The 72089-nt window shown below is 37.1% G+C and overlaps 1 protein-coding gene across 2 annotated transcripts; it reads left to right on the top strand.

The window, feature by feature from the left end:
- Positions 1-46760: 46760 nt before the first annotated feature.
- LOC140766951 (uncharacterized) lies at positions 46761-65174 on the top strand. 2 transcript variants are annotated; one of them, XM_073106665.1, is made up of 22 exons: positions 46761-47058; positions 47662-47773; positions 47855-47937; positions 48337-48414; positions 52671-52802; positions 53306-53356; positions 53451-53591; positions 53690-53812; positions 53925-54002; positions 56078-56170; positions 56246-56359; positions 57410-57493; positions 57705-57803; positions 57900-58088; positions 59041-59116; positions 61365-61468; positions 61555-61814; positions 63150-63236; positions 63370-63597; positions 64404-64482; positions 64552-64615; positions 64719-65174. In XM_073106665.1, the coding sequence occupies exons 2-22, from the start codon at positions 47683-47685 to the stop codon at positions 64826-64828; spliced, it is 2364 nt and encodes a 787-aa protein (XP_072962766.1). In that variant the 5' UTR covers positions 46761-47058; positions 47662-47682; the 3' UTR covers positions 64829-65174. The 2 variants fall into 2 exon arrangements, with proteins under 2 accessions (XP_072962766.1, XP_072962767.1); XM_073106666.1 differs by having other exon boundaries at positions 64404-64486; positions 64556-64615.
- Positions 65175-72089: the final 6915 nt, after the last annotated feature.

The following is a 72089-nucleotide window of genomic DNA, read 5'->3' as shown; positions in this document are numbered from 1 at the left end:
CGACTTGTGGTTTTGCCATACAATCTCCACAGAGTGATTACCATGTTGCAAAAAGTTCTTTGCTGAGACTCTCGGATTTCTGGAAGTTGCTCTTCATAAGATAGATTTTTTCAGATCTCTAAAGACTTGAAATTGATTACATGATTAGCATTAGGCACATACTTCCTCAACATAGAGACGTGAAAAACATTATGGACCTTGGCCAACCTAGGTGGCAATGCTACTCGGTATGCTACCTCGCCAATCCACTCTAACACCTCAAAAGGTCCAATAAAGCAAGGCCTCAATTTGTCTATTTTTATGAAACCTTATCGATCCTTTCCAAGGTGACACTGTTAGAAAAACCATGTCACCCACCTGAAACTCCAAATTTTTTCTTCGATTATCAGCAAAACTTTTCTAATGATTGAGTTGTTAGAAGCTTTTTCTTAATTTTGACAATTTTCTGAGTAACATCATGTATCATATCTAGTCCTAATAACTGTCTCTCACCAATCTCATACTAACAAAGCAGAGATCTATATTTCTTTTCATAAAGCGCCTTGTAAGATAGCTATTATTGTAAGCGAACTCTATGAGTGGAAGATGATCATCTTAATTTCCTTTCTACTCCAAGGAACAAACTCGCAACATATCCTCGAGGGTTTAGATAGTCCTCTCAGATTGTCCATTAGTCTGTGGGTGATATGCTAAGCTGAATTTCAAATGTGTCCCCATAGCTGAGTATAGATTTTGCCAAAAATTAAAAATAAACCGAGAGTCTGAATCGAACATAATAGACAAGGGTGCTCTATGGAGTCAAACAATCTCCCTAATATAAAGCTGTGCAAGACGATCTAGAGAGTAAGTCATATGAATGGCCAAAAAATGGACAGACTTAGTCAATCTATCCATAATCACCCAAATTGCATCATAATTTGATCTGGCGCGAGAAAGTCCAGGGACAAAGTTCATAGTTACATCTTTCCACTTCCACTCAGGCAAAGGCAAAAACTATAACATTTCTGTAGCGTAGGTCTTTGATGCCTAACCTTGATTTGTAGACAGGTGAGACATATATCCACAAAGTTAGTTGTCTTTCTTCATGCCATTCCACCAAAAATTCTCCCACAAATCTATATACATTTTTGTGTTGCCTAGGTATATACTAAACCTAGAACTACGAGCCTCTGGCATGATCTTATTCTTCAACTCTTCACTAGCTGGGACACAAACATGGTTTCAATACTTGACTAATCCTCCATTTGACCTAGAGAACCTAGAAGCTTCTCCCGTCTCTAATTCTTCCACAACTTTCTTTAGATAGGCATCCTCTAATTAAGCAGTTTGGATACTATTTGAAAGTGTAGGTTTGACCACCAACTGGCTTCATATAACTGCTCCCTCCTGATGCGGTGCCACCTGTATCTCTATGCATCTGAAATCCTCAATAATGTACTACTAACATGTGAGTGATACCAAGAGTCCATCTAATGATTTTCTACTCAAAGCATTTGCCACCACGTTCACCTTCCTTGGATGATAATTGATGTTGACATTATAATCCTTGATCAACTCTAGCCACCTACACTGCCTCAAGTTAAGTTCTTTTTGAGCGAAGATATATTTGAAGGCTCTTATGTTCAGTGAAAATTTCACAAGATTCTCCATAAAGATAATAGCGCCAAATCTTCGTGTAAAAACCACTACAACCAACTCCAGGTCATGACTAGGGTAATTCTTCTCATGAACCTTAAATTGTCTAGATGCATAAGCTCCTTCCGGTGTTATATCAAAACACAACCCAAACCCCAACGAGATGCATCATAGTAAATCACAAAGTTGCCACCGTCAGTCGAAAGTGATAAGATAGGAGCTAAGATCAATCTTTGCTTGAGCTCTTAGAAGCTATTTTCACAATTACTTGTCCACTCAAATTTCATTCTTTTCTTGGTGAGGTAAGTGGCAAGGCAATTCATGAAAATCCCTCCATAAACCTTCTGTAGTAGCCTGCCAATCTAAGGAAAATGCGCACGTCAAATACTGAAGTCGATCTCGGCCATTTGCTAACAGCCTCGATCTTTTGCTGGTTCACCTTGACTCTATCATTTCCAATAATGATACGATCTCCCCTTTTGGCTAAGGTTCGATCTCTTCCAATTCTCAGATCTAGACTAAATCTGGCATGGAAATTTGTAATAAGATCTTGAAAGATGCCGCCGTTGGATCAAGGTGAAATTTGGATATGTAGTAGCTTTAGAAAAGAGCTTTCTAATAAATTAAGTTTTAGGTGAATCGGATGTGGGGATCTTGAGATATCATCCGATTAGTGGACAAACATCAGGGGGTTTGATCAGGATCCATGGATGGAGGTACAAGATCTTAAATGATGGTGGTTGGTGGAGGACCGGTGTTAATGTGGTGGCACTGGTGAAAAGTGGTGGTGGAAGGGTTATGGTTGATGGAAGGGTTAGGGCAAGTGTTGGATAGATTGGAAGAAGGGGGAGGAGCGGGCCGCTCCTAAGGGACTAGGGTGATTGGCCGATTGAGGGAGGTTAGAAACAGCGTCATCGGGGATTGAGAGAATGAGAGCGAAGAAGATGAAGGAGGCAAGGCAAAAACTCAATTCATCAATAATGACTCTTTGATTGCCATCCACATCCTTTAGAGGCTAACCAAACAATTCAAAATTAATCCTAAATAATACATTTTCGTCGATCGCGTTCGAACGCACCTGATCACGTTCGAACGCACCGAGTTCGCTCTTCTTTGGATTTGCGAATGCGATGCAGGTGTTCAAATGAGCTGCAGGCATTCGAACGCACGATCGAACGCGCCTGTTTCTCACTTCTCTAGATTTGCGAACGTGATGCAAGTGTTCACAGCGCGTTCGAATGTAGCTTTCGAACGCACAATGCACACCGTCACAACCGCATTCACAACCGTGTTCGAACTCACTCCACCCGCGTTCGAACGCGACTAATAGAAAACTTATTTTCTTAGGAATTAAATAATAAAATAAGAAACAAAGACACTCTTAAAGTGAATCCATGCTTGAGACGACATCGGTGAAGTCTGAATCCGCCATGATATCTAACTATAGCTCCCATATAGACTCGTCAATAGGTTTGCCCAGCCACTCGATCAGCACTTCAGTCTCCAATCTGGATTAATGGCGTCTTCTTCTGTGGCCTAAGACTCGGACCGATTCAGTGGGGCCATCTTTCTCCATTGGTTCAGGTAAGGCCAAACCCACCACATGGTTAGGCCCGATCTGGGCCTTCAATGCTGATACATGGAAGACCGGATGTATCCTGATTCCTTCAGGTAGGTCCAACAGGTAAGCTATTGGATCGATTTGTTGTAGCACTCGGTATGGACCATAGTACTTGTAACCTAACTTTTAGTTCAAAATTGGCCTCAATGTGGATTGCCGGTACGGTTGAGCTTGAAGAACGCCCATTGATTCACCTCAAATTCCCGCTCATGCCGGCCTTTGTCATGAGTTTGCTTCATGCGGTTTTGGGCTGTTGCTAGGTGAATCTTAAGCCGTCTCAATGTTTCATGTCGATCGGCAAGTTCCAAGTCGAGCTCGGTTGTATCTCCCGCCGCGAGTCTATCATAGGTACGCAAGACCGGGGGAGTGCGCCCATAAACCGTCTCAAAGGGGGTCATGCCGATGCTAGAGTGATGAGCGGTATTGTATGACCACTTGGCCCATGGAAGAAATTTGACCCAATCCTTTGGTCGGTCCGCCACAAAGCATCCCATGTATTGTTCCAGTTCGCGATTCACCACCTCGGTTTGTCCATCAGTCTCGGGGTGATAAGCTGAACTAAGGTTGATTTAAGTCCCATGCAATCTAAAGAACTCGAACCAAAACTCGCTAATGAAGATGCAATCCCGGTCTGACACGATCGTCCTAGGCATCCCATGCAAGTGTGCCACTTCCCGAACAAAAATTTCAGCAATCTTTTTCGCTGAAAACGGGTGAGACAATGCTATGAAATGAGCATATTTGCTCAGCCTATCTACAACAATAAACACCACCGATTGTCCTTGGACCTCCGGTAGCCCTTCGATGAAGTCCATAGAGATGTCCTCCCAAATATGCTCCAGTATAGGCAGTGGTTGCAATAGCTCGCTGGGTTTGAGCATCTCCGATTTGACTCGTTGGTAGATTTGGCATTCATGCACATATTTCTTCACGTCTGACTTCATCATTGTCCATGTATAGTTTTGGGCCAGCTGCTTGTAGGTATGTAAGACCCCTTCATGGCCTGCTATGGGTGTATCATGGAAGTGGGCCATCAATAAATTCCATAGCTCCTCGTCCGCGGGTACCTTGATCCGCCCGCACTCGAGTACCAACCCACCGCTTTCCTCGTGCTCGGGGTGGCTTGAGGGGTTCTTTCTCAGCTCCTCCATGAGTCAGACCAATTCACTATCCCCTGTGCTGGCTCTCCACAAATCTGAGAAAAAAATGAAAAGTGGGTGCTGAGAAAGAGGCGAGCTCACTTGCATCCCCTACGCTTGGAAGTTCATTCAGCTGTTGATTTCCATTCAGCAGCACTCTCTAGTCATCCCTCCAAAATATCATAGAGAGGTTTGTAAAGTCAAATGTCACAGGTCCCAAGCTTCGAAGCCATTGGGTCCCCAAAATAATATCGACACCTCGCAAGGCCAACGGATAGAGATCTAATATGAAAGTTTGGCCTTGCACCTTCGATTCCACACCTCTACAAATAAATTCTGCTCGCAATGTGGTGCCATCTCCAATCGTCACATCGAACCCTTCCATGGGTTCCAACTCAAGCCCAATCTTCCTAAGGAGCCTCTTGTCAATGAAGTTGTGGGTGGACTCGGTGTCAATCAAGATTTTTACTGTGGTTTCTTTTATTACACCGTTCACCCGCAAAGTTTTTGGCGCAACTATCCTCGAATAGGTGTGGAGGGAGATTTCAGCTATCATGTCCTCCACGGGTTGCTCCTTAGCTACTTCTCCTTGATGTCCAGCCACACCTTCATCTTTATCTACAATCTCGTCCTCGGCCTCCTAATATCCGTCGATTAGCATCACCGATCCCATCGGTTTAACGGAGCGATGCCCAGGCACAAACTTCTCATCACAACGAAAGCATAGGTTTTTGGCTCTTCATTCCTCTACTTGAGCAGGTGTGAGTGCTCGTCCCAGACCTCTAGGTGCGTACTTCACATCTTGGGATGGCTTCAAGGGTGCTCGAGGAGGCACGATTACAGCAGCGGTTCTTGGTACTCTGGTAATATTTCCTGCCGCTATGGTTGGTTGAGCTTGATTGCGGCTTCCTTGGCTCGTCCAATTCTGTTTCAAGTGTAACTTCATGGCCCTGTGTTTGTCTTCCATGAGCACCGCATCTTCGAAGGCCTCATTTAAAGTTCTAGGCCTTAAAGCCCTCACATCGGCTTGTATGTCTCCCCGCAGCCCGGAGGAAGTGCTGCGAAGTTACTGATCCGTCCATAGTGGATGACATCGGTTACTTATCCTCTCAAATTCTTCTTGGTATACCCCAACCGTGGTCTTTTGCACTATCTTTGAGAGGAGAGTATCCAAGTCTTCATACCCCGACGCTCCAAATCGTTGTGTGATATCGGCGCAAAAGTCAGCCCAAGTTTTGATAGCCTCAATGGCATTGGCTGCTCGAAAACAATGAAGCACCGCATCCTCAAGGTGGAGGCTCATAGGCGTCACCTTGTATTCTTCTGCCGTACCTTAGTATATAAAGAATTGCTCCGCCCTATACAATCAATTGATCGGATCGCCACCTTTGAACTTGGGGAATTCGAGACGCACGACTTGTCTAATCGAAGGAGGATGCACCATGAAGGGTTGATGATCCCTCCTTCAGTTTTGATTAACTTGCCGTGGTTTCGGATCGTATTGACCCGCCCACGGATCTTGATCTCCAAGGTGGTCTCCATAGTGGTTCGCTCGTCGGATGGGTTCACCTGCAACTGGGCCTGGTGGAACCATCCTTGCTTGCCTCTGCCCAAAGGGTGGTGGCAGTAGCGGCTCTTATGGTTGCAAATTTTGAACCGGCGGCAATGGGTTCATAGAAGTGGACTCCCGTCGTGGGGTCGATGGTGCGTTCCCGTTCGCCATGGCTTCCCTTGTCGCCCGTAATTCTCGCATCATCTCCATCATCATCTAGTTGTTGATGGCCATTTGTTCGGAAAGAGACCCCAATATGGCTTGAACACTAGGTTCTTCCGTATTTCGATCAGATTGAGCAGTTCCATAGGTGGAAGTCCCCACAACCGTTTCCCCCTCCTCTATTGGGAGGATCTCTTCTTCCTCGTCTCACCGTGCAGCCATGGCTCTGATTGTCACCATAGGAAGCGTGTGTCCGAGGAACGGTGGCTCTGATACCAGCTTGTTACGATTTCCCATTTTGGCAAAGGTTCGATCTCTTCCAATTCTCAGATCTAGACTAGATCTGGCACGGAACTTTGTAATAAGATCTAAAAATATGCTGCCGTCAGATTCAGGTGAAATTTGGATATATTGTAGCCCCAGAAAAGAGCTTTCCAACAAATTAAGTTACAGGCAAATCAGATGTGAGGATCTTGAGATATTATCTGATTAGTAGATGAACGTCAGGGGGTTTGATCAGGATCCATGGATGGAGGCACGAGATCCTAGATGATGGTGTTTGGTGGACGACCGATGTTAATGGTGTGGCACCGGTGAAAAGTGGTGGTGGAAGGGTTATGGTTGATGGAAGGGTTAGGGCAAGTGTTGGATAGATTGGAAGAAGGGGGAGGAGATGGCCGCCCCTAAAGGACTAGGGTGATTGGCTGGTTGAGAGAGGTTAGAAACGGCGTCGCCGGGGATCGAGAGAACAAGAGTGAAGACGACGAAGGAGGTAAGGCAAAAACTCAATTCATCAATAATGACTCTGGTTGCCATCCACATCCTTTAGAGGCTAACCTAACAATTCAAAATTAACCCTAAACAATACATTTTCACCGACCGCGTTCGAACGCGCCCGATCGCATTCGAACGCACCAAGTTCGCTCTTCTCTGGATTTGCGAACGCGATGTAGGCGTTCGAACGCGCGATCGAATGCGTCTATTTCCCACTTCTCTGGATTTGTGAACGCGATGCAGGTGTTCACAACGTGTTCGAATGCAAAATGCACACTCTCACAACCGCGTTCACAACCGTGTTCGAACGCACTCCACCCGCGTTCAAACGCGACTAATAGAAAACTTTTTTTCTTAGGAATTAAACATTAAAACAAGAAATAAAGACACTCCTAAAGTGAATCCATGCTCGAGACGACATCGGTGAAGTCCGAATCATATCAAATAACATGCCCCAAGAAAGCAATCTCATCTAGCCAAAATTCACAAAACTTCGCATAAAGCTTTTTCTCCTAAAGAGTTTAAAGTATTGTCCTCAGATGTTCCTCATATTTTTCCCTACTCTTTGAGTAAATTAGTATATTGTCAATGAAGACCACAACAAACTTATCTAAGAAGGATCTAAAGACCGGATTCATCAGGTCTATAAATGATGCAGGTGCATTAGTGAGATCGAAATGCATCACTAAGAACTCATAATGACCACAACGAGTCTTAAATGTCGTCACTTTAAATCTTCAATTGGTGGTAGCCAGATCTCTAAATCAATCTTAGAGAAGACCTGAGAGTCTTGTAGCTGATCAAATAGATCATTGATCCGAGTTAGTGGATACCTATTCTTTACTTTGACTTTATTTAACTCTTGGTAGTTAATGCAAAGATTCATCGATTTGTCTTCTTCTTTACAAACAAAACTAGTGCTCCCTATGGTGATATACTCGGACCGATAATACCCAAATCCAACTTTTGAAGTTGAGTCTACAACTCTCTAAGTACCATTGTTGCCATTCTGTAAGATGCCTTCGATATTAGTTCAGTGCTAAGAAGATCTATGGTGAAGTTTATCTCTTTATCAGGTGAAAGACCAAGTAAATCATTAGGAAATACATCTAGAAATTCATTCACTACTTAAAGTTCATGAATCTTCTGCTCCACTCGCTTTGCTCCCACCATAGTTACCAAGAAGTCTTGACAACCTTTCTTAATAACTTATTTGCTTGAAGAGCTAAAATAATACCGGTTATAAGAATCTTTCTTTCACCTTGGAAATAAAATTTTGACTTCTCTGGAAATAGAAATTATGACTCTTCATTCTTCAATCTACTATAACATGATATGCGGATAACCATTCCATGCGTAATATAACATCAAAATCATACATGTCTAGACAAATAAGATCTATTGGGAGCGTTTGATCATCAATCTTTACTATACAAGATCTACAATAAGATCTAATAGTACGATCCTCCCTATAGGTGTGGTTACTACTAAACATGATTTCATGGTTTCAAGTGCAACTAGTAGAGAAATAAAATCAAGTGAACCAAAAATGTGGCTCTAGGGTCTATAAGAACTCTAGCAGGTATAGAAGAGATAGATAATGTACCTTACACCACAAATGATGAGTGCTCAGCCTCCTCATGAGTCAAGGTGTAAACTCTCCCTTTGTTCTCTGGCCTTGAATTCCACTGCGTGTCGAAGGTTTGTTGGTAGCTACTCTAGATTGGAATGGCTGATGATGCTGAGAAGCTGGATGCCGTCCTCCATGAGGTGCTCTGAAATCTCTTGGTATGGGCTGAGCTTCCTACAGTTGTAGCAATTCCGATAAACTCCATTGCATCCCATGCCGGGCGAATGAAAACGTTCACACCTCGAGCAATTTCTGAACTGACCTTGCCTGTGACCTCCCCTAGAAGGATTTGCTCCACTCTCGGTCCTTGAAGACTGTCCATCTTTGTTACTCTGTCCTTGATAGCTCTTTTGCTTCTTTTGTGGGTACTACTGCCCTCGGTCCTTGCAAAGCTCCTCTATGTTTCTCTCAGTAAGGAGTGCCTTAGATACTATCTCAGGAAGTGTCTAGCACTGGAAAAGTGAAATCCTATCTCTGATGGCTGGCTGCAACATCCCCTCAAAGAAGTTGACTTTCTCCTCCTCACTCGCTGCTATATGTGGAACAAATCACAACAACTTAGCAAACTTCGCATGAAAATCCACTACAGACATGCCTCCCTGTCTCAACTCGAAAAACTCATCATGCTTCTTCTTTTTCAAGGCCCGGGGATAGTACTTCTCAAAGAAGATCTTCTTAAAATTATCCCAAGTCAACTTCCTCTTCGATCCAATGTACTGGTGCTCGATCATCTGCCATCAATGCTCTGCTTGGTCCTCAAACATGTAGGTTGTCAAAGCAACCTTTTGATCCTTAGTGCAGTGTAATACTGGCAGTATCTTCTAAATCTGAAGTAGCCATGCCTCTGCTTTGATCGGGTAATAGTCCCTCTAAAGGCCGGTGGAGATGCCTTTAGAAATTTCTCAAATATTGTACCCCTATCCAAACTAAGGGGCGTAACCTCTAATGTAGCCGAAGATTGTGATGACTGTCCTCTAATGGCCTGAATAAGAGTTTGAAGAGCTGATATCACTGTATCAATAGTAGGAACAGAGGCAGGAGTAGAAACAGGGGCAAAAGCAGGATCAGGGGTTGAAGCAATTTCTACTCTCAGCCTAGGTATAGCAGTTAGCTCAAGGCCTAAACCACTAATATTCATGAACTAGGCCGTGGGTTAGCTGTAGTCCACAACTTATTAATTTGGGTCAGGTCTTTTGGATGTAAATCTAGATCCGAACCAGAAAATAAATTAGGTTGGCTTGGGTTGAGCCTTAGCCTGACCTTATCTTCTTCCTCGAGGAGATCAACAACAGAGAGTTAAAAAGTGAAAGAGAGGGAGCGACCTTCGACTATCACCGCTGTCGACTGTTCACTAGCCGCACCACAAGCTCCCCGCCACCCTCACAAGTCACAACCACACCGACTACACAAGGTATAGGAGAAGCAATCGATGACAACCAATGGCCCTATTCCAGGGTCGACGACCATGGAATCAGCTTCCACAACAAACCAAGCCATGAAGACTCAAAAGAAATGCACCTAGGGCATGAGAGGTAGTGAGCCGAAGCCGTCGGCCGGCCCTATTTGCTAACGAAGCCCCAGCATCAAAAATAATTTAGGTATTTATAATCTAACCTATTAAACTTTAATTAAACTCGTGGGGTGAGAGAGGACTCACCAGTGAGTCGCGTGGTGATCTTCGATTGCTCCGACGGTACTCCAATGGCTCGATACCACGGTGACAGAGATAACGGTGTAGGGAGAATGATTAAATTAGGGTTTTGATTTATAATTGCAGATATTGACTTGGTTGAAAAACTCGTGGTCACCTCTTCCTTATCGTGTAACGAGCTAGAAGAGAAGGGGGTCGCACGTGCAGTGCATGTGAGCAAATTTTTTTTCCTAATTCTCACACAAGCCAAGCCAAAGCCAGGTTGACACATGGCACTGGAGGTACCGACAATATTCCCAAAACTGACGTGGAAGACTACAAAATGAACAACATTTAAATGGCCATAGGAGGTCTCTCCAATCCCTCTCACTGCAATCGAAGGATAGGGCAACAATTGATTGTTAGGGAAGGTGATCCATTCCAAACGAATCATGAAACTCCCATGATATGCTTTGAGAGGTTCATCATGAAAGAGATCTTCTCTAAGACGACCTATCATAAGTTAGATCCGTTTAGGTGAATCCATTTATAAATCTAGCTGCTGAGGTGGATCATTAAATGGACGTTCCGTTAACTAATTTTCTTCTCTAAGTAAGGTATTTTCCTATCTAGGGCACACCAACATGCAAAGAGATGGGAGTATTCTCTCGCCAGTAGCGGTGGCAACAAATGAGTAAGTCCATGTGTTATTAATTTCCTCCTCCCTCTTTCTCACCTTCCCTTCCATTTCTCATTTCCTGCCGTCAATCATGCCAATTGTACCATGTATTGGGCTATCGACATAGTGATAGGCTACGGAACAATTCCTTCAAGATCTGGATTTATTGTAGAAAATAGTCCGTGCAACTAAAAGAAAATATTCACCAAATATTCTCTTGTAGTCAAAAAATTACAAAACCAAATGGAATCGATTCTTAGCTCCTTGATCTACGTTTTTCATATTTACGTCCTTCACATATTCGAACTATAACTAGGATGAAATTATAATTTAGTGCGAATGATGATGGTGGTGACGGGTGGAGTGGATGTTACGGTTATGGATGGTAATAGAGATGAGGGTGGATAGTAGATGTTGTTTAAGTGATGAAGACGAAGGGAAAAAAGTGGTCGATATCCCAAGAAAGAGGAAGGACTCGACAGATGAGGGAGATTAAAAGTTAGAAGAAACCTTGCCAATAGTAAAGCTGGTAGGTTGGTGAAGGGGGAGGAGGGATATTAGAGTAGAGAAGATAGAGATAAGATAGGAGGCAAGAAACCAATAATCCAAAAGCATAATAATTTTGGCTGCCATCCACACCTTTATAGAGGCTAGCCAACAAGCCAAAATAAAAATTATTAACCCGAATTCTAGAAGATTCCCGCCGATCGCATTCGAACGCACCCGATCATGTTCGAACGCACAAAAATGTTCTCTGTCAGTTCGAACGCGCCTGACCGCATTCGAACGGGCATTTCGTATTTTCTATTTTTGCGAACCTGATATAGGTGTTCACAAATGCGTTCGAACGCGCCCCTAACTATGTTCGAACGTGACCTACAGAAAATTTATTTTAATAAAATTAAATAACTAATGCAATAAGAAAAGACTAACTAAGTGTATCAGCCCACCACGCTTTCTCCACCTTGTCCTCAAGATGAAAAGTCGGGGAAACGCTCCAAAATGTCCGTCTCCAACTCCTAGGTTGCCTCATTGGATGGCCTGCTAAGCCATTCGACTAAAATCTCCATCTCTAATCTGATACCATGATGTTGTCGGCGCCTAGCAAGTACACGAACTGGCTCTACGATCCCCGTCTCCTCCAATGGCTTTGGTAGAACTAATCCAATGATCTCATGATCTCTAATCCGCTCCCTCAGTAATGAAATATGGAAGACAGGATGTACTCTTGACCTCTCCGGCAGCTCCAAATGATATGCAACCAGACCAATACGCTATAACACCCGAAACGGACCAAAGTAGTGATATGTTAACTTCTTGTTTCACATCAGACGCAACGTCACCTAACGATACGGTTGCACCCTCATGAACACTCAATTACCGATGTCGAATTCCTACTCCCTATGGCTACGATCATAAACTTGCTTCATGAAATTTTGAGCAAGTTTAAGATGGGCACACAACCTCCTCAATGTGGCGTCTCTATCCATCAAAGCTAAGTCTGAAAAACCCTTAGACACACGTATGTATCTAACCTCTAGGCAATGATATTTCTCGTTCGCTTAAGTAAAAGTCGGAAGAAATATTAAAAACGAAAGTAGAGATGAACGCCAAGATTTTAACGTGGAAAACCCAAACAGAAAAAAACCACGGATCCAAACTCGGATCAAAACCAATCACTATGATAGTAGCAGTTACAAGACTGACACACAAAACAACCCATCGATCCAAACGACTTTGTTCCTCTCAGTCTTGATCGCTAGAACTCACGATTCACTGCTTCTTATGATTGAAGTCCAATCTCAGTAGCCCTCGAGATTGATCTTTCGTCTAGATAGCCCTTAAGACGAAAGATTAAGATTTGTAGATGCGAAGGGCCTTGTTTGTTGAAGAACCGATGTAGCCTCCAAAAAGTCTCCTTGAATAATCTTCTTCAACTTCCCTAGGTTAGGGCAACACTATCCTTATATATGATCTCCAAGATAGAGCCAAATCCAAGTCATATTTGTACTCACGAAAATCCAATAAATTGCAAACTTCATAGGTGCGTTCGAACGCGGCCCGAGTGCGTTCGAACGGCCTGACTTAATCTCAGGTGCGTTCGAACGGGCCCAAGTGCGTTTGAACGCGACAGCTTGAATTCTTCATGTTGCGTTCGAACGCGTTTGTGAACGCTGCTCTCGGTCTGTGTGAACGCAGTACCCGTGTTCGAACGCGTTTGTGAACGCGACTCTATGTCTGTGTGAACGCAGTAGTGCCCTCGTTCGAACGCGCTTGTGAACGCGACTCTCTGTCTGTGTGAACGCAGTGCCCGTGTTCGAACGCGCTTGTGAACGCGGCTCTCTGTCTGTGTGAACGCAGATTTCGCGTTCGAACGCGTTTGTGAACGCGGTGAGAACGCGACGGCTTTTCTCCAATGATCTTGCAATTCTTCACACCAGTGATATTCTAGACTTGTGTAAAGCTCATATACATGAAAAAATACACTTAGAATATTTTGTACAAAATTGCCAACAAATAAAAAACCTAACAATCTCCCCCTTTGGCAATTTGTGACAAAACACCTAGGTTATAAGATATTACAATGACTTCAAACTGAGCAATCAACAAGTCTAGAATATTTTGCACATCAATCCCTACAAGGAAACATATACCAATCCAAGATCAAGTGAAAATAACTTGAAATAAAAAAAATCAAAACATAAGTTATCACAAGAGCAAAAATTTAAACAGACAAAGATTAAACACACGTTATCACAATTACTTCAAGTTAAGTTCAAATGCCAACGACACTAAGACAAAGCAAAGTTCAACCATCAAGTAAACTCCACTAAACTCCCCCTATGCCCATACACCCCCTACACACCTAGACACCTAAACACTAAGACACTCTCTCCCTTTTTGGCACAAATGCTAAAGACTAGGAACTCGGAGGAAACTGACGATGAAGAATCATCAAAACGGAATCAAGTACAGTCCCCTGACGGACTTGCTCAGTACGTAAATCATTCATCGCTGAATGGAGATCCTGCACTTGAGTACTAAGTTGATCGAACCGGTCCGAGTACTGTGGTAACTCCCCCTCAGTGGGAGATGAGTCATCGGCAGAGCTATCATCAGAACTATCGAGGTGCGATGACCTACCAGCGGCGAAAGAGGATGGTTTGAGAGGAGACGACTGGTCGTGAGCTTGACTCCGCTTCAGAGTAATCCGATCCAATGGTTTCTGTGAAGTAAGAGAAGGTTCCGAAGCATCCACTCACACCCCACTCTGAATGCACAAATTTGTAAGAAAAATGCCAAATGGTAATCCCTCACGAGGTGCTTCTTTTTGTGCAGCTGAGAGAATTGAATCATAGATCACTGTAGTTAAGTCAATAGAGACTCCCGATAACATGGCATGAAGAAGAAATGCACGATCCAGACTAATGCTGGAATGTCGAGTCTTGGGGGTGACATTGTACAGACAAAAGAGGTGAAGCATGTGAGCCACAGATGTCAGCCTTGCATGCGGCATCATGTTACCTTTCCAACGTTCCCCTTTGATCATGACTGTACCGGCATATTCATTTACATCAGGGAGTGGAGCAGACGTCGGATACTGAAACTCACCATCAGGCAGACTCAGTTCAGCACAAATAACATCAGAATCCAGGTATATAAATACACCACGAATAGTAGAACGTATACAGTGATCGAAAATCGTGGCATTACTAAAGAATTCTCGAACAACTTCCACATAAGCAGTCACGCTCATCCGACACACTAATAACCATCCTCGTTCAGTAAAGATCTGTTCAATCCCCAACTCAGAAAAATCAAATATAACCACAGGTCTTTCACACATAACAGGACGAGTGCCAAAATTATGTTTGTAACGACCCGCAGCCGTTGTTGAAGAAAACTTGGGAGCCGAGGATGGCGACGAAGGCGGCCTTGGTTTCTTGGTCACTGTCGTTTTTTTTTTTGGCATTCTTGAAAAGAAAACACGTTACAATATTCAATACATGCCCAAAGCAACCGAAAAATAGCAAGAATTCGAAAAAAAATTGTAGAAACCATGAAGCCCCAAAAGGAAAAACATCTTTCACTTGAAAAACGCTAAGATATCACATTCAATCTCACAAGAACCATCAAGAGTTTAACATTAACGTGATCAAAAGTTGAGAACGCGCAAAATCAATCAAGATCAAGCTTGATTATTGAATAAAAAAACTAAGAAAATAATGGATGATCATACCTTGCAAATGTGAGGAGAAACTCAAAAATTTGGTTGAAGGACACTAGATCCGGAGGAGATCTACCCCCAAAAAGGATTTGAAGTGAAAAATTCAATAAAAAACACCAAGATCTTGAATATTTGAGAAGGGGAAAATGAAGTGTTTTTAGGGTTTGGAGAATGGAAGATGAAACCCTTGGGTTCGGACGCAATATTTAAAGAACCCACGAGTGCGTTCGAACTCAAGAATCCTCGTTCGAATGCCCTTTTTTTTTTAAACTAAAAACAAGTTAAAAATCTTTTTAGAGATGCACTTCTAGAATTCCAAAATATATTCAAGACATAGAATATGACAATTAAATGAAATAAGTCATACAAGATCAATCAAATCATCAAAAGCATATTATAATCAATTCGAATGCATCACTCAAAATTACATTAATCTTGATTGATCATAACGATATGCATATGCAAGATGAGCATAGAAAGCATGAACAAATCTTCTTAAACAAACTTTACTATATAAACAATGATGCAACCAGTAGTCAAACCGACTTAGTATAGAAATTTTGCACTTTTCGACTTATTCTCCATAACACAACAGGAATTTTTCCTGTATTTTTTTTTACTGAAACATATATGTGCAATGATGGCTTTCACACATTAATAGGTAGCCCTTTTCTTATAGTACAAATCAAACGATGTGCAAGAAGAAATTCACATATATCATTTTTTTAAAATTTGTAAATAATGTACTTAGTCAAACTGGGCTCGAAACAAGACGCCTTTCACACTAACTCATTGTAGCCCTTTTCATTGATCTTTTATAAAAATATATTTGATAACTAAGCATTAGGTCAAACTGTGCAAATCAAAGTTAATAGAGAGCTATTTAAAAAAAATATTCATGATATCATGCTCACACAAGAAAATACACATACGTTATGAGGCATTAAAAATTTATTATTATAGAAGTCGAGGGAGTGACAAAATCAAAATTGAAACAATATACTACAAGATGACAAAATTGACTATAATAACTCATAATCAAAAGAAAATTCATATTTTTATGTCAAGAGTATATTATTGAATCTAGGAGTGCATCAATTTTTTTTTTATATGACAAACACTCTCGACAAAACTGAAACTAAAACCAAAGAAAATTTCAGGGTAAAAGAGAACCTAAAAAAAAAACGAAAGAAACTCGCAAACTAAAAAGAACACAAATCCCAATAAAATCAGTCCAAAGCACAAATCCCTAAAGAAGTACGAAGATACTCAAATCTCTGTAAATCTAAAGGTTTTGTAAACAAGTCACCCAACTGTTTCTCGGTCTCAACATGTTCTAGTGCTATTATTTTGTCTTCAACTAACTCGCGTATAAAATGATGTCGGATATTAATATGTTTTGTACGCGAGTGTTGAACAGGATTTTTCGATACATTAATAGCACTCATATTGTTACAATAAAGTACCATAGTATCTTGTTCATGATATCATGCTCACACAAGAATACACATACGTTATGAGGCATTAAAAATTTATTATTATAGAAGTCGAGGGAGTGACAAAATCAAAATTGAAACAATATACTACAAGATGACAAAATTGACTATAATAACTCATAATCAAAAGAAAAATCATATTTTTATGTCAAGAGTATATTATTGAATCTAGGAGTGCATCAATTTTTTTTATGACAAAAACTCTCGATAAATCTAAAACTAAAACCAAAGAAAATTTTAGAGTAAATTAAAACCTAAAAAAAAAACGAAACAAAAGAAACTCGCAAACTAAAAAGAACACAAATCCAAATAAAATCAGTCCAAAGCACAAATCCCTAAAGAAGTACGAAGATACTCAAATCTCTGTAAATCCAAAGGTTTTGTAAACAAGTCACCCAACTGTTTCTCCGTCTCAACATGTTCTAGTGCTATTGTTTTGTCTTCAACTAACTCGCGTATAAAATGATGTTGGATATCAATATGTTTTGTACGCGAGTGTTGAACAGGATTTTTTGATATATTAATAGCACTCATGTTGTCACAATAAAGCACCATAGTATCTTGTTCAATGCCATAATCCTTGACCATCTGTTTCATCCATAGTAACTGAGAACAACAACTTCCTGCTGCAATGTACTCGGCCTCCGCAGTAGATAAAGATATCGAGTTTTGTTTCTTACTGTGCCAAGCAACCAGATTGTTTCCAACATAAAAACATCCACCTGAAGTACTTTTTCTATCATCACATGAACCTGTCCAATCAAAATCCGTGTATGCCGATATGATAGCACCCGAGTCATAAGTAAACCAGATACCTAAATCAACTGTGTCACTGACATATTTTATGATACGTTTCACAGCAAACAAATGTGACTCCTTGGGTTCAGACTGAAACCTAGCACACACACCGACACTAAATGCAATGTCAGGTCTACTAGCCGTTAAGTACAAAAGGCTACCGATCATGCTCCTATACACTGTCTGATCAACACTTTTTCCTGACATGTCCTTACCTAGTTTGGTAGTTGTACTCATAGGAGTTCTAGCATGTTTTGCATTTTCTAAACCAAATTTAGTCACAAGATCCTTAGCATACTTGGTTTGAGCGATAAAAATCCCTCTCTCCAATTGAGTAATTTGAAGCCCTAAAAAGAACTTCAACTCACCCATCATACTCATCTCAAAATGACTGTGCATGAGATCTGCAAACTCCTTAGCTAATAATTGACTCGTCGCCCCAAAGACAATGTCATCCACATATATTTGTGCCACAACTAAACTCTTATTTTCTCTTAAGACGATTAGGGCATTCTTGTGCGATGTGTCCAAAATCAGAACATTCAAAACATTAAACTTTATTCTCAGAATTCTTATTTTTCTGTTTGACATTGTTGTTGCTACCACCTATATTCGAAGTCACAGTATTCTTCTTTTTCACAAAAGTTTTGTTTTTTTTAAACTTTTTAGTATTAAACTTGTTTAGCTTCCGAAAGAATTTATTGAACTTTTTGACAAACATAGCCAACATCTCAACATCTAAATCACCTTCATCTTCAGACTCCTCTAAATTTTGTTCAACTTTATTCTCAGAATTCTTATTTTTCTGTTGTTGTTGCTACCACCTGTATTCGGTCACAGTATTGCTTTGCTTTTTTCAAACTTTTCAGAGCTAAACATCCCTTTGGACTTCCTCGGTTTTGAAAGACTGGACTCAAATGTTTGTAGATTTCCTACCAATTGTTCAACTTTCATAGAGTCCATGTCCTTACTTTCCTCAATAGCTGTAACTTTCGCCTGAAACCTTTCTGGAAGAGACCTAAGGATCTTACGGACAATTCTATTTTCAGGAATTTTCTCTCCTAGGTTGAAACTGGAATTGACTATATCACTCAACTTTGCATAGAACTCATCAAATGTTTCATTCTCCTCCATACGTAGGGTTTCAAAATTAGTAGTCAACCTTTGAAGTTTCGAAAGTTTTACAGCCATAGTACCTTCATGAGTTGTTTGTAAGATCATCCAGGCTTTTTTTGCTATTTCACAAATAGATATTCTTCTAAATTCTTCCGAGGAAACACAACTAAAAATTGCATTTATTGCTTTGCTATTCCAGCCAACTTTTTCATAATCTGTTTTATCCCATGACTCAATCGGTTTCTCAACTAACTCATCATTCACCATGTACATTGGTGGACTCTAACCGTTCATAATGGTCATCCATACTCTCTCATCTATAGACTTCAAATAAGCTCTCATCCTAGCTTTCCAATATCCATAATTTGATCCATCTAGAATAGGAGGTCTAATAGATGAGGGTCAATCTCTATAAAAATCCATGCCTATCTGATCTCTCTCAAAGGGTGAGAGAACCTGCTCTGATAGCAATTGAAAAACCCTTAGACACACGTATGTATCTAACCTCTAGGCAATGATATTTCTCGTTCGCTTAAGTAAAGGTCAGAAGAAATATTAAAAACGAAAGTAGAGATGAACGCCAAGATTTTAACATGGAAAACCCAAACGGGAAAAAACCACGGATCCAAACTCGGATCAAAACCAATCACTATGATAGTAGCAGTTACAAGACTGACTCACAAAACAACCCGTCGATCCAAACGACTTTGTTCCTCTCAATCTTGATCGCTAGAACCCACGATTCACTGCTTCTTGTGATTAAAGTCCAATCTTAGTAGCCCTCGAGATTGATCTTTCGTCTAGATAGCCCTTAAGACGAAAGATTAAGATTTATAGATGCGAAGGGCCTTGTTTGTTGAAGAACCGATGTAGCCTCCAAAACGTCTCCTTGAATAATCTTCTTCAACTTCCCTAGGTTAGGGCAACACTATCCTTATATATGATCTCCAAGATAGAGCCAAATCCAAGTCATATTCGTACTCACGAAAATCCAATAAATTGCAAACTTCATAGGTGCGTTCGAACGCGGCCCGAGTGCGTTCGAACGCGGCCCGAGTGCGTTCGAACGGCCTGACTTAATCTCAGGTGCGTTCGAACGCGACAGCTTGAATTCTTCAGGTTGCGTTCGAACGCGTTTGTGAACGCTGCTCTCGGTCTGTGTGAACGCAGTAACCGCGTTTGAACGTGTTTGTGAACGCGGCTCTTTGTCTGTGTGAACGCAGTGCCCGCGTTCGAACGCGCTTGTGAACACGACTCTCTGTCTGTGTGAACGTAGTGCCCGCGTTCGAACGCGCTTGTGAACGCGGCTCTCTGTCTGTGTGAACGCAGATTTCGCGTTCGAACGTGTTTGTGAACGCGGTGAGAACGCGACGGCTTTTCTCCAATGATCTTGCAATTCTTCACACCAGTGATATTCTAGACTTGTGTAAAGCTCATATACATGAAAAAATACACTTAGAATATTTTGTACAAAATTGCCAACAAATAAAAAACCTAACAAAGTCCATCTCCGTCCGATCTGTAAATGCCACTAGGTCATTAGCGCGTAATGTCGAAGTCGTGCGTCCATACACCACCTCGAATGGAGTCATACCAATATTGCTATGGTAGGAGGTGTTGTAGGACCACTCCGCCTACAATAAGAACTCCAACCATCGTCTCAACATCTCTCCAACAAAGCACTTCAAGTAATGTTCAATGCCTCGACTAACCACCTCGGTTTGGCCATCTGTCTGTAGATGGTAGGCTGAACTGAAGTTTAATCAAGTCCCCTATAATCTAAAAAACTCCATCCAAAAGTCGCTCATAAATACACGATCACGATCCGAGATAATCGTTTGTGGCATGCCATCTAACCAAACAACTTCTAACAAAAATTTCAGCCACTAACTTGGCTGAAAATAGATATGACAATACAGAAAAGTACGCATACTTGCTCAACCTATCAATGACCTGATAGGCTCTTGATACCAATGATAAGCTCTGATACCAATTTGATAGGATCTGAAACCAAAATAGGCTATGCTAAGATTCCTTCAAGATCTAAATTTATTACAAGAATCAGTCTGCGCAACTATGGGAAAATATTTGTCCGATATTCTTTGGTAGTCAAAAAATTACAAAATCAATTGGGTTGGATCTATAACTTCCTGATCTACAACTTTAGTATTTACATTCTTTGCATATTCTAATTGTAACAGGGACGAAAATATGGAATAACGTGCGTGATGGTGGTGTTGACGGGTGGAGTGGATGTTAGGGTTATGGATGGGTATGGAGATGAGGGTAGATTATGAAAGTGATTAAGGGGAGTAGACAAAGCGAATAAAGTGGTCTAGATCCCAAATAAGAGGGTTGACTCGATAGATGAGGGAGATTAGAAGTGTGAAGAATCTTTGCCAACGGTAGAGGTGGAAGGATGGCGAAGAGGGAGGAGGGAGGAGTCTAGAGAGAAGATAGGAGGCAAAAAATTAAGAATCCAATAGCATAATGAAGTTGGCTGCCATCCACATATTTATAGAGGCTAGCTAACAAGTCCTAAAACAATATGAAACCCTAACAAATCAACTAAACCAGTATTCCTTATCTTCTCTGATTACCTCTCGGATTAAGCTTTCATTTTGTGATAGGTAGATTTCGAATCTGGAGAAATCATGAATATCAAAGTTGTAGATCTTGAGGTTGGCAACCTTATCTAGCTAGTTTTATATTATTTGGATATGTGTAGAATATTCTATGAATATTTTCCTAAAATTGCACAGAGCTAGATTTAGCTAATTAAATAAAATTGCCATGTGCTCGATAGGCCAAATAACTCACACATGGTAGCCTCACCATCGGCTGCATTGCAAGAATCAGCCGAGATCGAACGCCATCAAGCCGCACATCTTTCTTTTCTTGCTTAAATTTTATCCACATGCTCTAGAAATAAAAAATGACGGGTCCCAAGCTTTGTAACCACTGAGTGCCTAGGACAATGTCCGCTCCTCGCAACGCCAACGGATACAAGTCTATAATGATGTCGTGTCTTTGCACCCGTATACCGACCCGGCAACACAAGCTCTTCGCTTGAAGCTTCATGTCGTCTCTAATAGCAATGTCAAACCCTGTGGTCGGTTCAACGTCCAAGCTCAAACTCCTCACTAACCTCTCATCTAGAAAGTTGTGTGTACTCTCAAAATCAATGAGGATGTGCACACAATACTTTCTAACGTGTCCGTCTAACCGTAACATCCTTGACGCGGAAGTACCCAAATATGCATGTATCGATATTTCAGCTTGGATATCTTTCTCCGTGCCCTCCTCAATAACCTCCTCTAAACACTCACCATCATCAACAACCTTATCATCCTCCTCGAGACCGTCAATGAGCATCACACTCCCGACCGGTTTGGAACACCGATGATCGGGGATGAAATATTCATCGCATCAAAAGCAAAGACCGTTCGCTCTTCGCTCCTCCACCTGGGTAGGTGTGAGAGTTCGAACGAGGGGTCTTGTGCCTTCTTTAACATTGGAAAAAGGTCTCAAAGATAGTCGTGGTCTAGTACCAGCAGCTATTATCTTTGAACCTGTAGAATTTCCAACCAGCCTTCTAGGTGCGAACTACCAATCTCAGTTGCCCCAACTTATTTTTGCTACCATCTTGAGAGCCTTATGCTTTTGCTCCATCCTCACAGCTTTTTCAAAGACCTCCTCAAGAGTGGTAGGACTAAGAGCACGAACATCCACTTATATCTCATCTCGTAGCCTTGAAATGAATGTGCTCATTAATGTCAGTTCGGGCCAAGGTGGCTCACAACGACTACTAACTCTTTCAAATTCAGCATGCTATTCCAAAACGGTCATCTTCTGAACCATCTTGCTTAAAGTGGCAGCAAAATCTTCATATGCCGCTGTCCCAAATCTACGTGTAATCCTCCTACAAAAGTAAGCCCAACCAATAAATCCTCCACCATAAATAGCCGATCTATACTAACGCAATGCCGTTCCTTGAAGATGAAAACTTGCCATCTGGACCTTTGCGTCTTCCACTGTCCCTTGACAATCAAAGTATTATATAACTTGAAACACCCAATCCATCAAATCACCGCCTTGGAATTTTGGGAAGTCCAAGCATGCGATTCTCCCTTGGATAGTATTATCAGGTTCACGAAAGATCCTTGGTTCAGGTCTAAACATTTGTGCTTGTTGATCTCCTTCTCTAAATCCTCGAGCACGTCCATTACTATCTCCAAAGAGATCAACATCATCCTCTAAGCGCACCAATGTCGCTCGCCTCTCGGGTTCCATCACCGTTGGTCTTGGGTTTTGTAACTGAGGTGGGGGATGATGTGTAGGCATAGGTAAAAGATGATCATTGACACTAACATGTCGCACATGGACCTATGGAGTATCAGTTCTGTGTGTTCCCACCACTGGTCCTTCTTGAGGAATCGATCTTTGTCAAGGAGATAACAAAGCCGATTGGTTCATGACATTGATATGATTCTGATAGACTCTGATACCACTTTGTTGGGCTTTGTTACCAAATTGATGAACACTGATACCAATGATAGGCTCTAATACCAAATTGATGAGCATTGATACCAATGATAAGCTCTGATACCAAATTGATGAGATCTGGAATCAAATATAGGCTACGCTATGATTCCTTCAAGATCTGAATTTATTACATGAATCAATCTGCATAATAATGATAAAATATTTGTCAGATATTTTTTGGCAGTTAGAAAATTACGAAACTAATTGGGTTGGATCTATAACTTCATAATCTACAACTTTTGTATTTATGTCCTTCACATATTCGAACTGTAGTAGGGACGAAAATACGGAATAATATGGGTGATGGTGGTGGTGACGGGTGGAGTGGATGTTAGGGTTATGGATGGGTATGGAGATGACGGTGGATTATGGAAGTGATTAAGGGAAGTAGACGAAGGGAACGAAATCGAGATTCCAAAGAAGAGGGGTGACTCGATAGACGAGGGAGATTAGAAGCGAGGAGAAATCTTACCAACGGTAGAGGTGGAAGGATGGTTAAGAGGGAGAAGGGAGAAGTCTAACGAGGAAGGAGAAGATAGGAGACAAGAAATCAAGAATCCAATAGCATAATGAAGTTTGCTGTCATCCGCATATTTATAGAGGCTACCCAACAAGTCCTAAAACAATATGAAACCCTAATTCTAGAGGATTTCCGTCGATCGTGTTCGAACGCACTCAAAAAGCCCTATCTCTAGATGTGTGAACGCGATACAAGCGTTCGAACGCAGGCGTTCGAACTCGTTCGACCGCGTTCAAACGCACAATATGCATTCTCTGTATTTGCGAACCTGATGCTGGCATTCACAAGGTCATTCGACGACGGTGGGGACGTCGGCATTGCAGTTGCGACGTCGGTGGGTCCACTAGAGCTAGCTGGCTTGGCTTGGTTGGCTAGGCCGGCAGTTGGGGGTGTGTTGCACCCCCAGCCCGCGCCACCTCAGCATGGCACGAGGTCGGCCACATTGTGGCCGGTCACGTCATGCCATACAAATTTTTTTTAAGGGATAGGTTGTTATAGTGGACGAGTTGTGTCTTGTGAGGGTTTACAATGAATTTACCTACAAAATTCATTGACTCAATTAAACCAAACCAAAGAACGGAAATACAAGACTCAAATAATTAAAAAAATTAAAAATTAAATAACAAAATCATCTAAAATTTGCTTCTAATTGATTATGTAACAACATTTAACAAAACCAACCTTGGAATATCAGCAATTACATCTACTCACATCAGCTAATCTCAAACTTTACACTTACCCTGAAGACCTCATACTGAGAATAGTTACAAGTAAATACTAGTAGATTTTCGCAAAATGGACATAGCTAATGTCAAACAATCTCAAAAATGTAGGCAAGGTATCCAATTATATTCCCATTTAGCATTTTATATACACTCTAACCTCATCAAAACTGTTCATTCTTCCAAAATTATAACACAAAAAGCATGCTGTAATTAATAGAAGGAGATAAATCCATATCTAAATCACATTGGAACACTAGGGTATAAATGTATAATGTGTGTTAGGTTTTTAGTGTTGGCAATTGTGTACAAAATAATCTAAGTACTTTTATACATGTACATAAGTATTTATACAAGTTTTGAAAGTATTAGGGTTGAAGAATTTTAAGATTGAGAGGAGAAAAGTCACTACGTTCTCCCCATGTTCGATTTCACCTAGACCGCATTCGAACGCGGTCTCAAGCATTCGTATTGATAGAGAGTGGGTTTTGGTCATTCGAACGTGGGATCAGGCGTTCGCAAATATAGAGAACGTGTTTTGGCTATTCGAATGCGGGATCAGGCGTTTACAAATACAGAGAACGCATATTGGCCATTCGAACACACTCTCGGGTAGTTCGAATGCACCATACATACATTCACAGCACGTTCATACATATAAAGGAGTGTATTTGCGCATTTGAACTCAACCTGGAAAAATAAAGTCAATGCATTCGAACGCACTTGGGCCGTATTCGAATGCACCTTGGAGAATAAGTAAGCACGTTCGAACTCACTCAAATCGCGTTTGAATGCACTCAGTGCGATCTGAGTGTGTTCGAATGCATTCACGTAATGTGCAAATTTCTGGAGTTATGTGAGTCCTGATATAACTTGGATTTGGCCTTATCTAGTTAACCTATATAAGGGTTGGGATGCCCTAACCCTAGGTAGGTTGGTGATTGCTTTTAATAAGATTTCTTGAAGCTACAACGTTCTTCCACCAACAAGGTCCATCTCTTCTACAACGCACCAAGCTTTTGTCTTAATGGTTATCTAGATGAATGATTAATCTTGAGAGTTACTAAGATTGGAGATCAATCACGGGAAGCAGTCGCGGTGATTTATGGGTTGTTTTGTAAGTCAGTCTTGTAAATGCTATAAGTTATAAGTTTAGTAATTGGTTTTGATCCAAGTTTGGATTCATAGTTTTTTTCCGTTTGGGTTTTTTCACATAAAAATCTTAGTGCTTATCTTTGCTTTACTCTTTGTTATTTATTTCGTATATTTACTTAAGCAAAGAGTTGAAATTATTACGTAAGGTTTAGATACATATGTGTGTCTAGGTGTTTTTTTAATTGGTCTCAAAACAGGCTCTCTTACCTATAGAGAGAGATCCAATAGGCATTGATTTTTATAGAGATGGAAAATCTTCTATTAGACCTCCTATTATTGATGAATCAAACTATGGATATTGAAAAGCTAGGATGAGAGCTTATATGAAGTCTATATATGAGCGAGTTTGGATAGCCGTCGTGAACAGTTGGTGCACTTAGTGAATGATAAGTTAGTTGAGAAACCTCTTGAGTCTTGGGATAGGTCAGATTATGAAAAAGTTGGTCGGAATAGCAAAACAATTAATACTATTTTCAGTTGTATTTTCTCAGATAAATTCAGACGAATATCTATATATAAATAGCTAAAGATGCTTGGACGATCTTAGAAACTACTCATGAAGGAACCCATGAAGGAACCGTAGCTGTTAAGCTTTCGAAAGTTTAGAGATTGACTACTAGTTTTGAAACTCTCCATATGGAAGAGAGTGAGACCTTGATGAGTTCTATGCAAAACTAAGTGACATAGTCAATTTTCTCAGATAAATTCAGAAGAATATTTATATATAGATAGCTAAAGATGCTTGGATGATCTTAGAAACTACTCATGAAGGAACCGTAGCTGTTAAGCTTTCGAAAGTTTAGAGATTGACTACTAGTTTTGAAACTCTCCATATGGAAGAGAGTGAGACCTTGATGAGTTCTACGTAAAACTAAGTGACATAGTCAATTCCAGTTTCAACCTAGAAAAAAATTTCTGAGAATAGAATTGTTCATAAGATCTTTAAGTCACTCCTAAAAAAGTTTCAGACAAAAATTACAACTATTGAGGAAAGTAAGGACATCGATATAATAAATGTTAAACAATTGTTAGGTAACCTACAAACATATGAGTCCACTCTTTCTAAACCTAAGACATCCAAAGGTATGGCATTAACCACTGTTGAACAAAATTTAGATCAATCGGATGATAACGACGAACTAGATGTTGAGATGTTGGCTATGTTTGTCAAAAAGTTTAATAAATTCTTCAAGAAGCCCAATAAGTTCAATACTGAAAAACTTGAGAAAAATAAGACTCTTGAGAAGAAGAAGAATCATGTGAGTTCAAATACTAGGGTGAGTAACAATAATATTAAATAGAAAAATAAAAATCATGATAGTAAAATTCATTATTTTGAATATTTTGGTTTTGGACACATTACATAGGAATGTCCTAATCAGCATAAGAGGAAGAGTTAAACTATGAAGGTCACATGGGATGACTCAAATGAGTCGCATAATGATTCTGAGAAAGATCAAGAGAACTATATAGTTTTCATCTCCTCTCTTTTTCATACTGACTCTATTGTTGATTTTGATGGTACAGATGAACAAAAAGTGTTACCACCTAAAGAAGAAGAATCTGAGATATAAAAAATATATAATAATTTATACCTAGAGTCGTTCAATCTCAAGAAAAGCAACCTAAGACTACTTTAGAGATTCAAGGTAATTGAACTTGAAAGAAATCAATTTGAGGAGAAGTACTAGAACTTGAACATGTCAAAATCCTTAGACAATAACTAAATGAAGCTAAAGATAAGATGAAGACTACAGAGATTAAACTAGAGCGATTGCTGAAGGAGGTGACGTTTCTAAAAAGGAAGAATAAACTTGACGAGATTTTAAATGCTCAGATTCTTGGAAAAAATAAGTATGGACTTGAATAAACCGGTAATTCAAGTAATAAGAAGACTGTCTTTATTTCTGCGGGTATTCAAAAGGAATAAAATTTAAAACCATCAATTGTACCTTCAAAGCAAACATGGATGAACGTTTCAAAATCGAAATCAAATTAACAAGGTGGTGAATTTTCAAAGGCACCAAAGGTAAACATAAGGGACACTCAACAAAAGATAAGTAGAAAAAGATTTATTCCCACATGTTTTCATTGTGGCATTTCAGGGCATATTAGACTTAATTATAAATTACTATAAAAACCTAGGAGTGTTTTCATTTATGGGGTGAAAACAAAGGCCATATGGGTTAAGAAAAGCAATATGAAATGTTATGTTGTGCATGTAACCTTGAAAACTTTAAATTTATGGTATTTTGATAGTGGCTGTTCAAGACATATGTCAGACAATAAATCTATGTTTTCTAAACTTGAAGACTATGAAGAGGGAGTTGTACCTTCAGAGGTAGTAATTCATCCAAGGTAATTTGAAAGGGAAAAGTAAGTACTCAAAGTGTGCCTATACTTGATAATGTCCTATATGTTAAAGGCTTGAAAGCGAATCTCTTGAGCATCAATCAATTTTGTGATGAATATTATGAGGTAAAATTCTCCAAAAATAATTATACTATTCTAGATCATGAAGGTAATGTTATATGTTATGCTTCTAGAACATCTAATAATTGTTATATTATTGAAACTCCATATAATCTAAAATGTAACAGTGCTTCTTTGGATATTCCAAGTCTTTAGCATCAACATCTTGGACATATAAATTACAAAGAATTGTTTAATTTATCCAAACAAGAAGTGATAAGAGGAATACCTAAGATGAAATAAAGTCAATAGGAGTGTGTGATTCATGTCAAATCAAAAAATAAATAATGATCTCACAGAAGAAAGCAAATGCAACTACCACTGATCGTGTTTTACAATTAGTCCATATGAACTTAACGGGACCGATAAAAATGGAAAGTCTTAGTGGTAAACGATATATATTAATGGTTAATGATTACTCCAGATATATCTAGGTTGCTTTTTTATGTGAAAAGTCTGAAACATTTGAAGTTTTTGAGTCGCTATGCTTGAAATTACAGAATAAAAAGTCTAGTACCTTAGTTAGGATTTGTTCTGACTATGGTAGAGAATTTGAAAATGACAATTATTAAATGTTCTGTTATTCTCTTAATATTGAGCATGAATTTTCAGTACTTATAACTCCATAATGAAATGAGATTGTGAAGAGAAAGAACCATGTTGTGTAGGAAATAGCAAGGGTTATGCTTCATGCTAAAAAAGTTCCTCAAAGGTTTTGGGTCGAAGCGATAAATATAGCGATACATGTGATCAATCGTGTTTATCTAAGATCAAATATGAAAATGGTAGCATATAAATTGTGAAAAGGTAAGAAACCTAGTGTTAAATATTTTCGACTGTTTGGTAACAAATGTTATATCTTGCATGATTAAGAACATTTGACTAAATTTGACACTAGGAGTAGCAAGGGCATTTTCTCATGGTATTTTGATAATAGTAGAGCTTATAGAGTATTCAATCTTGACACTTTTACTGTTATGAAATCTGCTAATGTTATTGTAGATGATATCACTGTTGAAAATTCTGAAGTTACTTCGGTTATTGTTCTTGTCGATACACTTGACGAAGATGAGAAAAAAGAGCCGACTCTAACAATTGAGAAAAAGAACGAGGATAAGGTTGAAGAGAACAAAGATGACTGCAGCATATTGGAACCATCAGCCAAAGTAAAATTAAATCATCCACTATCACAAATGATCGGAGATATGAATGAACCAATGAAGACAAGACAACAAATCCAAAGTGAGGTATCATTTACTTGCTATACATCTACTTTTGAACCTAAAAATGTGAAGGAAACTCTTTTGGATGATTCTACGATTAATGCAATGCTTGAGGAACTAGAGCAATTTACTAGAAATGATGTTTAGTATTTAGTTTCTAGATCTAAGAATGTGAATGTAATTAGAATAAGAATAAAAGTGATGAATATGGCAATATAGTTAGAAATAAAGTTAGACTAATAGTACATGAATACACTCAAGTTAAGGGTGTAGACTTTGATGAAACATTTGCAGTTGTTGCTTGTTGCTAGACTAGAGTCGATTCATATATTTCTTGTCATCGCTTGTCATTGAAATTTAAATTATTTTAGATAGATGTTAAAAGTGCTATCTTAAATGGTGTTTTGAATGAAGATGTATATGTAGAACAACCTAAGGGTTTTGAAGATCATAAATTTTCTTCTCATGTGTTTATATTGAAAAAGGCTCTCTACAGGCTAAAACAAGCTCTAAGAGCTTAGTATGAGAAATTGATCACTTTTTTAGTAGATGCGAAGTTCACTCGAGGAGGAGTAGACAAGACTTTATTCATTAAACATGAGAATAAAAGTTTAGTTGTGACACAGATCTATGTGGATGACATTATCTTCAGGGCAATGAGTCAAAATTTAGCTAAAAAGTTTGCATATCTCATGCATAGTAATTTTGAGATAAGCATGATGAGTGAGTTTAAGATTTCTTTTAGACTTCAAATTACTCAATTAGAAAGAGAGATTTTTATCGCTGAAACCAAATATGCTAGGAATCTAGTAACAAAATTCAATTTAGAAAATATAAAACATTCTAAAACTCCTATGAGTACAACTACCAAACTAGGAAATAACATTTCAGGAAATAACATTTCAGGAAAAAGTATTGATCAAACATTATACAAGAGCATGACTCATAGTCTTTTATACTTAATTGCGAGTAGACCAAATATTTCATTCAGTGTGGATATGTGTGCTAGGTTTCAGTCTAAACCTAAGAAAACACATTTATTTGCCGTGAAACGTATCATAAACTATATCAATAGCATAGTTGATTTGGGTATCTAGTTTACGTACGACTCAAGTGCTATCATATCGAGATACATAGATTCTGATTGGCCAGGTTTGTGTGATGATAGAAAAGAGTATCTCAGGTGGTTATTTTTATGTTGAAAACAATCCGGTTGCTTGGCACATTAAGAAGTAAAATTCGATATCTTTATCTACTGTAAAGGCCGAGTATATAGCAGCAAGCAGTTATTGCTCAAAATTATTATGGATGAAACAGATAATTAAGGACTATGACATTGAATAGAACACAATGGTTATTCATTGTGACAGTTAAGTGCTATTAATATTTTGAAAAATCCTGTTCGATACTCACGTACAAAACGCATTGACATTCGACATCATTTTATATGTGAGTTAGTTGAAGACAAATGTAATAGCACTGGAACATATTAAGATGGAAAAATAGTTAGACGATTTGTTTACAAAACCTTTGGATGTTCAAAGATTTGAGTATCTTCGGACTTCTTTAGGGATTTGTGGTTTGGACTAATTTCTTTTATGTACGAGTTGCTTGTTTTTAATTTTTTGGGGGTTTGCAAATCTTTCGATCTATTTTTTTCTGTTATAGTTTGCATATGAGTTTGTTTTTTCTTTGATGTTGAGATCTTTTATATTTAAAAAAATTGGTGCACTTCTTGTAACATATAAAAAGAAAAACGGGGCACGTGCCCACCCTCACTTCCCTGCCCTTGGCGTGTCTTGGCTTGGCAAAGGGAGGGGAGGAGGGGAGGCCTAGCCCTTCCCCCTTGCACACACCACCGTCGGTGCACGCGAAGGGAAGCGACCTCGGGTAGATGGTCGCCGCTCCTCTCTCTCTCTCTCTCTCCTTATTTGTTCCCCTCCTCGAGGAGAGCTCGAACGTCACCCCTTTCCTTCCATCCATCTCCTCTCCCATTCCAAACGTCATCGTGATCGTCGCTGTCGTGGTCGAGCCGATGTAGTCTTTGTCATTATTGGTGAGTTTTCTCCCTCCTCCATGTCCTTTCTTTTCTATCTAATGACGACACGACGCTTTGGGCTACGCGTCATCCTCGCCCCTTCTTCCCCAATAAGGCGACGGCGGTTGGCCGCCAGCCTTGGTGCTTCCACACCCCCTCTCCCCTCCATCGAGGTGGGGGGTGGTGGTGCCTTGAGGGTGGAGGGGAGGTGGTACCTCCCCTCTCAGCCTGAGTACTGCAGCCACGCCCGAGGCATGCTTCGAGCACGTCTGCCTCGGGCTTGGCTTGAGCGGCTCTATCACGCTCGCCTCGGGCTGGGCTCGATCGGCTCTATAGCGCCCGGCTCGGGCTAGACTTGACCAGCCTTCGAGCAATGGGTTGGGCCTAGCCAGCTCGAGCCCAAGCACTAGGCTGAGCCTGGCTAGCCCAAGCGTTGGTAACGGGCTGGGCCTAGCCAGCCCAAGCTCGAGCCCTAGCTACGGGCTAGGCTTAGTCTAGCCCGACATGCTTCCTTGAGCCCCTTTTCTTTCTAGGGCTTCGCCTCACATTTTGGGGCAGGGTAGGGATTAAACCGAGTTTTCTTTCCCCTTTATCTTAATCCATAGTATTTAATACTATTTGTCCACATTTTCTATTCTTAGTAAATCTTTTTAAGATTTTAGTGCTGACTTAGTGATCCTATCACAGAGCACCCTGTGACCAGCACTCAGCTTAGGGCCGACCGTGATTAGGTGGGGACCGCTCTTTGCTAGGGACTTTTTAGCGAATCTAGGCAAATGGTCTATCCACTCTTGATTTATTATTTGATGTGATAGCATAAGCATATATGACATGCTAATCTTTGTATTCGAACAAAACCTATCTAATTAGTACGTTGCTTGATATTCTTTGTTATTTATTTAATGTGATGTGTCGCATGCTTAGGTAACCATGTTTACTATCCTATTATACTAAACTTACTTGTCATGACACCTGCACACATACACGACCTAAAAGGGGATGATTCTACGTCTCGGTAGTACCCGACACCTCTCTAATTAGGGTTAGGAGCAGGGGATATTTTATAGTATATATAGTAGGGTCTATGTCTGAGGTCTCAGTCTATGAATCTCAAATAATCAGGTAGTTGTTTCGTAGGGGCGATGGGCGATTTACTATCAATCAATGAGAATCAATCCCTTAAGGGTGCTTAAACTGGAAAATAAGGGTAGGACGATGTAGACCTAATGGTACATGATGACGTAGGGTAAAGGCATCCATAAGTGATGGCTCATGAAATTTCCGCACTATAGTGCAATGATGTGGAGCCACGGGCTTGGAGGGGTCGTACCGATGTGCGATACCGACCTCGGTGTGGGCTTACGATTAGGGTCTTTAGTTTGTAGGATGGACGACCGATCATACTATTCGTCGAGTCATGGGCAGGTGATTTTACCGCTATGGTCTACCCTCCTTTGAGGGCCTATGTTAGGAGGCGTACCATACATAAAGAATGGATAAATTAACTATAATCCTGTTGGACCGTGCTTGCTAGTTATTGACATGTATACTTCATATTACAATGCATATCATCCTACATTGTGCACTTTCCTGTATCTTGTTTTGAGCTAGATGTGATAATTATTGCTGATAAATAATTAGGGATAATACCACTTGCTGAGCATTAGGCTCATTTCGTGTTGACATTGGATGTAGATTGACTTACACCCTGGCGAGAGGCTAGGTAGCTGCTAGCTAGTAGAGCAATAGCCCTTTTTAATTTCATGTTTTGTTCTAAACTTGTAATCAAGGATTCATATCCCCATTTTGTAGCTACTTTGATCATGTAATCTTGTCGAAGATGTTTACCCTTATATTATATTATAGTGGATTTGTTGTTGCCTGGAGGCTCTTCTCTATTTTTTACTTAAATTATTTGGATTCCTTATTTTGATGGTGTGTTGTCAAGCTTCTAAATCCCCATGACTCTCATGTGAGGGGTAAGCCCTGTGAGAAACAAATGACGGTATTCGGGTATTACACTTCTAGGTTAAAAAATATTTTCTTGATATATATGACCTTTATTTGATTATGAATTATTATTGTCAATTTTGTCATCTTAAAGTATATTGTGTCATTTCTGATTTATTCACTCTCGCAACTTATGTAATAATTAAATTTAATACCTTCATAACTTGTGTATATTTTTGAGTGAGCATGATGTCATAAAATATTTTCTTAGGTAGCTCACTATTAATTATGATTTGTGCAGTTTGACCTCATCCTTAGTCAACAGTATTCTATTCGTTAAAGATCAATGAAAAGGGCTACAATGAGTTAGAGTGAAAGTTGTCTTATTTAAAATCCAGTTTGACTCGGTACTTTATTTGAAAATTTAAAATAACAGATTTATACATTGTTCATTATTTACTACAAGAAAAGAGTTATCTACTCATTGAGAAAGCTGTTATTGCACCTATATGGTTTAAGTGATCAAAATAATACAGGAAAAGTTCCTATCAAATTTTGGAGAATAAGTCAAAAGGTGCGTTAATTGATACTAAGTTGGTTTGACTACTGTGTTACATTATTGTTGAATAAGAAAGATTATTTAAGAAGATTATTTAAGAAGATTATTTCATATTGTCTATGCTTAGCTTGCATATACATTCTATTATGATCAATCAAGATTAATTTTTAATTTGTGTGTGATATATTAGAATTGATCATAATATGCTTTTATTAACTTAATTGATCTGTGAATGACTTATATTATTTGATTAATATACTTATATGTTAAATTTATTTCTAAATTTCTAGATGTGCATCTCCAAAAATATTTCAAATTTTCTAGTTAAAAAAAGGTCGCATTCGAACGAGGTCTAGTGAGTTCGAACGTGGGGTCTGGCGCATTCGAATACACAGACTAGTGCATTCGAATGCAAGTAGGGTTCTTTTTATATTGCGTCTGAACCCTATTTTTCACCATCTTCCCCATCTTCAAACCCTTAACCCCATTTCATCCACTCTCTTAAACCATCAAAACTTTCATGTTTTCCACTCAATCTTCCACCCTACTATCTTTCAAAGTAGTTTTCTTCTCCGGATCTAGTGTTTTTTGGCGTGAATCTTCAAGTTTTTCACCATCTTTTGCGAGGTATGATTTGAGAATAATTTCTCATTTTTTCTTCAAATTAGCCTCTTGATCTTGGTTTGATTTCATGCGTTTTTAAGTTTTGATCATGATAGAGTTTGTTAGGTTTTTATTTGTTGGCAATTATGTACAAAATATTCTAAGTGTATTCTTTCATGTATTTGAGCTTTACACAAGTCTAGAATATCTCTGGTGTGAAGAATTGCAAGATCATTGGAGAAAAGCCTCGCGTTCTCACCGCGTTAACAAACGCGTTCGAACGCGGGCACTGCGTTCACACAGACAGAGAGCCGCGTTCACAAGCGCGTTCGAACGCGGGCACTACGTTCACACAGACAGAGAGCCGCGTTCACAAGCGCGTTCGAACGCGGGCACTGCGTTCACACAGACAGAGAGCCGCGTTCACAAACGCGTTCGAACGCGGGTATTGCGTTCACACAGACCGAGAGCAGCGTTCACAAACGCGTTCGAACGCAACCTGAAGAATTCAAGCTGTCGCGTTCGAACGCACTTGGGCCCGTTCGAACGCACCTGAGATTAAGTTAGGCCGTTCAAACGCACTCGGGCCGCGTTCGAACGCACATATGAAGTTTGCAATTTATTGGATTTTCGTGAGTACGAATATGACTTGGATTTGGCTCTATTTTGGAGATCATATATAAGGATAGTGTTGCCCTAACCTAGGGGGGTTGAAGAAGATTATTCAAGGAGACCTTTTGGAGGCTACATCGGTTCTTCAACAAACAAGGCCCTTCGCATCTACAAATCTTAATCTTTCGTCTAAAGGGCTATCTAGATGAAAGATCAATCTCGAGGGCTACTGAGATTGGACTTCAATCACAAGAAGCAGTGAATCGTGGGTTCTAGCGATCAAGACTGAGAGGAACAAAGTCGTTTGGATCGACGGGTTGTTTTGTGAGTCAGTTTTGTAACTGCTACTGTCATAGTGATTGGTTTTGATCCGAGTTTGGATCCGTGGTTTTTTTCCCGTTTGGGTTTTCCACGTTAAAATCTTGGCGTTCATCTCTACTTTCGTTTTTAATATTTCTTCTGACTTTTACTTAAGCGAACGAGAAATTTCATTGCCTAGAGATTAGATACATACGTGTGTCTAGGGATTTATTTTTTCAGAGTTTTTACCTTGATGTTCCTTAAGCGATTGAACGTGACAAACATGTTTATTTAGAGTAGAATATGGATTTCAATTAGGGTTTCCATGGTTCCTTGAAATCTTTTTCTATGGTTTTCTTTATGTCATAAAATTTATTTTAGTATGCTTTGAATGTTAAGCGTGGTTGTGTTTCTCATAAAAATGCCTAAAAAAGTTGTCTCTTCCAAGAGGCCAAGGCCCCTTTTTTCGCCATCATCTTCTCTACCAAAAAGTTTTTGTCATCGACTACTGCAGAAATGTATAAGCATAATTTTAGGTCACGCCCGGTGATTTGTGAGGGGCCAGTGGCTATATCTGATTTTGCTCCCTTGAGGATTGAAAAGTTGTTCATTGAGCGTGGGTGGTTGAAAATTTGTAAGATGGATGACACTACATATGTAGAGGTTGTTAGGAAATTCTTTAGTAATACAAGTGTTCTAAACCAATGCATACGGCTAACAGTCCTAGGTGTTTTTGTCTACTTGGATTCTGACATTATTCAAGCGGAGTTTCATCTTTCGAATCTACTTCCCTCTATTCAATCTATTACATGTGATATCTTAGCGTAGGGAGAAGAGTGGCAAGGCAATACGATGCCTCATGCAAAGTTGACATATATAGCATGAATATTGCATTTGATCTAACTTCACAATGTCACATCGAAGACTGATACATTTAGTTAGGATCTTTTCTTACTGCATTAGTTATTTATTTTCATTAAAATAAAATTCCTGTAAGTCGTGTTCGAACGCCCTTGCGAACGCCTACATCAAGTTCGCAAATACAGAGGACATGAAAAGTGCATTCGAATGCGTTCAGGCGCGTTCGAGCGCGTTCGAACGTACATACAAAGAACATTTTTTGTGCTTTGCACTAGGATTAGGGTTAGTTATTGTATTAGGGCTCGTTGGCTAGCCTCTATAAAGGTGTGGATGGCAGTCAAATTCATAATGCTATTGGATTATTGATTTCTTGCCTCCTTTCTTCTCTTTATTCTCTCTCCCTCCTCCCTCTTCACCAGCCTACCACCTCTACTGTTGGCAAAGTCTCTCCTAACTTCTAATCTCCCTGGTCTGTCGAATCCTCCCTCTTCTTTGGGATCTCGACTACTTCTTCCCCTTCGTCTATATCCCTTAACCACATCCACCATCCACCTTCATCTCCATTATCATCCATAACCCTAACGTCCACTCCACCCGTCACCACCACTATTACCCACGTTATTTCATCCCAGCTTTAGTTCGAATCTGCGAAGAGCACAAATATAAAAATTGTATATTAGGGAGTTACGAATCTAATTCACTTAGTTTCATAATTTTATGATTACAATGAATATTTTTCCATGATTGCGTGGACTGATTCCTGTAATAAATCAAGATCATGAAGAAATCATTCCGTAGCCTATCTTTTGGTACCGTTGCCCATCAATTTGGTATTAGAGCCAGGTTAACCTCAGACCTCCATTAATGGTGGAAACAAGGAAGATGACATAAACAAGGAGACCAATAGTGAGCACACCGATAAGGGAAGACTCAACCCACGATAACCCTAACAGTGAGACCGATTCCTTTGGAGCGACCACGGCAGGACCGAGTCAACCAACATCCATGAGTGAATATGGGCTTGGTGGATGAACTTAGGGGCATGTTCCAAACATTGCAGCATAAAGTTGACGTAATGAAAAATGATCTTAATGATTTAAAGAAATATGTCATGAACTGATCGACTTCGTCATCTCCTCGATAAAGATCGATGCCTTAAGAAGGACCAACGGTGGGACCTCATTGAACCGATACCACACAGGTATAGGTGCAACATGTTAGTGTCAATGATCCTCTTTTACCTATGCCTACACATCATTCCCCACCTCCGTTATAAAACTCAAGACCGACGGTGGTGGAACCCGAGAGACGTGCGGCACCGGTGCGCTTCGTTGATTTGGAGGATTGGCACTTTGATGATGAGGTTGATTCCTTTGGAGATGGTGATGGACGTGCTCAAGGATTTAGAGAAGGAGATCAACATGCACAAAGGTTCAGACCTGACAAATTATCTTTTGCGAACCCAACAATGCTATTCGGGAGAGAATTACACGCTTGGACTTTCCAAAATTCTAAGGCAGTGTTCCAATGAATTGGGTGTTTCAAGTTAAACAATATTTTGATTGTCAAGGGACAACGGAGGATGCAAAGGTCCAAATGGCAAGCTTTCACCTCCAAGGAATGGCATTGCATTGGTATAGATCGATTATTCATGGTGGAGGATTTAGTAGTTGGGCAAAGGAGTTAGTAGTCGATGTGAGCCACCTTGGCCCGAACAGACATTGATGAGCACATTTATTTCAGGGCTGTGAGAGGAGATACAAGTAAATGTTCGTGCTTTATATCCAACCACTCTAGAGGAGTCCTTTGAGAAGGCCGTGAGGATGGAGCAAAAATATAAGGCTCTCAAGATGGCAGCAAAAATAAGTTGGGGCAACCGAGATGGGCGGTTCGCGCCTAGAACGCCAGCTGAAAATTCTATGAGTTCAAAGACAGCAGCTGCGAGCACTAGACCACGACCACCTTTGAGACCTTCTTCCGAAGTTCGAGGAGGCACAAGACCCCCCATTCAAACTTTCACACTTGCTCAGGTGGAGGAGCGAAGAGCGAAGAGCGAAGAGCGAAGGGCCTTTGCTTTTGATATGATGAACGCTTCATCCCCGATCATCGATGTTCCAAACCAATCGGGAGTGTGATGCTCATCGACGATCTCGAGGAAGATGATGTGGTTGTTGATGATGGAGAGTGTCTAGAGGAGGCCGTTGAGGAGGGTGTGGAGGAAGATATCCAAGCTAAAATATCAATGCATGCATATTCGGATACTTCCGCGTCGAGGACATTACGAGTAGACGGACTCATTAGAAAGTATTACGTGCATATCCTCATCGATTCTAGGAGTATAGACAACTTTCTAGACAAGAAGTTAGTGAGGAGATTGGGCTTGGATGCTGAACCGACCATGGGATTTGACGTTGCTATTGGAGACGGCACGAAACTTAAGGCAGAGAGTTTATGTCGTCAGGTCGATATACGGGTGCAAGGACACAACATCATTATAGACTTGTATCCGTTGGCGCTGCAAGGAGCGGACATTGTCCTAGGCACTCAGTGGTTACAAAGCTTGGGACCCGTCACTTTTGATTTCCGGAGCATGTGGATGAAATTTAAGCAAGGAAACAAAGATGTGTGGCTTGATTGCATTAGATCTCCACCAACCGATGGTGGGGCTGTCATGTGCAAGTGATTTGGCATATCTTCTATAGTTAGAACCAATAGGAGATGAATCTCAAATGAGTCTAGATACTACCATTGAGTTGTCTAATTTTTAGATAAAGTTGCTGGACTGTTTGAGGAACCAAAGGAGTTGCCACCAAGGAGAACGACAGACCACCTCATTGAGATTGTGATCGGGGCTACACCAGCGAATGTGAGGCTATATCGGTATCCACATGTGCAAAAGGAAGTTATCTCCAAGATGGTAACATATTGGAGCAAAGCCTCATTCGACCAAGTCATAGCTCATACTCTTTCCCCATGCTATTTGTGCAAAAAAAGGATGGGACATGACGTTTTTGTGTTAATTATTGGGCACTAAATGCTATTACCGTCAAGCATCGGTATCCCATTCCGATTATAGAGGAGCTACTGGACGAGCTTGCAGAGGCGACTATATTTAACAAGCTTGACTTAAGGGCCGGGTATCATCAAATTAGAGTTCACCCAGTGGATGTGCGACTGCATTTCGGACTCCGGGTGGGCATTATGAGTTTTGGGTGATGCCTATTGGTCTCACCAATACTCCAGCTACGTTTCAAAGCCTCATGAATGATATATTTCGACCTCTATTGCGAAGGTATGTTTTAGTATTCTTTGACGATATTTTGGTGTATAGTAGAACTAAATTGGAGCATTGGCGGCATTTAGAAGATGTACTGAATTTGTTAAAGCTAAATCAACTGAAGATCAAGAAGTCCAAGTATCTATGGGGAGTACCACAAGTTGAGTATGTAGGCCACATCATCTCAACGGAAGATGTAGCTACGAATCCTCAAAAGGTTGCATGTATGACCACTTGGTCGATTTCTACTACCACCACAGGATTAAAAGAATTTTTGGGGCTGACTGGATATTATCGCCGCTTCATCACTAAGTATGGCAAGATCGCTGCTCCTCTCACTTCTTTGTTGAAGAAGAACTCTTTTAAATGGACGGATGAAGCCACTACAACCTTTGAAAAACTAAAAACAGCAATGACGACAGCACACGTTTTAGCGCTACCGGACTTCACTAAAGAGTTCATTATGGAATGTGATGCATCGGGAGTTAGCATAGAAGCTGTACTAATGCAAAGAGAACATCCCATTACCTTTCTTAGTAAGGCTTTATCACAAAAATCTTAGCAATTATTGACTTATGAGAGAGAGATGTTAACAATTCTGCATGCGGTGACAAAGTGGAGGCCTTATTTGATCGGTAGACGATTCATTATACGAATCGATCAAAGGAGCCTTCCATACTTTATAGGACAGCATATACGCACTTCGGCACAGCAAAAATGGGTCACAAAATTATTGGGGTGTGATTATGAAATCCAATACAAGAAAGGAATAAAAAATAGAGTGATGGATGCACTATTGCGCCATCCCGATACCACTGAACTTGCAGCCTATTCTTCTCCCACTTTTCCTTTCCTTGACGAGCTGAAGTATGTATGTACATCTGACTCAGATGTTTTGAGATTATTGTAGGAGGTGTTGGATGATCCGGAATACCATCCAGAGTTGGAGAATTGAGACAGTTTGCTGCTGGATCGCAGATACATTCGGGTGCCCGTAAATGATGGATTGCATCAGAAATTGTTGGAGCACTTCCACCAAACTCTAGAAGCTGGTCATGTGGGTGTCTTGAGGACTTATAGGAGGATATCTCAGAGTTGCACGTGGTTAGGATTGAGGCGGGATGTGCGGAGTTTTGTTCGTGCTTGCAAAGTCTGTCAAAGGGCTAAAGCAACCACCTTGAAATCGGTCGGATTACTACAGCCTTTACCTATACCGGACCGTATTTGGGAAGAAATTTCTATAGATTTCATAGAAGGTCTTTCGTTGGTATGTGGTTATTCCGTTATCTTTGTGGTGGTTAATAGATTTAGTAAGTATGCGCACTTTTCGGCGTTGTTACATCCATTTTCAGCCAAGTCAGTGGCTGAAATTTTTATGAGAGATGTTGCTCGATTACATAGCATGCCATGCACGATTGTCTTGGATCGTGATCGTGTATTTATGAGCGACTTTTGGATAGAGTTTTTTAGATTGCAAGGGACTCGATTGAACTTCAGTTCAGCCTACTATCTATAGACGGACAGCCAAACCGAGGTGGTCAATCGAGGCATTGAGCAGTACTTGAGGTGCTTTGTTGGAGAGATGCCGAGATGATGGTTGAAGATTTTAGCGTGGACGGAGTGGTCTTACAACACCGCCTACCACAGTAGTATTGGCATGACTCCATTTGAAGTGATGTATGGATGCATGGCTTTGACATTACATGCTTATGATCCAGTGTCATCTGTAGATCGGACGGAGGTGGACTTAGCTTTGATAGATATAGACGCCATATTGAGGAGGTTGCATGCCCATCTTAAACTTGCTCAAAATCATATAAAGTAAGTTTATGATCGCAACCATAGAAAGCAGGAGTTCGACATCGACAGTTGGGTGTTTGTGAGGGTGCAACCATATCGACAGATGACCTTGCGTCCGATACGAAACCAAAGGTTAGCACATCACTATTTTGATTTGTTTCGTGTGTTAGAGCGTATTGGTTTGGTTGCATATCGTTTGGAGCTATTGGAGAGGTCAAGAGTGCATCCTATTTTTTATGTTTCATTACTGAGGGATCGGATTGAAGATCATGAAGTCGTTGGATCAGTTTTACCGGAGGCATTAGAGGAGACAGAGATCGTAGAGCTAGTTCATGTACTTGCTAGGCGCTGACGACGACATGGTACCAAATTAAAGATGGAGATTCTAGTCGAGTGGCTTGGCAAACCATCCGATGAGGCGACATGGGAGTTGGAGACTGACATTTTATAGCGTTTCCCTAACTTTTCATCTTGAAAGCAAAGTGGGGGAAGCGTGGTGGGCTGATACATTTAGTTAGGATCTTTTCTTACTACATTAGTTGTTTATTTTCATTAAAATAAAATTTTTGTAGATTACGTTTGAACGCAAAAGGGGTCGCGTTCGAACCCCCTTGCAAATGCCTACATCAGGTTCGCAAATACAGATGACGCAAAAAGTGCATTCAAACACGGTCGGTGCGTTCGAACGCTTGCAGTGCGTTCGAACGCTTGCAGTGCGTTCGAACGCTTGCATTGCGTTCGCACATACAGAGAACATTTTTTGTGTGTTCGAACATGATCGGGCGCGTTCAAACGCGATCGGCGGGATTGCACTAGGATTAGGGCTAGTTATTGTATTAGGGCTTGTTGGCTAAACTTTATAAAGGCTCTTATCTTCTCTCTATTCTCTCTCTCCTCACTCTTCACCAACCTACCACCTCTACCGTTGGCAAAGTTTCTTCTAACTTCTAATCTCTCTCATCTGTCGAATTCTCCCACTTTTTTGGGATCTCGACTACTTCTTCCCTTTCGTCTATATCCCTTAACCACATCCACCATCCACCTTCATCTCCATTATCATCTATAATCCTAACATCCACTCCACCCGTCACCACCACCATCACCCGCGTTATTTTATATTTTTGTCCCAGTTGCAATTCAAATCTACGAAGGGCTAAATACGAAAATTGTAGATTAGGGAGTTACAAATCTAATTCACTTGGTTTCATAATTTTCTGACTACAGAAGAATATTTGGTTTCATAACCTCGACAGATTGTTTTGTAAGTTAGTTTTATAACTGTTACAAGTTTTAGTAATTAGTTTTGGTTCGAGTTTGAATTAGTGATTTTTTTCCCATTTAGGTTTTTCTATGTAAATATCTTGGTGTTCATCTTTGTTTTATTCTTTGATATTTATTTCGCATTTACTTAGCAAAGAGTTGATTTCAATACCTAGGGTTTAGATACATACGTGTGTCTAGGTTTTTTTTAAGGTAAGACTAGAAAAGAAGAAAATAGGGAAGGGAAAAGGGCGGGCTGGTGAGCACATGCTCACCTAGGGCTTTATATTTTGTTTTTATTTTAAATTTTATGGGATGTTACACTATTTGAACATGAGTAGATACTAGCTTATCGTCCGTATTCCGCATTGTCGTAATGCTAAACTTCTTAGGCACGATATGAATTGGACTCACCTACACATTTTATTATTAAAGTCAAAATGTATTTTCATCCATCAATATTATATATAATTTATTTCTCTCCAAAACTAATACATTATTTTTACCTTTTCATATCACATCAAAATAATAATTACCATTTAGCCTAGTTCTAAACAAAGACCATATTTTCTTAACCTAATTCAAGGTACTCTTTTCTTATATCTTGACGTGGGCCACTGCACTACGCCAAAATTGGCTTTTGCAAGCATTTTTATACACTACAATAAATTGTTTAAACAATGAGTAAAAGTTTTACCAACGTATACGCAAACTCTATTAAACCCTAGTTGGTAAAAGTTTTTGCCAGCGTTTAATTATCAACGCTATAAAAGCTCTTTTCCAATGGGCGCTAAAACATGTCCCTGCAGTTTGAGTTCCATAATAAATATGTTAGTTGACATAAATAGTTATCAACACAAATTATTGATGACTAGTATTTATAAATGTCAGAAAAAGTATGTCTCGGTGTTTAGATATACGCCATGAAATATATGTGTATTAGCATTTATGAAATGCCGGAAGCATAACTTTAACTAATAAATATATGTGTATATGTTGCAAATGATTTATATTTTGACATTGAGATACGCTGGCAAATATTTATTTGTTCGATATCTATTAAATATTGGCAAAAATGTATTTCATATTTATCTGACGCAGAAGGTTTATGTGCCGATATATAGAAATTTTGGCATATGTTGCTTGGATAGCATTTAGACACACAAGAAAAGTATTTTGAAACATTTTTAAATTATAAGATGAAGATATCAGTAAAATAAACAAATGATACTTTAAATAATTTACTAGATCAACAAAATATCTAAAAAAAGGGACAAAATAACTAGTCAATTTATTAATTATAATTTTGACAATTCAACAACTCAATTTACAACAAAGTTTTTCTTCTTTTGAGGACATATATATATATAGCCAATACACAAAAAAAGATATATCATCTTAGCTAGTCAATATTTATGATTGCAATTTTCACTTTAAATAGAAATATATTAAAATTGTCTTTACAAAGAAGACATACATATCCAATACATAATAGAAAACTAAAAACTTGAGATTTACGATATTACTCCACTTTATTTACCCGCTTATTTAATCTGTAAAAAAAAATAACATAATTAGTTATAAATTTATAGATAAAAAACTTATATAATTAAATGATATGTTAAACAAGCAACTACCACATACTAGATATGATGACCAAGCAAGCAATTGTTTGTAAACAAAACTTTTCTTTAGTTGAGGTAGACATTTTAAAACAACATGATGATAAATCCGAAGGAACGAAAATTCTTCACATGACCAATCATAAAATAGAATGGAAACTCTTCTGATGAATTTCTAATATTAAAATTTTCCTTTTATGACCATCCAATATGAAATATGAAATCTATTAACATAACACTAAGCAACTTAAATTCCTTCATGATTAACATTTTTTTACAACTACTAGATTGTAAGTTCATAATTTTTTACAAAACACAACAGACAAACCCTAGTGATTCCTCTCCAATTCCTTCGTGGTGTCTCCTCGTTGCTCCCATGCGAGGCTCTTGCACTCAAGTCAACAAGCCCCACAAGACTAGCTTCCCTTCTGAAGCTTTTAAAAAACTTTAATTGATTAAAAATAACAACTTAAAATTTTATCATTAAAGTCAAATTGCATTTTGCTCCATTAATTTTATATATAATTTATTTCTCTCCAAAACTATTTTTTTTTTTTCGTATCACATCAAAATAATAATTACCATTTAGCCTAGTTTAAAAACAAACACCATATTTTCTTAACTTAATTCAAGGTTCCTAAATCAAGACTAAGAAATTAAGCTAGCTAATCAAGTTCAGGGCTGGCCCTAAACTAAATTAGCTATATTTCTCCTCTTTTTTCTTTCTCGACGTGCACCACATTTATTTGTTTTGAGTTCTGGGTCATTGAACTTAGTTAGAGATCCCTGGCCAAATTCTGTAACCAAATACTTTTTAAACTTTTTTTCCTTAATCAAGTTCACTTCCCAATAACTAAAATAAGAATAAAATAAAATTTCTAATAAAACAACTTAAAAATTATTATTTAAATATAATTTAATAATAGGTTTAATATGAGTTTAAAATAGCCAACTTGCATTTATATTTTGTAAATTTAATAATAATATTTTAGTGTTATTTGGATGACATATACTCAATTTTCCTAAAAATATAAATATTTTTCACTTTTTCATTCCACATCAAAATCAAATAATAACTACACATTATCTCAAATATTCTTTCACCTATTTATAATTTGCCTCCACAGTAAATACATTTCACTCCATTTTTTTTTTAAAATTTACTAAGTCCACAATAAATTATGGAGTGACTTGGTATGAGTTTTTAAGTCTGTAATTAAAAAAAAAAGTTATTATAAAATATTTAGAATAATACTAAAATATTAAAAAGTAATATAATTAAATTATATAAAATATTTACAAAACACTAAAAATTTTAAAAAGTAATATAACTTTACACATGGGCTTAAAAACTAAAATAAAAATTAAATAAAAAACAATTATATTATATTATATTATTAAATTAAAATAAAATATTAACCTTACATTATTTTAGGAAATAATAATAATATGTAAGTTGGCAAATAAGTAATTAAAATTTTTTAATAAATTAATAAAATAATATTTTTAAAATTTCTCATTTACTGACAAGATATTTTAGTCATTTTAATTTTATATCATATATTTCACTTTAAAATTTTAGTACTTTTTATTTTTATTTTCTTTACATCAAATTGAAAAAGTGTCGTGTTCTAAATCTACTAAGTTTAATAGGGTTTTAGTTTCTCTCTTTCTTCGTGATGAAACTTCAATTCGCTTGTAGATATATAAAACTCGATTTTAATTTAGGCTAATATATGACGATTCTTTCACAAACCCTAATCCTAAATTTTCTAAAGGTGTGTTTCTTTAAGGATATAAAAATGGAATTGGATGTCATATCTCCAAAAGAGACGACATAGTATCTTTTATATCATTATTGCTTTTATATAATAAATAATAAATGTAGATCTGTCAAATTTTATTTTTTGTAATTTTTTTGAGGCTTTTATTATTATTTTATATTTTATACCTTTTAAAGTATTGCTATATTAAAAAAATTTATTAAACATTTTTATATTAACTTATTCTATTATTCATATTACTTTTGGATTTAATTTTGATAATTTTAATTGGATGGGTTAATTTTGATAATTAACATAATATAATTAATAATATTTAATGATATAATTTAAGTTTAAGATAAGTAATAATAGTTTTATAATTGATGTCACTAATTTTTTATCGACGATAATAATATATATATATATACACACATTGTAGAAGGCAAATATGACCGTAATTCCAAGATATGTTAGATGAAAACGGGTAGGATTAACTCTAGCCCGACCCGATCTAATTCAGATTGAATTCAGATAAAAAATTCCTATCCGCATATGGATTTGGATACGGATATAATTTTTGAAAAAAATATCTCAAATACGGATTCGGGTATGGTTGGATATGATTTTTAGTTTCGGATACAGATAAAGAATATCGAATATCTATTTGCCGGTATATCTTTTTGAATACTTTTTATAGTTTTTAGTTTGCTTATTTAAATAGTGAATATTGATATCATTATTAATGATGTGTTACATAGATTAATTTTTCTAATTTTATATATATTTAATATAAAATAAAAATTATTTTTTTGTGAAACTCTTAATATTTTTATTTTAATTGTATTTAAATAAAAGATCATATTTCATTTAAAATTGGATCAATATCTAGTATCTGTAATTCATATCAGAACTAAAAATATGAATTCGGATGTGAGTATCCGAATACTTATCCGATCCGTTTTCACCCCTTTAACACTTACCCCTGTTATATAAACCTACAACCAAAGGCACCCAAAAACCTCCGCCTGTCTCACTCGCTACGATCCATTTCCTTCTAAGCCATAGGCCGGCCGCCGCCTCCTCCTCCTCCTTTTCCACCGTCGGCCAGTCTCGTCCTCGTCCTCCTTCGCCAAGCCGTCGCCTCGTCGTCGTCCTCCTCCTCCTCAAGCCACCGCCTCATCTTCGTCTTCCTCCTCCTCCTCAAGCCGCCGCCACGTCCTCCTCCTCCTCCAATCAACCTCTTTCGTCGGCCTCCTCCGTCTGGACCCTCAAGTCACCTCCTCCGCCGGCAAACCTCATCCAGTCATTCTCCGTCGGCAAGAGTTTTTTTTAAGCATTAATTAATATTATTGTTTACATCTTAATGTGCTCACTGATTTGCAAATTTATTGTAGCTAATCATTTAGTTAGATCATTATTTAGCTAATAATTTGTTTTAGTTCTGATGTTCAATATACCATCGCAAATTTCATACTAAACCTGATGAGTTTTGTTAGGGTGAACAATTAACCACATGATCTGTTTAAAGAAAAATAATGCTCAAATTCGTACTGGAACCAGCCTTTTGCAATTTGAATAGACAAGAAAGATCATTGCCTTCAAGTCATCAACTTGTATATAGCAGGACCTAACTTGTTCTTTAGTGCAAGTCCTCTGAATTCTCATTATTGATTTGGAAATATTGAGTTAAATTGTGTGCATCTTCAGGTATCATAGCTCTCTTCAAACATGGTGTTAATCTCGCCTAACATATATATTTATTCCTAATCAAGATTAAGAAGTACCTTAACACACACACAAGATCAAGATAAAGAAGTACCTCACAACTGTTTCTTACTTTCTGCACCATGGCCATATTTCATATTTCTATGATCAATTTTAGTTGGTTTTCAGACTTAGGTCCATTAACTGCATTTCAGATCCGTCTCCCCGCTGCTCCCATGGGAGGCTCTCGCACTCAGGTCAACAAGCCCCATAAGACCCGCTTCGCTTCCAAAGCTTCTCGCCATGCTCACAAGACTTCGGTTGTGGGTGAGTCTCCCGTTCCCTACAATCTGGCGCTCTTCCTTCATTCTAGTTGATTCTCTAATCTGCAATTGGTAATGAGTTCAGGTACCAGCCGGATTGTGAAGCCGGAAAGCCACCGGGCTGCCATGAAGGGCGCCCGTGCTGCTCGTGTCCAAAGGAGCAAATCGGTAAGTGAAATAAAAAGAATCAATTTTTTCTATAGCATAGCATGTTAATTCTGGGATCAAATTGTTATCGTCTGTGTTTTAGAACCTAGAACATTGTAAGGAGGGTGAAAGTTTTGGTGCCCCTGGGAGTGAATATCAAACAAAAGAAAGGTAAAGAGGGGTCCGTTTTCTTTTTCTGATTTTAATCTTTGGACAAAGATAGAGGATTTATTTGAATTTTTGCAATACTTGTGTCGATGTCTATTGAACATGTTTGCATTGTAGCATACAAAAGGTTGTTCATAGTCTGTCTTTCTGTGAACTCCCCATCAGTGAGGATAAAATTTATCCTAAAATTAAAAGCTTCCTTCATAAAATTTTCAAGTAACAAATTTTTGCCTTTAATTGTTTGGTTTGCAGATTCGTGATCAGAAGCGAGCAGCTTTGTTGAAGGAGAAAAGAGCCTCAACTGGTTCATCAAGCCCACCTCGTATTATTGTAAGTACTTTAGTTTGGCTATTATACATTTGTAGTTGATCTTGTTGGAGTTTTGATGCTTAACGTCAAGATACCAATGTATTCCAATTTAAATAATAACATCTAACTCTTATTGACATCAATTTACTTGGTTCATTCTTTGATATTTATTTAGTGGAATACCCATGGTAAAAGAAATTCAAATGATCATGTCTTTGATTCAAATTGGTTTAGTTGGCATGCTTATGGAGCAATAAGCAATTTTCCTTTGTATTGTGAGCTTGTCACTTTGATTGTGATGTCTAGAATGAGGATATATCTCTAATGACCTTATTTCTTCAGAACAGTTGATTTACTATCTTGCTTTCTCCATCCTTTTGTATTGCTTCCTTGGAATTGGATTGCCTACTAATTGGTATTCTTGTTATAAATGTGAAACAATAAAGGGAAAAATGAAACCAAGGTACAAGAGATTTTTGAAATAGTTGAAAAGCATATTGCTATGTGTTTTTGATTTTATCCCACATGGACTCATTTTATTTTTCTAAAAAATACTCTATAGTGTGTTTGGTTGTTGACGTTTTGGGAAGTGAGGGAAAGTTAAATGATCTTGGAAAGTGAAAGTTCTTGGGGAACTCAATTTCTAACAAAAACTTATCACTTTCTAATGTTTGGTGAGATAGAGTGTGAGATTGGAATTGCGAGTTTCTTATTTTTTATTGTTTGTTTGAGAAAAGTCAAAAATAGAAGTTAGAACTTTAAAGCAAAAATAAAAAGTATTTGTTTACATTTATACCCATCTAAATTTCTTTATTTGTATGTATGCTCTTTTAACGTTTATATTTGTGTGTACATTCTTTGAAAGTCATACATTTTGCATGGATGCCATTCAAGATATCTTTGACAACTATGAGTTCAAATCTTTAGTACCTAAATTATAAAAAGACACTAATACTATTAATTGAAAGGAATGTGTAAAAATAACATTAATTTTATCTTTTGATAGTTAAATTGATGAAATTTTAATGGTTAGTTAGAACAATAAGTAAAGTTCTCTGCATAAAGCACTACGATTGTTATTTGTTTGCCATAGTATTTAGGAAAATTAATGTTTTTAAAGGCGGCCGCCATGGCGGGGTGGCGACCCAACTGCCCTGCCATGTAGCTAGGCGGCTTGCTAATGCTTTTTGCATCCCGCGTGGCCCGCTTTGTTGTCATATAGGTTCGGATAAGGTTAGACTATCCAATGGATAGTTAGTGACTAATTTCTTTTAAGAAGACCCATCTGCTAGCCCTATCACAAATATCCAATCTCTCATCTTCCTCTCATTTCCCTCTTGAGTGACGTAGCAGTGATACCGGTAGTAGCAGCAGCAAGCAATAGGAGTGGCGGCCAACAAACTTTCTTTTCTTTTCCTCCTCTTTCTTCTTTACTTCCATTTAACTCTCAGTGCCAACGATTGCTAAGTGATCACCTCTCTCTCTCTTGCTATCTAATGCTTAAAGTTACCAGTGAATAGTGATAGATTGAAAGAAGAAAAGACGAATAGCACTCTTCTCTCTCTCCCTTGCTATCTGGCAGTCTAGCCTAGCATGCAATACCTTGACTAAATGGCCACTAGCTGGCATGCACCAGACCCACTTTTAAATGCATTAATAAAATATGTAATGTGTATATATATATATATGTATGTAAATATAAATTATGATATTTTGTTGTTATGATTGTATATTACACTATTAAAATAATTATGTATACTATATTAATATATAATTATATATTATATTATATAGAATTATTTTTTATTTTTTTTATTATTAAAAATACTAAACCGCCTTGGTGCCAGGTGGTGGGGTAACTGTTCGCCACCCGTGGCCGCCTTTCAATACACTGAGGAAAATGATCAAATCACACTGCATTTTTACAATTTTTTATTGACACCTCATCTTTGAGAATTATGTAACTAGACTTCTCATTTTTTCTTATAATTTTCATATGGCATCTTGAGTTTAGTAAAGTCCAACTATTTTCAAATGGAAATTTTCCAAGGTTATAGTGTTTTAAAAGGCGCTTGAGGTGGTCGCCAATGCATCGCCTCACAAAGCTGGTCTGTGGCCTGCTAAAGGCGAATGGGCCGCAATTGCGCTCTTGGCAAGTTGCCTTGTTGCCTTGCAGCTCGTTAAGGCATTGCAGCAGTTGGGGCTAACAAGTTGGATAATAGATGCAAGTGAACAACTAACTACTTAAAAAAAACAATCTCTTATCTTGCTAACGATCAATCTAAGCCCTAAGCCCCCTAACCTAATCTCTCTTTCTCTCTCGACTGGCGGTGGCAAGGGACAGCAGTACAATTTTTTTTTACTCATTCTTCTTCTCTTCTTCTTCCCTTTCACTCTTGGCTCTTTTTTTTTCTTCCCTGCTACAGTAGTACATGTTCCCTTCACTGATTTCCCTGCTACAGTTGGCTTTCAAGCATGCCTCACTGCTATCTTTTCTTCCCTTTTACTCGTGATGGCAAGCATGTTTCCTTCTTTGAATTAGTTCTTTTCAGTCCTAAAATTTTTGCTAGTTAGTTTGCTAATTATTTTTAATCTGTTAGGCAGTATGTTAGAAGAATTAATTACTAATTATTATTTGAATTGCCCAATGGTCCCAATTTTGTGTTATTTCTCAATCTTTGACTCTTGAAAATTTTGTTTTCTTTCACTGTCTTGAAAATTTTGGTAGTTCCTGTTAATCTATTGTGCTGGAGAAATTAATGCTAATAGCTTGTGAAATATAGTTTGTGAATTAGTTGCTAATTAATTTATGAATTGCCTAATGGTCCCAATTTCATATACAAAATATAGATAATCACATATGACCACTTATTCCTCTTAGACAATGTCTATGGCTAGATCAATGTTAAGAATATTTTGTGCATATTGGCTCCACTGGTCGAGGGTGAAAATATAGTTATATTCCCAATAAGAATGATGCCACGTAGTGAAATGTAGATTTTTTGGAAAGGTCACCAAAGGTGGAATTATTATATTTAAGAAACATATTGCTCATGTTAGAAGTGATGTTGCGCCTTATCCAAAGCTAACGAGCAAGCACAAAAAAATACCAATAAACATCTAGAGGGGAATCAGAGAAAAAGAGAAGAAATCAAGTGAGACAGTAAAACTAAGGGCAAAAATAAACATTTTTGGAGAGAAGGAAGATTTAGAAAATTTTGAAGTAAAAATCAAAAGAGTAGAGGTCTATGGATAAATTGATCTCTATTGATCTAGAAGTTGTAGTTAGAGAGCAGGGAAAGATTGTACAAACAAATAGAAATAAATATTTTGCAAAAAAGAAAAAAAAAAGAGATAGAGTGAACAATTACTTAGCTCACTGGGTTTACAAGTGTGGCACCCTCTTAATATTGTTAATTATAAAACATTTCATGTATTGATGGAAGCAATTGGTATGGGCCAGAGTACAAGTTGGTATGATCCTAAATTGCAAACAAAAAGGTAGATAAAGTTCTTTGCTGCTCAATTTAGCCTTTGGAAGAATTTCAGCAACAATTTCTTGTGGTACAATGCCATGTTGATAACTTGCAGTACTCAATTGTGAAAAGTTTTAGCAATTTCACCTGTGGTGCTCTATCTAGCATTTTTTTTTATGGAGAAGGATCAATTATATTGATGATATTGCTTCTCTATTCCACTCTGGGGAAATAATTTGCTGCTTTCACTTTTTTTCAAAATTGTCAACCTAAGGAATTTTGTTATTCTTTATCATTAATATTCATCATATGTAGATGAAAACTTTCTGAGTTTCTAATGTGTAATTTTAATTATGATGTTGACATTTCATATTATATGAAACGTACATTGTCGCTTTAACTAACATTTTACTCCACTAATTGTTATTTTTATATTGTTTAATAACTTTCTGGAGATACTGTAGATGTTGAAACAATCAGCTGAGGATGCTTAACTATGGGTAGACTTATCTCGTATCTAAAAGTTCTATTACTGTGCATAATTGTATCTGATTGCTTATATCCTGTAGTCTCATGTGTTTTGATTCAGCAATTCCATGCTTTTGCTCCATGTAACTGCTTCAAATGGTATCTGATATTTTGATGTTGAGTAACCTTAACCTTTGTAATCATTGTTGCTTGTGATATATTTATTTATTTTAACAGATATCTAATTGTTTAGACTATTGTCACCATTTATGCTACATTTTGTTTCAAATGAGCAATTTTGGATATCCTTGTACGTTATACTGGTGATTGCAGGTTCTTTTCGGCCTTTCATCAGCTGTAAACATAAGTTTGGTTGCAAAAGATCTTTTGACATTGTCATCAGGAGAGGATAGAGAACCTGTTTCAAAGACTGTTGCTTCTAATGTGTACAAACTCAGAACAACGGTTAGTTTCTTCCCCTGCATCTTATTTTTTCTATGCATGCTATGCTTGGTTGCAACATATTTACTCTTTAATGACATTTTGCTCTACAATTTTGCTTGATCGATGGATTGCGATTGCATATTCTTAACTTTTTGTCTGTTATGCTGTTAGTCTAGTAGTACTAGATCTATACTACCATTGCTTCTTATGAAATTGTAGGAACTAGATCTCTTTATCTTATTAAATATAATATTCACAGCTTCTCTATTGTTGACTGTTCCATGGTCTTGAATATATATAATTCTGTGAGATTGTTCTCTTTTAAGAAGCTAAATGTGAAGCTTTTTGTTCCTTTATTCATTAATTGCTACCATCATTGGGCTTCTCTATTTGCTAGTTTTTCATTGTTAGTCATGTTTCTTTCTGGACCCATCATTTTAAATTTGCAGAATGCTATTCATCTCATTTGAAAATGAAAGGTTAAACAATCTTTTTTTTTTTAATTCTTGTTATTACTGCTGAAGGTTTTAGAGGCACCATATGGAGATCTTTTGTCATGCATGGAAATGGCAAAGGTATTTTTTTCCTCTAAATGAACTTAATCTGGAGGTGCCTTTTTTTATTTGAGACTAGTTAATCAACATAGTCACATACTTTTTCCTAGCACAGGTTGCCGATTTGATTGCTTTTGTAGTATCAGCAAATTCTTTGTACAATAGGGAATCCAGCAGCTTGATTGATGCATTTGGAATGCAATGCCTTTCTATCTTCAGGGCTATTGGCTTACCTAGTACTGCTGTTTTTGTTCGGGTAAATACTTAAATGATATGCATTATACATCAACAAGAACTTTCTCTTATATTGATTGATGATCTGGATATTCACTGTCGTGGATTTGACATCCATAGGACCTTCCACCCGACATGAAAAGTAAACAGGAACTAAAGAAGATGACCGTTTCTTGTCTTGCTTCTGAGTTACCTGAGGATTGCAAATATTATGCAGCAGATACAAAAGAGGACTTGCATAAGGTAATGGCTGCCTGTTCAATTATTTGGAGGGTTGTGAAAGAAATTTAGAAAAAGCTATGGCAAATCCATGCTATTATTTTAATTTGTCCTCGGTCTGGTCTGTCATACGCAGTTCATGTGGCTATTCAAGGAGCAGCACCCTACATCTCCACATTGGAGAAGTCAAAGACCTTATATTGTTTCTCAAGAGGTGGGTACAACTGCATCAAAAAATTTCCAATAAATAATATTGTTTCTCATTTGTTATTTAATCTTTTCTCAAGTGGTATGAGTGGCTATATTGGCTTCCCAATTATCAGAGTAGAATTGATCTCATACAAATTTGCTTGTACTTAGCAATTTGGGTTGGGTCATACAAATTTTATGTGCTTAGGATTGATATCTTATTTTGTTACAGCCATCGGGTTTGGGTTACCCCAAATTTACGTAATAATGATGCTCCATTTGGTCAAGCTTGACCATCCTTTTGCAGTTCCTATATTTCTTAGCTTGATTATGATGTTGGGTCTTGGGTGGAGCCAATTAGTTTTTTTAGTGGAGGTCAATAATCTCAACTTGAACTATCCATTAACCCTTCTGCATATCAAACTGGTTCCTCCAAGTGCTAACAGAGCCTATAAAATAGGCTGAACTTAAATGAATGTAGGTTTTATATATTAAACAACTGGCATGCATGGTTGGATATAAATCTACGGCCTCTGATCTGATACCATGATAACTCATCAACTACCCTAAAACGATTAAACTTTTAGAGATCGGTGATTTATATATTTTATATTCTAACTAATACAAAGTAAAATTATGCTTAGATGGGAATATTTAGATGGATGATTGGTATCACTTGAAAATGATAAAAACAAAATGTTGCTATAATTTTATGCCAAGTTAGTAGTAGCATCAATGGTGTTTTGATCCATAAACGATTATGACATGCTAGAGGAGATCACATAGTGGAAGGAGGTGAATTGATTCCACTAAGGTGGAACGTACCTACGGGTGAAAATGGGTTGGAGTAACTCCAACCTGACCGGAGCCGCTATCTGACTCGATACGGATACAGATATAGGTCGGGTATAATTTTTGGATATGGATACAGATATAGGTCGGGTATAATTTTCAGATACGGATACAAATACAGGTTGGTTATAATTTTTGGATATGGATGCAGATATCGGATATCCATTTACTCGTATATTTTTTAAGTAATTTGCAGTTGTTAGTTTGCTTATTTAGATGTGAATACTTATATTATTTACAAATGACATGTTCTATATTGTTTGTAGAGATTGACTTTTCTAACTTTATATGTATTTGACATGCAAAACATTATTATTTTTTAAATTTTTTTAGTATTTTGAGTTAATTGTGTCCAAAAGAAAATTTATAAGCCGTTTAAAATTCGATGTTGTCTAAAAATTATTCATATCCATTTAGTTAGGATATGATTTTAAATTTTGCTATCCGTCAAATATTCGTATGCGAATTTATATCTGGACCGAAATATAGATTCGGATATGGGTTGAGCACTATCTAGTCCTTTTTTCACCCCTAAATACACTACATGGGGTAGACGAAAATCAAAGTTGACTTTACTAGATAACTGAGATATTATGAATGCCTTGGTGGATATCTTTGCCTAATATAGAGCTGAGTATTGGAAAGGAGGAAGTAACTTGCCATTTACTTGGAAGATATGGACTTTCCCTTTGGAGTGCCTTACCTTTTTGAGGTATCTTACTATTACAGTATGAATGAATATGCTCATGTATAATTTTTAGTCAGTGATACTGTTTATGTAAAAGCAGATTCTCATTCTAGCAGTAACCCACCCATTATATTTTGTCAGACATAGTGAGACAAGTAAACTTCCTATCTTTTTCTTTCCGAAACATGATAATCAGACAACTGAGGTTCTTTGTGTAATATTTTAACACTGAAGTGATGAGATTGTTGATTTCATCATCCTTACCATGTCATAAATAACCTCTGTTGACTAATTAATCCTGTAATATTTCAAGTCTATTATGTTTTGTAAGTTGCACTGGACCTGCGGTTGAAAATTTTATTCAGAAAGCTCACAACAGAGTTTCTATGTTCTTATATTGATTTCTCCAGAAATTTCTGCTTTCTTATACAAATAATATCTAATTCGCTAGCCTGTTGAGGAATAAATTCAATTTATACAGGAAATTACATATTGCACTCTTGCATCATGTCATACAGTAGTTATGTCTGTAACTTAAATTGTGGTCTTGTGGTCATCAGATTTGCATAGAACCTGATGATAACAGTCCTGGAACATGCACCTTGCTTTTATCTGGCTATTTGCACGCTCATAGTCTTTCTCCAAATCAGCTGGTAAGTTAATAATCCTTCAACATCTAATGTTAACTTTATTTATACATGTTCTTTTATATTCTTCCTCCACATCAGGTCCATGTTTCAGGTGTTGGGGATTTTCAGTTGGGCAAAATTGACATTCTTAAAGATCCGTTTCCCATCAATGATAGGAAAGATTGCACTCCAATGGATTCAGATGGGATACAGGTTAATTATAACTTTTATTGGCAGAAAAGTAAATGTGCAATACTGCAATCTGTTGGTGCTAAAATTCGTGCACATTAGCTTTCTATTATTATTGTCTATCCATCTGTCTTCTTCTCCTTTCATTTGAATGTTCTTCTTAGGTCTGTTCTTTTTAGGTCAAATTTTCTTTTCCAAAATATTAGTACAAATAAGGAATCCTCATTTTTTCACCAACGTTTTAAAAGGTGGCCGTGCGTTGCAGGCAATGACCCCACTGCATTGCACCCAGGCGGAAGGCCCAGCAAGACGGTCTAGCATTTTTAATATATAGAAAAATTAAAAATAATTTGATTATTGCTGATGCAACCATAAGTGAAGAAATCACATCTTTTATTGGTTATGGATCTTGTGATGGATCCTGAAATATGAAATATCTTTTCCAGTAGCAGCATGAAGACTAATTTTTGAATACTATAATGAATTACTGAATTTGTTTTCTCTATTTTGATGTGGTTTGGAGGTTATTTGCTATCATTCTTTGCCGACTTACCACGTAGGCATAAACCGTCATTTAATGCTATTTATTGTACAACTAAAGTGGCTTAAGTTTGCTACATGGAATCATTTTAATGTGGGTGCATATGCTTGTTCCTTTCATCAAGGATATATGTTTATCAGCAAATGCTATTTTATCTAGAGTAGCTAATCTTAATTTACATCATGAAATGAATGATTTAACATGAGTACTTATCTTATCCCTAGACATTAATCTGACCAAATGGTGGTTCAGCAAAAACTAATTGCGACCTCCATAATGTATTGCTTTTCATGTTGTACCTGCTTATCTCAATAAATTTGTTTTCTGGAAAATATAATACATATGCTTCTATTTACTGATGATCTCTGATATGCTTGATGGTTTCTCTGTAAGATTAGGCTCCAATGATGTTCTGCTCATACACAAAAATGTTCTGCTCACACACAGAAATGTTCTGCTCACACACAGAAATGTTCTGCTCACATACTTTTGTGAATCATTATAGTAACGATAGGTTCTTTGTATATCTGCAGATTGTCAATACCTTAACTCCGGATCCCTTGGTCAAGGAACCTTTGCTTGCTGATAATGTCCCTGACCCTCTTGCCGGGGAACAGGTTGGATACTTCTTTATTTCGATGAGCATATTTCTCTAATAAATTTTACTGTGAGTGTAATATATGAACATTTAAACACTACCTAATTACATTTAATATCATTCTGGAATATAGAATGCTTTGTTCGCATGTTTTGTTTTATTCTTGTTTGATGGGATTAGTTGAATTTCTTTCAACTACTATTAATGATGCGCTATATATATTCAATTAGACTTGGCCAACGGAAGCAGAGATAGCTGAAGCTGAATTAAGCAATAAAGAGAGAAAGTTGATAAGGAAGAAACTACCTCGGGGCACCTCAGACTACCAGGTCTTTCCCACCTTACTTTTTGGTACATCTAAGAGTATCTATCTGTGGTGAAAACTTGTAGAAAAACTTACATTATTTGTTCTCATTATAATTTAGGCTGCATGGATTTTTGATGATCCCGACACTGAGGATTCCGATAGAAGTGAGGAGGAAGGTGATGGCATGGTACTAGATGAGCAGAAAGACCATTCAGTGCAGGAAGCAGCTGATCATTCGGATACTGATGAAATCCCTCAACTTATTGATAATATTGATGAAGGAACCGAGACTGACACTGATATGGATGTGAGTATCAATCTGTTAGTCCTCTCCGACACAAGATGCATTGTTATTAAATGGTGTTAGAAGTTTGCTGCTTGTGAAATTTTTTCTTGTAAAACAAGTCAGATGAACACTAGATTTTTCCTGCTAGCTGCATTCTCTTTTCTACAGAATCCCATTTCAAATTGTTGAGTTGAGAAAGCAATAAGATGCATTATCATCCAAAGATGTTAAGTATACTCTACTTATTACATTTTTCTTGTAAAACCAATAAGTATTATATTTTTTGTGTTAGTTGTATAATAATAATAATAATAATTATTTGTTATTATGTAAAATGTAAAAATTACTGTTTTCTAACAACTTAAGCTTTTAGAGGAATTAATGTCTTAATATGGTATTTGAGCAAATGTTCTGAGTTGAAATCCTACTAGGCCATTTGTTATTTATAATATAAAATCTCCAACCATTTAAATTAGATATACTTTTTGAGTTTCTCAAACTGTCTTAAGCCCAGAAGTGAGCGTGCTTTTTAGAATATAGAATATAAAAACCATGGTTCTCTAAATACTTAAGCTTTTTAGAGTAGGTGGTGGTTTTTCATTGTTGAATCAAAGGACCTTTTGTATTTGATAGTGGTCTTCCAGTTTTGAAGAATTGCACATAAACAAGTTTCTTGATAATTTGTGGATTATGCTAATTTTCAGTAAGGTCAAAGGTTTTTAAATAATTATTCCATGATTCCATCATATACTAGAGTTTCATATCATCCAGTTTGCTAGTCTGCAAGTGCTGCAACTCTTGTATAATGAGTTCTTTAAAAAATAATTTAAATGTCTAATAAATTGTGCTTATGCAGATCTGGTCGATTTTAAGTTTTTATTATGTTTTATATTTATTTTATAACTTGTTACATATGTTCTTATTGCAAAGACATATCCTCATACTATCAAATCTCATAGAGAAAAAAATGCAGGATGATGAGAATTTAACAAAAGAACAGATTGAAGCAGATATAAAAAAGATAAAGGATGAAAATGCCGATGATGAAGGTATGCCTTGAATTACATCCTAAAGATTAAATCTGAAACAAAGGTTTTTTTAGTTTATATAATATGCTCTTTTATTTCTAATTCGTAGTGCAATCTAGTGAATTGTATGAGGCCAAGAAACCGACTGCAAGTTGTTTGTAACTTAGTGCTCCCATACTCTGTTTCTATTCTTAGATGGCTCTAACTTTGACTGACAAATTCTTCGTAGTTGAAAATGGGGCAGATTTATTGATATATATTAATGAAAGAATGGAGAATATGTACGCTTAATTGAAACCATTAAAAGGGAGTAATCTGGATTTTATCAAGAATTGTTGTGCTAGTGGCACATGCCATGCCAATACCCTGTCGGAATGCCATGAGTTGCCATTGACACACCTTTAAATAGATTTTGTAGGGTATGTATACATATTTGAAGTTCTAATATGTGTAGTAAAGCCTACATTAGTCTTTTATCCCTAGATAATTTTGTAAACGACCTAAATTTTGCAGTGGTCAAGTAGAAATATGATTCAACATATAATATCAAATAATTTTTATTTACCTTTGATTCATATGTTTTGAAGAGTACTTCACATTGATCTTGTACAAAATGCTAGATATATGTAAAATTATTCTTTCAAGTAATAGATCTAGCTTCATTTTGTTATATTTAGATAATTAATCTTGGATTTGGTTTTCAAAACAAAGAAATAGAAGGATAAATAAGAAAAACATATCTTTTGATGTGATTTGATGCTCCCATCCTTTTATCATTTTGAGAAATAAGCCTACTAGCAAAGGGATCTTAGAAGGGTCTCTTTGAATAAGTTAAAATAGTTTTTAGGTGGTACTTATGACATGCTGCTTGATACCATATTTGTATTGAGCAATACGGGCTATACAACTAGTGGCACAGGATGACACATGGTGGCACGCCTTGACATTGGGAAGTGACATTAGTATGACCCATGCCATGTGCAAGGACACCACTTGCACGACACTGTTTGTGCTGATCGACACGGTAGACCTTGGATCTTATCATATCATATCTTTTTGATCTTGACATCACTGGCACGACACTGTTTTGTGCTGATGGACACAGTAGACCGTGGATCTTATTATATCATCTCACTTTTGATCTTGATTTGATAGAACCATGGATGGCCGCATGTCGACAAGGGTTGTATTGACCAGCACGTGACATGAGGGGCGCCAATGGCACCTCCAAAAACCAACATGGAAGGCTGCACAATGGCTTCTTATGATGTTATATGGTTATAGGAGGCTCCTCATACCCTCTCTTGATGGTCGGAGAGGGTTAGAGCAGTGATATGACCCTTCTATCACCAGGGAAGGCGATCCATTGGAAACATATTGTGATTTCCTCACAATCCATCCCCTTTGCCTCCCCGCCTAGAGAGCCTCGCTTTGAGCAGGTCATCATAAAAGAGATATGCCTAAATAAGTTAGATCCATTTAGGTGGATCCATTTATAATCTGTTGAAGCAGATTGTCAATTAAGACGATCCTTTCAACAGTTTTCTTCTCCGATCGAGCAAAGAGAAGAATGATTCTCTGATCTAGGGCATGACACATGCGAAGAGGCTAGAGATCTCGATACTGGCAGTGGCATGCAGCTGATAAGGTGTGTAATAAGCTTCCTCCTCTCCTTTCTCAGTCACCTTTCTCAGTCAGCATGGTGCGTGCCTACGACACGCCAATCCTTATATAGTTAAATAGATACAAGAAAAGGTACTCATATATGGTGTCTGGAAGGAAAAGGTGTTATCTACTTTGTTGTATCAAGGATTTACTTGCAGCACATGGTAGAACAAGACGTGCCGTACAACATGGGCAGTGTGATTAGGCATGATCATTGTGCCTAACGGAAAGAGGGATGCGTGGAAGCAGAGGCTAAACTTATTGTAAATATCATGTGTCATTCATGCTAAGATTTTGAAAACTCATTGCAGTGAATTTAGCCTAAATGACTTACTGTAATGATGGAATAAAGTCTGGCAAGATTCTTTACAATTGCAGATTATTATTAAGGTCTTCTTCATTATAACATTGGTATAGTCGTAATCTTTTGAAGAAATAAATATATTATATAACATGAACTTTTGTGTACTAAATGTTTTTTAGACAGTAGGACTTTCTTCTGCTTTAAGTTACAGATATGAGCTGATATTATCTTGCTTGTATCTAGAAATCTAAAACTTTTATCTCAGGAGGTGCTAATTAGATTCGTTCTTCCAATTTTCAGAATTTCCGGATGAAGTAGATACACCATTGGATATTCCAGCTAAAACCCGTTTTGCTAAATACAGAGGTCTGAAGTCCTTTAGGACATCATCATGGGATCCTAAAGTGAGTATGTTTATTAGCTTTACTGTTCAAGTACTATTATGACTTTTCACTCTGATGACTATATTCCTTGTCTTTATCAATGGCAGGAATCGTTGCCACCTGAGTATGCTAGAATTTTTGCTTTTGATAACTTTAAGCGAACACAGAAGCATGTCCTTGCAAAAGTTCTGGAATTAGATCAAGGCAGTAAAAATGATTGTGCACAAGTGGGATCATATGTGCGCCTTCATATAAAACATGTGGCTATTGAAGTTGCGTCCAGACTTTGTGATTTGTCAAGAAGGTCACCAGTTGTAGCTTGTGGCCTTTTCCAACATGAGTCAAAGATGTCTGTTCTTCATTTCAGGTACTCCATTGTATTGTTGATACCGTTATTGAATGGCGTTCTAGTCATGAATATTTTTTTGTATGAAATCTATGTGCCCTATGGCCTTCTCTTCAAATGCTATAACAACAGTTTCACTATTTTGTAATCTAGTAAGCTTATCTTCTTATCTTCGGTTTCTATATAGTATTATTTTGGATTCAATTTATAGTGAAAGTGAATGCTCACATAGCAGCAAGTTTGTCGTGTTAATATTGTAGTACCTTATCAGTTGTGAAATTAGATTTGGTTTGAAGCCAATGTTAAAAGGTGTTACGTGTAATTATTGTGACATTTTCATAATGTCATCTAATAGTAGCATCATCCATAAAGAAAATGAGTTGTCCATTGAGGTTGCAGTAGTACATAAGTGTATATTTTATCCTAATGATGTGCAATTAGATAAAGGAAGTTTAAGATCTTGCTTCATATCTGAATCTAACAGAACTTTGTTTGCACCTAATAGATATATTATAGTATTTGGCTCTTTAATGGATTGTTATACATAGCTGAAAGCCTGAAAGTTGGGTAATCTGTTATAACATCTTAATTGATTTAAAACTTCTGATCTTAGTTATTCAGGAATGTCAGCTTTACTAGGAATTTTGATATTGGATTGCTTTTAAATTAGGTTTATATGGAATGAGTCCAAGTTTAATTAATATACTAAATTCTGGGCAGGTTTAGATTAATCTGATTCATGATTTGGTATTATCTAGCTACCCCTTCATACTATGCTGAAGGAAAACCAGGAAATATGCATAATTTTTTTTTCTTTGTGTGTGGGAAATTCCTTGTATTCTCCTCACCTCCTTTGTCTTCTTTATTTTTGGGTGGATTAAATGTTCTCTTCTTTCCTCACACTTCTTCTGATTATCATATTGTGCTCATATGGAGAAAATTCTTAGAGATGAGAAAAGGGATTTCAGGATGCACTACTGTTTCTTGGTGTGAAATCATGGACTCTCTTATTTTTCTTCGATTAGCAGGCTTTCTAAGCTTCCTCAACTTGGTAACAGGGCAAATTCCTATTCATAGATTTACTTCAGAGAAAATCCAATTGTTAAATATGAAGATGGAACTACCTAGTGAGGATCCCTTTAGAGAGCCACAATCACGATCAAGTTTTCTTATAATTAGGATTTTATTGTCCTTGTCAATTATGCAAATCAAGTTGCTAATTGAAGGATTTGTATTCAAATGTCATGACCAATTCACTGCAAACTAAGCTTTAGATCTATCTATATTGAATTCCTGCATGTGGAGGATTATTGCTATTTAACTAGATATCTATTAAATTTTTTGTATGTTTTGCAGCATAAAGAAGCATGACTCATATGATGCTCCTATTAAATCCAAAGAGATGTTTGTTTTCCATGTTGGGTTCCGCCAGTTTATGGCAAGGTAGTAATTACATATCTTTCTTTGCTATGGTTGTCAGTTTTTTTCACTTGTTACTTGAGAATTAAGATCCTATCAATTTCTCTTTTTCTTAGTGTTCCTAATTTCCTTCTGAAGAATTTCCTCTTCTTTTCAGGCCACTATTCTCCTCCGACAATATAAACTCTGATAAGCATAAGATGGAAAGATTTCTACACCCCGGGCGTTTTTCAATTGCTTCTGTCTATGCCCCTATTTGTTTTTCTTCTCTGCCTTTGATTGTCGTGAAGAATAGGGATGGCGAATCACCTTCCGTTGCTGCAGTTGGTTCATTGAAAAGTGTGGATCCAGACAGGATTATTCTTAAGAAAATTATTTTAACCGGGTAAGGTGCATTATTGCTATCTTTAATACATTCCATAATGATATTCATATTTTACATGGACAAAACAGCTTCCTTCAATGAAAATGTGATGGATGAATGATTGCAATGTATGATGAGTTCTTACTATGGTACACAAGTAAATGCCCATTATGTTTCTACTACATATAACACACTTTCTGTGTGACCCAAGTTGGACTTTCAAATATCATCTTCATGTGTAGCATTGTAAAGAAAGTTAACCATGAACATGCATAGGCCAATTTTTCATATGTTTTTCTTTAACCTACCTTATGTATAAACTGTTAGCTTACCAATCACTCTAGTAGTAGCTGATAGAGAATGATCATTTTAATCCTTCATATTCCAAGACTACCATGTCGTGTGGGCTCAAGTGCGAGACATTTTAATAAGCCCAAGACTGATCTGAAATAAATGCTTGGAATTTTCATATCTTAATTGATACATTAGCCTCGTGGAATTTGAACTCAGGATCTCCTGCCCGAAGTTAATATTGACGAAGTTGGATGTCTTGTTCCCTTTTTCTCGAACATGATTCTTTGTGTATTCTTGTCATCCTCTTGCTTTATTTCTTAAATTTTGGACTGTTACCCATGTTGTATTTTGTGCATATGTTAGTTAACAACTCAAAAATTATTTCTTGTCTATTTCAGAAGCATTTTTACTTCAAATAATTTGATGATTAGATGTGCAGAATCTGTTAGTAACAATGTCAAAATGTCTTCATTTCTTTTTGTGTAGCTTTCATGTGAAATATTAAATTTAAAAGAAATGTTTTTCTTGTGCAGTTATCCCCAAAGAGTTTCAAAATTGAAAGCAATTGTTCGGTATATGTTTCACAATCCAGATGATGTTAGATGGTTCAAGGCAAGTTAAGATTTGAACTTCAGCCTTTGATTTTGAGTGCAAAATTTTAACTTCTAGTTTCCTTTACAGCCAGTGGAGGTGTATTCAAAACAAGGTCGCCGTGGCCGAATTAAGGAACCTGTTGGTACTCATGGTACGCCTTGTCTTTTTATAGTTGCTGCAATATTAATTGGTTAGGCTGACCGAAACAGCTAGCTAATTATTGAAGAGTATAATGTGCAATTTTTATTTCTCAGGTGCAATGAAGTGTGTGTTCAATAGTGTTATTCAGCAACATGACACTGTATGTATGAGCTTGTACAAACGCACATATCCAAAATGGCCAGAACAACGTTTTCCATTATGAGATACATATAGATGGCATGTGCTTCTGGAAAGGTCTAAATGAAGGCCTTTTGTCATGGGGAAGAGCGAAGCTTCAAATGATGTCTGATAGTAGCTTTCGGAAGGAGTAGCTTGTTTTGCTTAAAATTCAAGTTTTGCAACCTTAGTTTTCTCTCCAGTCTTATTTCAGCCCTACATTTTTTCTTTTACAGTATCATTAACCGTTGTGATTGTATCACTGTATATTTTTTGTTTAGGGTAAAATCCAAGAGCTAGTTAAATATTTGTAAGACTTACATTTAGCTATCGAAGTATTTGATTATATGTATTGGTTATTCAATGCACTTGAGAGCAGCATTTATCGTGCATATGTGGTCCTCTTTGTTCTAAAGTGTTTAAAGTTTCAGATTTACTTTTTCTTTTATTTTTGTTTTTTCTTTTTCTTGGAGGTAAGTTGCAGTTTGTAATACAGCATTCTGCCAAATTGCATAGATCTTGCATTCATGGGAGGTTGTTTCAATAGTTTAACTTTGTGATATAATCATAGTTGCAAATTAATTGTGGTACTCTCCCGGCAGGTATAACTTTTTCTTAGTGTTTCATTTCTTGCAATTGGGTAAGTATACTTTTCTAGTGGTTAACTAGCTTTTTATTTTTGCTTTCCTTGCTGTAGCTTTCTTTGTGATAAGAAGCCTCCCTTTAGGATGTCTTTAAAATTTTATTTTAGTCAAAACATGGCAGATTTGATTTTGTGATGCAAATGTTAAGATTGTGTACGCGGAATGTATTGATGAGTAGATTATTCTAGGGTGAAATTTTAGATCGGTCATGTTTATTTTCCTTTTTTTGTGTGACAAATGTTGGATTTTACCTCAACATATTTTTATTCTGCTGCGTAATCCATTATTTTCCTTGCGGTGTTAGTAGACTTTGCACGAAAGTTTCTCGTTTTTCTCAACATATTTCCATTTTGTCGCTTAATCCATTAATTTCTTTACATTATTAGCAGACTTTGCACGAAACGTTTCTCGTTTCTCTATAGAATTTAAAGATACATTTATCTTGCTTGAATCCCTCGGTTAAATATCAGTTGTAAAAAAGGTTTATTTTCAAATTTATTTAAAGTCATCAAAAAATGATTTGCTATTATCTTCTCACCTTTTCCTGTTTTTGAAGTGATACTAACCTTTGAAGCACTGAATTTATTGATTGAAATAATATAACATCTAATATAAATTCTCTGCTCTCTAGAAATTTCATAGTTTAAATATAAAATTTGTATTTAAAATATAAATTTGTACTCAAACTATGAAATTCTAATTCTGTATAATTTTAACAAAATATTTAGAAGATATGCACCTGACACCTAAAAATTATGAAACTAATCGGATAAAATATGTGACATCATGATCTAAAATTTTTATATTTAGAGTTTCTTAATATTTAAAATTTATTTACAGTGAAAAGAATTTAATAAAAAATTATAGTTTAAGTATGAAATTTGTAGCTTATATATGAAATTCGTAGTTTAAGTATAAAATTATAATAATAATTCATATTTTTTAAAAGTACATATTGTAATTTATTTGTAATATTAGATCAACTTTTTTATTCGGAATATATCAATAGCGAAATAAAGAATTCAATGTTTAAGTACAAAATTCGTAGTTTAAGTATGAAATTCTGACAAAAATTTATAGTTGAAACTATCTTTAATCAGTCTCTTACTGTATTAATTAAAAAGCAATTAAAAAGACTTGTATAGAAAAAAATATTTTAATTAGTTACTTTCGTAACTATAATAACAACTTTCATTGATTTTTCACAATTATTTGTTTTTCTTTTTACATTGCAAAATTTATATATTTCACCATTATAATTTACATATAAACAAATTACATATAGTTTAAATAATAAAAACTCCTTAATTGATATTTTAAAAATATAACTTAATCTAATATTACAAGTAAATTATAATATATACTTAAAAATCTATGAATTATTATAAGAATTTCATACTTAAACTATGAATTTCGTACTTAAACTATGAATTCTTTATTCCGCTGTAGATATATTTCGAATTTAAAGATAATCTGAATAAAAAAGCTCTAGATCATGATGTAAAAGATTTTATCCAATTGGTTTCATAATTTTTGGACTTTAAATGATTATCTTGTGAATAATTTTTCAAAACTGTGCACAATTGAAATTTCGTAGTTTAAGTATGATTTTTGTACTTAGAGTATAAATTTGATAAAATTTTAATTCTGCGTAATTTTACCAAAATATTCAAAAGATATGCATCTGATATGCAAAATATATGAAATTAATTGGATAAAATTCGTGACATCATGATCAAGAACTTTTGTATATAGAGTTTCTTCATGTTTGAAATTTATCTATAGTAAAATTCATAATTTAAGTACGAAATTCGTACTTTAAGTATTAAATTCATAGTTTAAGTACAAAATTTATATTAAAATATGAATTTCGTATTTAAACTACAAAATTCTAATATTACGTAATTTAGCAAAATATTCAGAAGATATGCATCTGACATCAAAAAAATATGAAACTAATTAGATAAAATCTGTGACATCATGATCTCGAACTTTTGTATTTGGAGTTTCTTTATATTTGAAATTTATCTACAGTGAAATGAAAAATTTGACGAAAAATTCATAGTTTGAGTATGAAATTCATGGTTTAAGTATAAAATTCTAACAATAATTCACAGTTTTTTAAGTATATATTATAATTTACTTGTAATATTAGATTAAGTTATATTTCTGAAACATTGATTAAGGAGTTTTTATTTATTTAAACTATTTCTAATTTGTTTATATGTAAATTGTAATGATGAAATATATAAGTTTAGTAATGTAAAAAAAAATAAAGAAAGTTGTTAAAAATCAATGAAAGTTGTTATTATATTTACGAAAGTGACTAATTAGAGATATTTTTTTTATATGTCTCTCTAATCGCTTTTTAATTAATACAGTAAGAGACTAATTAGAGATAATTTTTCATACTTAAACTATGAATTCTTCATTCTGTTGTAGATATATTTCAAATATGAAGAAACTCCAAATAAAAAAATTAATCTAATATTAGAAGTAAATTACAATATATATTTAAAAAACTGTGAATTATTGTCAGAATTTCATCCTTAAACTACGAATTTCATATTCAAAACTATAAATTTCATACTTGAACTACGAATTTCTTATCAAATTCTTTGTTTCACTATAGATAAATTCAAATATTAAGAAACTCTAAATACAAAAGTTCTATATCATGGTGTCACGAATTTTATCTAATTAGTTTCATATTTTTTGAATGTCAAAGGCATATCTTCTGAATATTTTGCTAAATTATGCAGCGTTAGAATTTTGTAGTTTAAGTATGAAATTCTTAAACTACTAAATTTTAGTTATGCATAGTTTCGAAAAAATATTCATAAGATAATTATTTGAAGTCAAAAAATTATGAAACTAATTGGATAAAATCTATGACATCATGATTTAGAACTTTTTTATTTGGAGTTTCTTTATATTCGAAATATATCTACAGTGGAATAAAGAATTTCATACTTAAAAGATGAATTTTGTACTTAAACTACGAATTACATACTTAAAACCTAAATTATATTCGAAATATATCTCAGAGTCTATCAAATAGGTATTAAAACCTATCAAATTCTTTGTTTTTACTGTAGATAAATTTCAAATATAAAGAAACTCTAAATACAAAAGTTCTAGATCATAATGTCACACATTTTATCTAATTAGTTTCATACTTTTTGGATATCTGATGCATATCTTCTGCATATTTTTCTAAATTACGTATCATTATAATTTTATAGTTTAAGTACGAAATTTATAATTTAAGTACAAATTTCATATTTAAACTATGAAATTTTAATTATGCACAATTTTGAAAAAATATTCATATGATAATTATTTGAAGTCCAAAAATTATTAAACTAATTGAATAAAATCTATGACATCATGATCTATAACTTTTTTATTCGAAGTTTCTTTAGATTCAAAATATACCTACAGCGGAATAAAGAATTTATAGTTTAAGTATGAAATTTATAGTTTAAGTATGAAATTCTAATAAAAATTCACAATTTAAACTATCTCTAATTAGTCCTTTATTTTATTAATTAAAAAGCGATTAAAGACTTGTATAAAAAAAGAAAGAATTAAGAAATAGAAAAAGGAGTAGTTAAAGAAGAAGAAGAACAGCAACATATGAAGTAGAAGATGAAGAAGATGAGTACGGGTCATTTCTCTCTCTTTTATAGTATCCCGTCAATATTTAATGAGGCAGTAAATAATAGAAATGGCAAAGTTGGAAGAAAAATAAGATAAAAGTCTCAAGTGCAAGAGAAACAAAAAATAACCCTACATTGTCAATCGAAAACCAAGTGGGGTTTCAATGCAAATAACCCTATTCTGGGAGACTGTTTGTAACAACCCAAGTAGAATAAAAATTAAAAAAAACAAACTTGCTAGGCATGACGTGATCGGCCATGCTGTGGCCGACCTCGTGCCTAGCATGCCATTTATGCCATGGCAGCAGTGGGGGTGCCACGCACCTCCACCGAGCCACTCTTCTCCACGCTGTGGCGACACGTGGAGGTGGGACCCGACCCACCTGCCACTCCGCTGCGTGACCTTCTTTCTCTCTCTAATATTCCTTTTCTCTCTCTCTTCCCCATATTCTCTCGATCTCTCTCTCTCTAGCTCGATCCCTCTCTCTCTCCTTCTAGCTCACCAGCAGTCACCAATCATCGGGAAGAGCCGCCGTCGGCCCTTATATCCATCGATTTTGATCCCCATGTTCAAGACCCCGTGTTCTTAGCAATCGAGGCTTGATCGTTGTCGTAGCAGTGTGAACAAGTGGTTGTTGGTAATTACAGTGGTGGTGAGTAGTCTTATCCCTTAGATGCCCTTCTCAAATTAGGATATATATATATATATTATGTACATGCATGTTTTGGCATCTAATATGATTATATGACTTTATCTAGAGATGATTTCAGTCAAGCATATTTTATCATGCATTTGATTAGGTTGATTTGGGATATGAATACATTAGTGATATATAGAGATGATTGGCGATGATTATACTGTTATGATTTTATACCGAGATGATCTCTAGCATGAGTGTGCATGTGATAGACTAGTAGGAATATGCATGTGTTAGATACATGGTTGGAGTCTGCATTACATTAATTTTCTCTCGGCTTCTTTACCATCTAAATTCCTAAGTTGCAAAATCTGTTGCAATACTAGATATATGTATATGATTTATCATGTATAGGAAATCATAAAAACACTTGTGTATGTGATGTGATGGCTAGAATGGTATCTGATCCGAACTAGTACTGGATTGATGCGATTCGGACTTCACTGATGTCGTCTCAAGCATGGATACATTTTAGGGGTGTCTTTATTTCTTGTTTTAGTATTTAATTCATAGAAAAATAAGTTTTTGGTATGTCGTGTTCGAACGCGCTTGTGAACGCTTGCATTAGATTCGCACATATAGAGAGTGGGAAATGTGCATTCAAACGTGCCTGCGAACACCTACATCGCGTTCACATATACAGAGAACGCAAAATATGCGTTCAAACACGGTCGGCGAAAATCTACTATTTTAGGGTTAATAATAGCCAATTTTGAATTGTTTGGTTAGCCTCTAAAGGTGTGGATGGCAACCATGAAATCATTATTAAATGAATTGAGTTTTGCCTTGTCTCCTTCATCTTCTTCCCTCCGATTCTCTCCTTCCTCGGTGTTGCTACTTCTAGCCTCCATCGACCGGCCAATCACCTTAGTCCCTTAAAGGCAGCCTACTCCTTTCCCTCCTTCCAATCTATCTATCACTTTGACCTAACCTTACCATCACCCATATCCCTTCCATCTCCACGTACTCACCGGTGCCACCCCATTAACGCCGGTCCACCAACCTTCACCATCACCAAGGATCTCGTGCCTCCATTGATGGATCCTAAAACAGATCCCTGATGTTTGTCCACTAATCGGATGATATCTCGAGATCCCACAGCTCGATTCCCTTGAAACTTAATTTGTTGGAGAGCTATTTTCTGGGGCTACAACATATAAAAATCTCACATCGATCCAACGGCGGAATCTTTCCAGATCTATTTTCAAAGTTCCATGTCAGATCCTGTTCAGATATGAAAATCGGAATAGATCGAGCCTTGGCCAAAAGGGGAGATCGTATCATGGACATACTCTTAGCATATGGTAGAGTATGATGATGGCTGATGGTTGTACTCTTAGCGTATGATAGGGTACAACTATCTGATAAGGCTTTGATACCACTTGATAGGTTTTAATACCTATTTGATAGACTCTGATACCAAATTGATGGACTCGGATACCACTTTGATAGGCTCTGATACCAATTTGATGGGTTCTTATACCAAAAGATAGGCTACACAACAATTCTTTTAAGATCTGGATGTAATATAGGAATCAGTCCGCACAATCGTGAAAAATATTCGTTAGATATTCGCCATATCCAGCAATGAATCGGTGATAATATCCGGTCAGCTTCAAAAATCCTCTCAATCCGGTGGTAGTAGTAGGAATAGACCAAGCGGTCATGCATGCAACCTTTTATGGATCCACTGCCACACCATCCGCTGAAATAATGTGGTCTAAATACTCCACATTTGGTACTCCCTATAGGCACTTGGACTTCTTGATCTTCAATTGGTTTTGCTTCAACAAATTCAGCACGTCCTCCAAATGCCGCCAATGCTCCAATTCAGTCCTGCTATACACCAAAATATCGTTAAATTAAGACATACTTTCGCAATAGAAGCTAAAATATATCATTCATGAGGCCTTGAAAGATAGCTGGAGCATTGGTGAGACCAAAAGGCATCACCCAGAACTCGTAATGCTCGTCCGGAGTTCAAAATGCAGTTTTGTGCACATTCACTGGGTCAACTCTAATTTGATGATACCTGGCCCTTAAGTCAAACTTACTAAATATAGTCGCCCTGCAAGCTCGTCCAGCAACTCCCCAATAATCAGAATAAGATACTGGTCTTTGACGGTAATAGCGTTTAGTGCCTGCCCTGAATGAGGCCTTGCTCTAACATCTCAGTTACCATCTTTGAGATAATTTCTTTTTGCACATCTGGATACCGATATGGCCTCACGTTCGCTGGTGCAGCCCAGATACAATCTTTATGCAATGGTCCGCCACTCTTCTCGGCGGCAACTCCTCGAATA

The sequence above is a fragment of the Typha angustifolia genome, chromosome 9 (genome assembly GCF_048772165.1).
Source record: "Typha angustifolia cultivar Huaian chromosome 9, ASM4877216v1, whole genome shotgun sequence".
NCBI lineage: Eukaryota > Viridiplantae > Streptophyta > Magnoliopsida > Poales > Typhaceae > Typha > Typha angustifolia.
The sequence above is the reverse complement of the archived record's forward strand: the minus strand, read 5'-3'. Positions and strand labels throughout refer to the sequence as shown.

Bases quoted from the DNA above. Each gene is read 5' to 3' on its own strand.
- LOC140766951 (XM_073106665.1), top strand. From the start codon at position 47,683: ATGGGAGGCTCTCGCACTCAGGTCAACAAGCCCCATAAGACCCGCTTC. The intron at 47,938-48,336 runs GTAAGTGAAATA...TTTGGTTTGCAG, and splicing joins GTGTCCAAAGGAGCAAATCG to ATTCGTGATCAGAAGCGAGC. The intron at 53,592-53,689 runs GTAAATACTTAA...TGACATCCATAG, and splicing joins GTACTGCTGTTTTTGTTCGG to GACCTTCCACCCGACATGAA.